This window comes from Passer domesticus, chromosome 32 (genome assembly GCF_036417665.1).
Source record: "Passer domesticus isolate bPasDom1 chromosome 32, bPasDom1.hap1, whole genome shotgun sequence".
NCBI lineage: Eukaryota > Metazoa > Chordata > Aves > Passeriformes > Passeridae > Passer > Passer domesticus.
In genome coordinates, this window is record NC_087505.1 from 1,469,875 (window position 1) to 1,534,579 (window position 64,705).

At 64.9% G+C, this 64,705-nt stretch overlaps 8 protein-coding genes and 1 long non-coding RNA gene across 12 annotated transcripts in view; 7 read left to right on the plus strand and 2 right to left on the minus strand.

The window, feature by feature from the left end:
• Nucleotides 1-7,016: 7,016 nt before the first annotated feature.
• On the plus strand, nt 7,017-16,375 carry VSIG8 (V-set and immunoglobulin domain containing 8). Its single transcript, XM_064401357.1, is given in 8 exon segments — nt 7,017-7,065; nt 8,631-8,893; nt 10,995-11,193; nt 13,173-13,337; nt 14,292-14,414; nt 14,985-15,120; nt 16,145-16,190; nt 16,192-16,375. Coding segments are annotated over 8 exon segments (1,107 nt in total). The 3' UTR covers nt 16,318-16,375.
• Nucleotides 16,376-18,236: 1,861 nt separating this feature from the next.
• On the plus strand, nt 18,237-21,332 carry CFAP126 (cilia and flagella associated protein 126). 2 transcript variants are annotated; one of them, XM_064401764.1, is made up of 5 exons: nt 18,239-18,706; nt 18,982-19,044; nt 19,786-19,863; nt 19,960-20,130; nt 21,061-21,332. In XM_064401764.1, exons 1-5 carry the CDS (start codon nt 18,695-18,697, stop codon nt 21,133-21,135), a joined length of 399 nt encoding a protein of 132 aa, XP_064257834.1. In that variant the 5' UTR covers nt 18,239-18,694; the 3' UTR covers nt 21,136-21,332. The 2 variants fall into 2 exon arrangements, with proteins under 2 accessions (XP_064257835.1, XP_064257834.1); XM_064401765.1 differs by lacking the exon at nt 19,786-19,863 and having other exon boundaries at nt 18,237-18,706.
• Nucleotides 21,333-21,959: 627 nt separating this feature from the next.
• SDHC (succinate dehydrogenase complex subunit C) lies at nt 21,960-30,550 on the minus strand. The gene is given in 7 exon segments (XM_064401763.1): nt 21,960-22,752; nt 22,754-22,780; nt 25,073-25,236; nt 26,595-26,656; nt 27,748-27,849; nt 30,144-30,200; nt 30,472-30,550. Coding segments are annotated over 7 exon segments (510 nt in total). The 5' UTR covers nt 30,492-30,550; the 3' UTR covers nt 21,960-22,674.
• Nucleotides 30,551-31,895: 1,345 nt separating this feature from the next.
• On the plus strand, nt 31,896-36,456 carry MPZ (myelin protein zero). Its single transcript, XM_064401358.1, has 6 exons — nt 31,896-32,136; nt 33,190-33,356; nt 34,036-34,249; nt 34,786-34,921; nt 35,375-35,435; nt 35,533-36,456. The coding sequence occupies exons 1-6, from the start codon at nt 31,896-31,898 to the stop codon at nt 35,611-35,613; spliced, it is 900 nt and encodes a 299-aa protein (XP_064257428.1). The 3' UTR covers nt 35,614-36,456.
• Nucleotides 36,457-38,901: 2,445 nt separating this feature from the next.
• NR1I3 (nuclear receptor subfamily 1 group I member 3) lies at nt 38,902-45,782 on the plus strand. Its single transcript, XM_064401359.1, has 10 exons — nt 38,902-38,949; nt 38,999-39,164; nt 39,841-40,981; nt 41,285-41,415; nt 41,762-41,961; nt 42,826-43,010; nt 43,102-43,247; nt 44,478-44,594; nt 44,674-44,779; nt 44,867-45,782. Exons 1-10 carry the CDS (start codon nt 38,902-38,904, stop codon nt 44,994-44,996), a joined length of 2,370 nt encoding a protein of 789 aa, XP_064257429.1. The 3' UTR covers nt 44,997-45,782.
• On the minus strand, nt 45,780-51,105 carry TOMM40L (translocase of outer mitochondrial membrane 40 like). Of its 2 annotated transcripts, XM_064401613.1 has the most exons (9): nt 50,889-51,105; nt 49,018-49,085; nt 48,857-48,946; nt 47,307-47,419; nt 47,133-47,239; nt 46,881-47,003; nt 46,329-46,405; nt 46,133-46,235; nt 45,780-46,054 (listed from the first exon to the last, which is right to left on the minus strand). In XM_064401613.1, the coding sequence occupies exons 1-9, from the start codon at nt 50,974-50,976 to the stop codon at nt 45,915-45,917; spliced, it is 909 nt and encodes a 302-aa protein (XP_064257683.1). In that variant the 5' UTR covers nt 50,977-51,105; the 3' UTR covers nt 45,780-45,914. The 2 variants fall into 2 exon arrangements, with proteins under 2 accessions (XP_064257683.1, XP_064257682.1); XM_064401612.1 differs by lacking the exons at nt 46,133-46,235; nt 48,857-48,946; nt 49,018-49,085; nt 50,889-51,105 and adding an exon at nt 47,519-48,420 and having other exon boundaries at nt 47,133-47,419.
• Nucleotides 51,106-51,549: 444 nt separating this feature from the next.
• On the plus strand, nt 51,550-54,238 carry LOC135288289 (uncharacterized). The gene is made up of 3 exons (XR_010351488.1): nt 51,550-51,979; nt 53,314-53,529; nt 54,099-54,238. It is a non-coding gene; the product is annotated as an uncharacterized LOC135288289 (long non-coding RNA).
• A 1,222-nt stretch (nt 54,239-55,460) lies between these two features.
• Nucleotides 55,461-60,321, plus strand: UFC1 (ubiquitin-fold modifier conjugating enzyme 1). 2 transcript variants are annotated; one of them, XM_064401652.1, is made up of 6 exons: nt 55,461-55,636; nt 56,183-56,250; nt 57,911-57,974; nt 58,082-58,152; nt 59,205-59,295; nt 60,093-60,321. In XM_064401652.1, exons 1-6 carry the CDS (start codon nt 55,514-55,516, stop codon nt 60,162-60,164), a joined length of 489 nt encoding a protein of 162 aa, XP_064257722.1. In that variant the 5' UTR covers nt 55,461-55,513; the 3' UTR covers nt 60,165-60,321. The 2 variants fall into 2 exon arrangements, with proteins under 2 accessions (XP_064257722.1, XP_064257721.1); XM_064401651.1 differs by having other exon boundaries at nt 55,468-55,636; nt 58,082-58,158.
• A 159-nt stretch (nt 60,322-60,480) lies between these two features.
• USP21 (ubiquitin specific peptidase 21) overlaps nt 60,481-64,705 on the plus strand; it is a 7,462-nt gene continuing 3,237 nt past the window's right edge. Inside the window, exons 1-4 of the mRNA XM_064401650.1 lie at nt 60,481-60,582; nt 62,232-62,287; nt 62,365-63,089; nt 64,489-64,548. Of these exons, the coding sequence (XP_064257720.1) occupies nt 62,373-63,089; nt 64,489-64,548 (777 nt within the window). The 5' untranslated portion in view covers nt 60,481-60,582; nt 62,232-62,287; nt 62,365-62,372. The remainder of the gene's footprint in view (nt 60,583-62,231; nt 62,288-62,364; nt 63,090-64,488; nt 64,549-64,705) is intronic.

The window sequence follows — 64,705 nt, forward strand, 5'->3', positions numbered from 1 at the left end:
CAGATTTTGGGGCTTGTTCCAATTTTGGGGCTGGTTTTCGAGGCTCATTTTTGGGGCTGGGTTTTGGGGCTCATTCAGGTTTTGGGGCTGATTCAGGTTTGGGGTTGATTCAGCTTTTTGGGGCTGGGTTTTGGGTTTTGTGGCTCATTCACGTTCTGGGGTTTGTTCCAATTTTGGGGCCTGTTCAGGTTTTTAGGATTGGTTCCATTTCTGGGACTGGCTCAGGTTGTTGAGGCTGGTTCAGGATTTTAGGCCGGGTTCAGTTTTTGTCACTGGTTCAGCTTTTAGGCCTGGTTCAGGTTTTTAGGGCTGGTTCAGGGTTTTAGGCCTAGGTCAGGTTTTAGGCCTCGGTCAGGTTTTTAGGCCTGGTTCAGCTTTTAGGGCTGGTTGAGGTTTTAGGAATGGTTCAGGGTTTTAGGCCTTGGTCAGGTTTTTAGGCCTGGTTCAGGTTTTTAGGCCTAGGTCAGGTTTTAGGGCTGGTTCAGCTTTTAGGGCTGGTTCAGGGTTTTAGGCCTTGGTCAGGTTTTTAGAGCTGGTTCAGCTTTTTGGGATTGGTTCAGTTTTGGGACTTGCTCCAGTTCCAGCACTTCTCCTTTTTTTGTGACCATTCCCTTTTCAGCACCATCTCCAACCCTCCCCCCTCCTGTTGTTTTCCTGTTTTTTTTTAAATTCAAATAAAATTCCCAATCGTCCTCCTCCTGGTTTTGTTTTGTTGTTTGGATTTTTAAAATTTAATTTAAATAAAATTCCCCCTCCTCCTGTTTTTATTTTTATTTTTATTTTTATTTTTATTTTTATTTTTATTTTTATTTTTATTTTTATTTTTATTTTTATTTTTATTTAATTTAAATAGAATTCCCTCCCTCTTCCTGTTTTGGGGGGTTTTTTGGGGGTTTTTTTGTGTGTTTTTTTAATTTAATTTAAATAAAATTCCCTCCCTCCTCCTGTTTTTTGTTTTTTGGTTTTTTTTTAATTTAATTTAAATAAAAATTTCCCCCTCCTCCTGTTTATTTTTTTTTAATTTAATTTAAATAAAATTCCCTCCCTCGTCCTGGTTTGTTTGTTTTGGGGTTTTTTTTTGGGTTTTTTGTCTTTGTTTTTTTGTTTGGTGTTTTTTTTTTCCTGTTTGTTTTTTTTTTTTTAATTTAATTTAAATAAAATTCCCTCCCTCGTCCTGGTTTGTTTGTTTTGGGGTTTTTTTTTTGGTTTTTTTGTCTTTGTTTTTTTGTTTGGTGGGTTTTTTTTCTGTTTGTTTTTTTAATTTAATTTAAATAAAATTCCCTCCCTCCTCCTATTTTTTTTGTTTAATTTAAATAAAATTCCCAACCTCCTCCTATTATTTTTTAATTTAACTTCCACAAAACTCCCTCTCTCCTCGTGCCGCCTCCCCACTCACCCTCTCCCTCCCCTCCCCTCCCCTCCGAGCCATCCTCCGCGCTCCGGAATTCCTGAAAATCCAGCGGCGTCCCGCCCGGGGCGGGAATTCCGCTCCCATTGCGCTGCCCTCCCGCAGCCCAGGGTGACACACGCGCCATCAAAGCGGCCGCTGCCACCCTGCCCGCGTCGCCGTGTGTCACCGCGGCCACCCCGGGGACAGGGGAGGGGGCAATGGGGGGGGGGTGCGGGGAGGAAGGGGTTAATGCCGAAATACGGGGGGGAAAGGGGATTTATACCCAAAAAACTGCAGGGAAATGGGATTTTTGTATTAAAATACAGGGGGGAAAGTGGATTTATACCCTAAAAACTGAAGGGAAAGGGGATTTTTGTATTAAAATACAGGGGGGAAAGTGAATTTGTACGCAAAAAACTGCAGGGAAATGGGATTTTTGTATTAAAATACAGGGGGAAAGTGAATTTATACCCAAAAAACTGAAGGGAAAGGGGATTTTTGTATTAAAATACAGGGGGAAAAGTGAATTTATACCCAAAAAACTGAAGGGAAAGGGGATTTTTGTATTAAAATACAGGGGGGAAAGTGAATTTATACCCAAAAAACTGAAGGGAAAGGGGATTTTTGTATTAAAATACAGGGGGGAAAGTTAATTTGTACGCAAAAAACTGAAGGGAAATGGGATTTTTGTATTAAAATACAGGGGGAAAAGTGAATTTATGCCCCAAAAAACTGCAGGAAAAGGGGTTTTTGTACCAAAATAGAGGGGGGGAAGTGGATTTATACCCAAAAAACTGCGGGGAAAAGGGGATTTTTGTATCAAAATACAGGGGGGAAAAGTGACTTTATGCCCCAAAAAACTGGAGGGAAAAGGGGTTTTAGTCCCAAAATACAGCAGGGAAAAGGGGATTTTGGTCCCAAAATACAGGGGAAAAGTGGATTTATACCCAAAAAACTGCAGGGAAAGGGGATTTAGTCACAAAAAACTGCAGGGAAAAGGGGATTTTAGTCACAAAATACAGCAGGAAAAGGGGATTTTTGTACCAAAATACAGGGGGGGAAGTGGATTTATACCTTAAAAACTGAAGGGAAAAGGGGATTTTTGTATCAAAATACAGGGGGGAAAAGTGACTTTATACCCTAAAAAACTGGAGGGAAAAGGGGTTTTAGTCCCAAAAATACAGGGGGAGAAAGGGGGTTTTAGTCACAAATTACAGGGGGGAAAGTGACTTCATACCCTAAAAAAACAGCAGAGAAAGGGGGTTTCAGTTATAAAATATGGCGAGGAAAAAGTGGGGTTTAGTCCCAAAATACAGGGGGGAAAGTGAATTTATACACCAAAAAACTGCAGGAAAAAGGGATTTTAGTCCCAAAATACAGGGGGGAAAAGGGGATCTTAGTCATAAAATACAGCGAGGAAAAAGTGGATTTTAGTTCCAAAATACAGTGGGGAAAGTGACTTTATGCTTCAAAACACAGCAGGAAAAGGGGATTTTTGTCCCAAAATACTCGGGGGAAAATGACTTTATGCCCCAAAAACCAGCAGGATAAAGGGGATTTTAGTCCTAAAATGCAGGGGGGAGGGAAAGTGGATTTCAGTCCCAAAATAGAGGGTGGAAAAGTGACTTTTTGCAGCCAAACACAGTGGGGGAAATGGAATTTTTGTCCCAAAATACAGGGCGGGGGGAAATGGATTTTAGTCCCAAAGTGCAGTGGGGGGAAAGGGGATTTTAGTCACAAAATACAGGGGGGAAAAGCAGATTTTTGTCTCAAAATACAGAGGTGGAAAGTGACTTTTTGTCCCAAAACACAGGCCAGGACACTCTGGTGACCCTGTGCCACCCTGGTGGCCCTGGGGACTCCAGTGCCAGCCCATCTTTTATCCATGTTTTTAACACCATTTTATCCACGTTTTTAACCCTTTATGCACATTTTAAACTCATTTTTATCCATGTTTTTAACCCTTCATCCATATTTTTAACTCATTTTAATCCATGGTTTTAACCCATTTTTATCCATTTTAACCTGTTTTTTATCCATTTTTAACCTGTTTTTTTTAATCCATCTTTTAAACTCATTTTTATCCATGTTTTAACCCATATTTTATCCACCCTATCCGTGTTTTCCACCCATTTTTAACCCATTTCTAACCACATTTTTAACCCATTTCTAATCCACCTTCGTAACCCATTTATTGTCCACCCTTTCAACCTGTTTTCAATTAAACCACGGCTCTAATTAAGCCGTGGTTTTAATTAAGCCGTGTTTTTCCAGCCCGTGCTGGTTTTCCGCCCTTCCCTCACCCCGGGGGCTGCCCGGGGGCTGCAGCAGCCCCGAGGCTCCTTTTGTCCCCTCGGTGCCACTCCGCCTTGTCCCCAGCGCCACCCGGCAGGGTCCCCGCGCCCCCAGCCCTGCCGGTGCCACTTTGTCACCGCGGTGCCACCTCGGGGGTGATGCGGAGGTGTCACCTGCGGGGGGATGGGGACGGCGGGAGCGGCTCTGATTAATGCCGGGAGCAGCTGGAAAACAACCGGGGCTGGGGAAGGCGAGGCCGGGCAGGGGACAGCGAGGGACAGCGCGGGGACACCACAGGGACACCCCGGGGACGCTGCCAGGAGCTGGCCCAGCCCGCGGCCTCTTTGTCCCTTGTGGTCCCTGTCCCGTGTGACACTGGGTGTCCTTCCTGGGGACAGATGTGTCACCTCAGCCCCGGCCCTGAGGAAGCCGCTGGGGTCACCGAGCTGTCGGGGACAGCCAGGCCACTGTCACCAGGGGCACCCCCTCGGTGGCTCTGTGCCAGCCCCAGGGTCCATCCCCAGTGTCACCTTCGGTGTCCATCCTTGTGTCCATCCCCAGTGTCACCTTCGGTGTCCATCCCCATTGTCCATCCTTGTGTCCATCCTTGTGTCCATCACCAGTGTCCATCACCAGTGTCCATCCCAAATTGTCACCTTCAGTGTCTGTCCCCATTGTCCATTGCCATTGTCCATCCCCAGTGTCCACTGTCAGTGTCCATCCCCATTTTCCATCCCTGTTTTCCATCTCCAGTCCCATCCCCAATGTCCATCCCCAATGTCCACTCTCAATGTCCATCCCTGGTGTCCATCCCCAGTGTCCATCCTGTGTCCATCCCCATTTTCCATCCCCATTTTCCACCTCCAGTCCCATCCCCATGTCCATCCCCAATGCCCACCCTTGTGTCCATCCAATGTCCACCCCCAATGTTCACCCCGATTTTCCACCCTCCTTGTCCATCCCCATTTTCCATCCCCACTGTCCACCCGTGTCCACTCCTCTGTCCATCCCTATTTTCCATCCTAGTGTCCACCCCTGATGTCCATCCCTATTTTCCACCCCCAGTGTCCATCCCCAATGTCCACTCTCAATGTCCACCCCTATTTTCCACTCTCATTGTCCACCCCTGTGTCCATCCCCATTGTTCACCCCCATTTTCCATCCCCACTGTCCACGTGTGTCCACTCCTCTGTCCATCCCTTGTGTCCACTCCATTGTCCACCCCCAATGTCCATTCTCAATGTCCACCCCATTGTCCACCCCTATTTTCCATCCCCACTGTCCACCCCAGTGTCCATCCCCAATGTCCACCTCTGTGTCCACCCCATTGTCCCCCCAGTGTCCCCACTCCGTGTCCCCGTGTCCCTCCCGCCCCGAGGTGCCGGCGCTGTCCCTGTCCCTGCCCCTGTCCCTGTCCCTGTCCCTGTCCCGGTCGCTGTCCCTGTCCCTGTCCCGGTGCCGGTACCGGTCCCGGGCCCCCAGTGACAGACGCGGCCCCGCACGTGGCCGGTTCCGGGCCGGGAGCGGCGCCGGGAACTGGAGCAGTTCGTGGCCCCGGGGCCGGGGTTTGGCCCCGCCGGGACAGCGGCAGAGCCGGCCCGGGCGGTCCCGGAGCGGCGGAAGGGCCGAGCGGGGCCGCGGGGCAGAGCCGGGCCGGGCACGGGGCCGGGCACGGATGGGACACGGCACCGGGGGGACAGGGGGGGACACGGCACTGGGGGGGACATGGCACTGAAAGGGACATGGCACTGACGGGGGACAGGGGACTGAGAGGGGACATGGCGTGGGGATGGGGTCACAGCGCCAAGAGGGGGTCACACACTGGGGGGGCATCACTGTCCTGTGTGGGGACACAGCTGGGGATGGGGTCACAGCCAGCCCAGGCCAGGGACAGGGACAGGGACATCCATCCCAGGTGGGCACTGGGACCCCAGAGGCATTTGGGGACTTGGCTGGGGGTGGGGACACACAGTGGTCCATGGGTGACAGTGTTTGGGTGTGCCTGTGTGCCCAAGTTCATGGTGTCCGTGTCCCTGTGTCCCTGAAGGGACATGGGCAGGGACAGCTCCGTGGCATCCTCAGGGCCTTCCCACAGGGCTGAGCCCCCCTGGTGTCACCCACTGCCATGTCCCTGTCCCCAAGGGTTCCACCCAGTGCCATGTGGCCCTGTCCCAGCTCCTCCATCCTTGCCATTGTCACTGTCCCCAAAGGTTCCATCCCTACCATGTGTCACTGTCCCAGCTCCTCCATCCATTCCTGTGTCCTTGTCCATCTCCTGCCCCTGTTGTCACCTGCCTGTCCCCAACACTTGGTCCACTGCTGTGGCCCTGTCCCAGCTCCTCCATCCCTGCCATTGTCCCTGTCCCCAAGGGTTCCATCCCCGCCATGTGTCACTGTCCCAGCTCCTCCATCCACCCTGTCCCATCTCCTCCATCCCTGCCATGTCCCTGTCCCCAAGGGTTCCACCCTGCCATGTCCCTGTCCCGCTGTCCCTGTCCCCCCACCATGTCCCCATCCATGTCCCCGCGGGCTCGGTGGGTGCCAGCTCCCCGGGTGCCACCGCTCCCTGTGCCCGCGGGCCGAGCTGCCACCTCAGCCACCGCCACCTCTGTCCCACTGTCCCCACTCAGCGCCCCGCTGTCCCTGCCCTGTCCCCCGCTGTCCCTGCCCTGTCCCCCGCTGTCCCTGCTGTGTCCCCCGCTGTCCCTGCCCCGTCCCCCGCTGTCCCTGCCCTGTCCCCCCGCTGTCCCTGCCCTGTCCCCTGCTGTCCCTGCTGTGTCCCCTGCTGTCCCTGCTGTGTCCCCCGCTGTCCCTGCCCCGTCCCCCGCTGTCCCTGCCCTGTCCCCGCCGTGTCCCCCGCTGTCCCTGCCCCGTCCCCCCGCTGTCCCTGCCGTGTCCCCCGCTGTCCCTGCCGTGTCCCCCGCTGTCCCTGCCCTGTCCCCCCGCTGTCCCTGCCCCGTCCCCCGCTGTCCCTGCCGTGTCCCCCGCTGTCCCTGCCCTGTCCCCCCGCTGTCCCTGCCCTGTCCCCCCGCTCTCCCTGCTGTGTCCCCCGCTGTCCCTGCCGTGTCCCCCGCTGTCCCCGCCGTGTCCCCCGTGTCCGGCCGGGGTCCGGCGGGCCGGGCGCTGCCTAATTAGGGGGTAGGAGCGGAGCAGGGCGGCAGCCACGCACAGCTCGGAGCCACTCACTCATCCCACAGGAATCCTCCCCACGGGGAGGAGCGGCCCCGGCCCAGCGCCTAAAAGGGCCCCGCACGGGCCGGCTGCCCTCGGAGCCTTCCTGCGCCTTCCTCCTCCTCCTCCTCCTCCTCCTCCTCCTCGCGGCCGCAGCGCCATGGCAGGGCACGGCGCCAGCCTGCTCCTGCTGCTCGGGATGCTGCCAGGTAGGACCGGCGCCGGGACACCGGGGATGCTCCGAGCACCGGGCGGAGCGCGGGACGCGGCCCTGGGCACACCTGGGCACTGGTGACACCTGGGCACTGGTGACACCTGCAGCCACCACCGGCGTCCTTGTCACACACCTGTGACACCTTGGTCACACCTGGGTCCTGTTCACACCTGGGCACTGGGCACACCTGCAGCTCCTGGTGACACCTGGGCACACCTGGGCACACGCCTGTGACATTGGTCACACCTGCGGCCACCACCGAGGTCCTGTGGACAGCGCAGGTGGCATCGAGCCCGGGGTGTCACCGGGGCTGCCAGGGGGTGACAGCACCGAGGGGACCGGGACCCACCCAGGACATCCCCACGGGCGCCCGGGGTGGGAGAGGAGAGCCAGGGGTGGGGGCTGCAGGTGGGCGTCAGGGGGCTGCAGGCGGGGGGGTTTTAGGGTTGCAGGTGTGGGGTGTTTGGGGCTGCCAGGTGTGGGGGTTTTGGGGGTTTCCAGGTGTCTCAGGGCACAGGTTTGGGGTGTGGTGGCTCCCCGTGCTGCAGCTGCGGGGTCAGGGGTCTGAGGGCACAGGTTTGGGGTGCCGTGGGTCCCTACCCTGTCCCTGCACCCCCGAGTTTGGGTTCTGCCAGCTGTGGGGTTCAAGGTGTGTCAGGGCACAGGTTTGGGGTCCCTGTGCCCCATCCCTGCTCCGCGCGGGGCAGGAGCTGCAGGTGTGGGGCTGTGGGGCGTTCTGGGTGCTGTTTTGGGGGTGTCACTGCCATTTTTGGTGTGACAGTGCCATTTTTGAGGGGTGTCACTACCGTTTCGGCGGGGTGACAGTGCCATTTTGAGGTGTGACAGTGCCATTTTCGGGGGTGTCAGTGCCCTTTCGGGGGTGACAGTGCCATTTCAGGGGGTATCACTGTCATTTTGGGGTGTGACAGTGCCTTTTCTGGATGTGCCACTGCCTTTTTGGGGGGTGCCAGCGCCATTTCGGGGTGTGACAGTGCCATTTCTGGGGGTGCCAGTGACATTTCGGGGGGGCCACTGCCGTTTCGGGGGTGCCACTGCGTTTCTGGTGTGACACTGCCATTTCTGGGGGTGTCACTGCCATTTCTGGGGGTGCCACTGCCGTTTTGAGGGTGCCAGCGCCGTTTCGGGGGTGACGGTGCCATGTTGGGGGTGGCAGCGCCGTTTCGGGGGTGACACTGGCATTTTCGGGGGTGACACTGCCATTTCTGGATGTGCCACTGCCGTTTCGGGGGGTGACAGTGCCATTTTGAGGTGTGACAGTGCCATTTCTGAGGGTGCCAGTGCCATTTCGGGGGTGTCACTGCCGTTTTGGGGGCTGACAGTGCCATTTTTGGGGGTGCCAGTGCCATTTTGAGGTGTGACAGTGCCATTTCTGAGGGTGCCAGTGCCATTTTGAGGTGTGACAGTGCCATTTCTGAGGGTGCCAGTGCCATTTCGGGGGTGACAGTGCCATTTCTGAGGGTGCCAGTGCCATTTCTGGGGGTGTCACTGCCGTTTTGGGGGTGCCAGTGCCATTTCGGGGGTGACAGTGCCATTTCTGAGGGTGCCAGTGCCATTTCGGGGGTGTCACTGCCGTTTTGGGGGCTGACAGTGCCATTTTCGGGGGTGACGGTGCCGCTGTGTCCCCAGCTCTCCTGGTGGCCGTCAGGATCAACGGCAAGGGCCGGGAGGTTCTGTACCTGGCCAAGGGCGACTCGGTCAAGCTGGGCTGTCCCTACGTGCTGGAGCCCGAGGACAACGGCCCCCAGGGCGTGGGGATCGAGTGGATCCAGATCAGCCCCGAGAGACCCAGCCCCGAGAACGTGGTGAGGGGCCCGGGGGGCACGGGGGGCACGGGGGGAGCTCGGCTGGGAGGGGAGGGACAGAGGGACAGAGGGGACAGAGAGGGACAGAGGGACAGAGACGAATGGAGAGGGACAGGGAGGGACAGAGGGGACAGGGTGGGATGGAGAGGGACAGGCAGGGATAGGCAGGGACAAGGAGGGACAGAGTGGGATAGAGGGGACAGAGAGGGACAGGAGGGACAGGCAGGATAGGTGGGACAGGCAGGACAGGGAAGGTCAGGAAAGGCACGGAAGGACCAGGCAGGGTCTGGAAGTGCTGGGCAGGACAGGGACAGACAGGGACAGGAAGGACAGGGAAGGCTGGGGAGGGCAGGGCAGGAGCAGGCAGGGTCTGGAAGTGCTGGGATGGGAGGATGAAGTGGGACAGGCAGGGACAGGCAGGGACAGGCAGGATTGGGCACGGCAGGGAAGGACAGGCAGGCTCTGGAAGGATGAGGCAGGACAGGCTGGGATGGAGCCCAGCTGAGCAGGATGGACAGGCTGGACTGGGACAGGCCAGAGGGACAGGCAGGGACAGGGACAGGCAGGGACAGGCAGGGCAGGGATAGGCAGGGACAGGCAGGGACAGGCAGGGCAGGGATAGGCAGGGACAGGCAGGGACAGGCAGGGACAGGCAGGGCAGGGCCAGAGGGACAGGCAGGGCAGGGAAGGTCTGGCAGCGTCTGGGTGTGCCAGTCTGGGAAGGACCAGACAGGGCTGGGCTGGGCTGGGCTGGAGGTCAGCCAGGGATGCAGGGACAGGGACAGGCAGGGACAGGCAGGGAAAACAGGACAAGCAGGGACAGGCAGCAAAAGGAAGGAGCAGGCAGGAACAGGCAGGCCCAGAGCTGAGCCTAACCCTAACCCAATCCCAACCCTAACCAAGTTTAACCCTAACCCTAAGCCAACCCAACCAACCTTAACTCAAACCCAATCTAAACCCAACCCAACTAACCTTAACCCAATCCAAACCCAACCCAACTCCTAATCCTAACCAACCCAAACCCAACCCAACACCAGCCCAAACCCAAACCCAAACCCAAACCCAAACCCAACCAACCTTAACCCTAATCTAAACCCAACCCAAACACTAATCCTAACCAACCTAAACCCAGTCCAACCCAAACCCAAACCAATCTTAACCCTAACCTAAACCCAACACAACCCAAACCCCAACCAACCTTAACCCTGAACTAAAGCCAACCCAAACACTAATCCTAACCCAACCTTAATCCTAACCAACTTAACCAAACCCAAACCCTTACCAACCTTAACCCTAACTTAAACTGAACCCAACCCCCAATCCTAACTAATCCAAACCCAAACCCAACCAACCCAAACCCAACCTATCTAACCAATCTTAACCCTAACCAATCTTACCCTAACCAATCTTAACCCTAACTTAAACCGAACCCAAACTCAACCCAAACACAACCCAAATCCTAACCAACCTTAATCCTAACCTAAACCCAACCCAAACACTAATCCTAACCCAACTCAAGCACTAACTCAAACCCTAACCAACCTTAGCCTGAACCCAACCAAAACCCGACCCAAACCCAAACCCGACCCAAACCCAAACCCTTATCCTAACCAATCTTAACCCAACCCAAACCCTGACCAACCCAAACCCAACCAACCCAAACCAAACCATTATCCTAACCAACCTTAACCCAACTCAACCCAACCCAAACCAAAACCAAACCCAACCAACCCAAACCCAACCCAACCCCAACCCAACTCAACTCAACCCCAAACCAAAACCAAATCCAAACCCAACCATTATCCTAACCAACCTTAACCCAACTCAACCCAACCCAACCCCAACCCAACCCTTATCCTAACCAACGTTAACCCAACCCAAACCCAACTAACACAAACCCAACCAACCCAAACCTAACCCAAATCCAACCCCAACCCAAACCCAACTCAACCCAACCCAAACCCAACCCAACCCAAACCCAACCCCAACCAATCCAATCCCAACCATTATCCTAACCAACCCAACCCAAACCCAACCCACCCCCAAGCCCCGCCGCACCCCCGAGGTGGCGCTGACTGTCCCCGTGTCCCCGTGTCCCCAGTTCCTGTCCTACCAGGACCACCACGTGAACTACGGCAGCTCGGGGCTGCAGGACCGCGTGGCCTTCGTGCAGACGGACCCGGGCCAGCGCGACGCCTCCATCCGCGTGGCCGACCTGCAGGAGAGCGACACCGGCACCTACCAGTGCCGCGTCAAGAAGAACACGGTGGCCGTGCACGAGGTCATTGTCACCGTGCAAGGTGAGGGCGCGCCCGCCGTGCCGCCGCTGTCACCTGTCCCCTCCCCGAGGTGGCATCGGTTCCCTGTGGTGACGCTGGTGGTGTCACCTGTGCCCTTCTCGTGTGGCACTGGTGGCACTGACAGTGTCCCTGTCCCACTCCCAAGTCGCCTTCCTGGGTGGCACCTGGTGGTGTCACCTGTGTCCCTCTCGTGTGGCACTGATGGTGTCACCTCTCCCCTTCTCATGTGGCCTCAGTGGCCCTGGCAGTATCCTCTGTCCCACTCCCAAGTCCCCTTCCTGAGTGGCCCCTGGTGGCACTGGTGGTGTCACCTGTGTCCCTCTCATGTGGCCCTTGGTGGCCCTGACAATGTCCCCTGTCCCCCATCCAGGTGGCCCTGACAGTGTCCCGTGTCCCCCCGCCCCAGGTGACTCCTGCCCCCCCGCACTCCCAGGTGTCCCCTCTCCTGGGTGGCCCCGGTGACCCCGATGGTGTCCCCCTGAGTGGCCCTGACAGTGTCCCCTGTCCCCCTCCTGGCTGTCCTCGGTCCCTGTCCCCTCCCCGGTGGCTCTGACACTGTCCCTGTCCCCCCTTCTCCTCTCCTGGCTGTCCCTGCTGGTGTCCCTGTCCCTCCCTGTCCCCTTCCCGGTGTCCCTGTCCCTTGTCCCTGCTCCCCGGGCTGTCACTGTCGCTGTCCCCGTCCCTGTCCCTGCTGTTCCCTGTCCCCTGTTGCGCTGTCCCTGTCCCCATCCCTGTGTCCCCTCTCCCCATCCCTGTCGCTGTCCCTGTGTCCCCGTCCCTGTCTCCTGTCCCTGTCCCCATCCCTGTCCCTGTCGCTGTCCCCATCCCTCTCCCCTGTCCCTGTGTCCCCTGTCCCTGTCCCGACGCTGTCCCCATCCCTGTCACTGTTCCCTGTCACTGTGTCCCCTGTCCCCTGTCCCTGTTGCACTGTCCCTGTCGCTGTCCCCTGTCCCTGTCCCCATCCCTGTCCCCTGTCGCTGTCCCCTGTCCCCTGTCCCTGTCCCTATCCCTGTCCCTGTCCCCATTCCTGTCCCTGTCCCTGTCCCCTGTCGCTGTCCCCTGTCGCTGTCCCCTGTCGCTGTCCCCGTCCCTGTGTCCCCTGTCGCTGTCCCTGTCCCCATTCCTGTCCCCTGTCCCTGTCCCATTCCTGTCCCTGTCCCCTGTTCCTGTCCCCATCCCTGTTGCGCTGTCCCCTGTCCCTGTGTCCCCTGTCCTTGTCCCTGTCTCCCTGTCCCCATCCCTCTCGCGCCGTCCCCTGTCCTTGTCCCATCCCTGTCGCTGTCCCCTGTCCCCTCTCCCCTGTGGCTGTCGCTGTCCCGACGCTGTCCCTGTTCCTGTCCCCTGTCCCTGTGTCCCCATCCCTGTCCCTGTGTCCCCATCCCTGTCCCTGCCGCTGTCCCCTGTCCCTGTCCCTGTCGCTGTCCCCTGTCCCTGTCCCCATCCCTGTCCCTGTCGCTGTCCCTGTCGCTGTCCCCTCTCCCCTGTCCCTGTCCCCATCCCTGTCCCCTGTCCCTGTCCCATCCCTGTCCCTGTCCCCATCCCTGTCCCCTGTCCCTGTCCCTGTCCCCTGTCCCGACGCTGTCCCCTGTCCCTGTGTCCCCTGTCCCTGTCCCTGTGTCCCCTGTCCCTGACGCTGTCCCCTGTCCCTGTGTCCCCTGTCCCCGTCCCCTGTCCCTGTCCCCTGTCCCTGTCCCTCTCCCTGTCCCCTGTCCCCTGTCCTTGTCCCTGTCCCTGACGCTGTCACCCTGGTCCCTGTGTCCCCTGTCCCTGTCCCTGTCCCCATCCCTGTCCCTGTCCCCTGTCCCTGTCCCCTGTCCCTGTCCTGTCCCTGACGCTGTCCCCTGTCCCTGTGTCCCCTGTCCCTGTCCCCATCCCTGTCCCTGTCCCCTGTCCCTGTCCCTGTCCCTGACGCTGTCCCCTGTCCCTGTGTCCCCTGTCCCTGTCCCTGTCCCCTGTCCCGACGCTGTCCCCTCCAGCAGAGAAGCCGGCGGCCCCGCAGTGCTGGAGCGAGGGCGATGTGGCCGAGGGGGGCTCGGTGCTGCTGCGCTGCTTCAGCCGGGGGGGCACCGCGCCCCTCAGCTACCAGTGGGCAAAGCTGGCCGAGGGCTACGGGGGGGGGCGCCTGCCCGCGGGCACCCTGCAAGGTGGGTCTGGGGGCACAGAGGGCATTTGGGGGGCTCCGGGGGGGTTTGGGGCTGTCCCTGCCCGCGGGCACCCTGCAAGGTGGGTCTGGGGGCTCCGGGGGGTTTGGGGGGCTCCAGGGGGGGTTTAGAGGGTCCCTGACCTTGGGCCACCCTGCAAGGTGGGTCTGGGGGCTCAGGGGGGCTTTAGAGGGGTTCAGGGGGGTTTGGGGGGGGATTTGGGGAGCTCAGGGGGGTTAAGGGGGTTCAGGGGTGTCTCTGCCCTCTTGCACACTGCATGGTGGGTCTGGGGGCACAGGGGGGCTCAGGGGGGAGGTTGGGGATGTCTCTGCCCTCGGGCACCGTGCCAGGTGAGTCGGGGGCACAAAGGGCATTTGGGGGGTTCAGTTTAGGGGGGTTTTAGGGGGTCTCTGCACTCAGGGGTTACCCCCAAGGTGGGTCAGGGGGCACAAAGGGCATTTGGGGGGGTTCAGGGGGGATTTTGGGGGCTCAGGGGGGGTTTAAGGGGTCTCTGAGCTCGGGGACCCCCCAGGGTGGGTCAGAGACCCCCCGGGGGCTTGGGGGGGATTTGGGGACATCGGCCAAGGGGGGGTGAGGCCATGGGGGGCTCTGGGTGGGGGGTGCAGGGAGGGGGTCGGGGGTCGGTGTGTGCATGTCTGTGCGTCTGTCCATGTCCGTGTGTCCCTGTGTCCGTGTGTCCCTGTGTCCGTGTGTCCCTGTGTCCCTCTGTCTGTCCATGTCCTGCGTCCATGTCCCTGTGTGTCCATGTCTGTGTGTCTGTCCCTGTCCATGTGTCCCTCTGTGTCCCTGTGCCTGTCCATGTCCCCATGTCCCTGTGTCTGTCTGTGTCCCCATGTCCATGTGCCTCTGTCCCCGTGTCCGTCTGTCCCTCTGTGTCCCCCTGTCCCGTGTCCCCCTGCCCTCACCGAGGTGACAGTGCCACCCGTGCTGTGCCAGGCCGTGCCCCCGGTGACCTCCTGATCCGCAGCCTGACGGGCGCCCACGCTGGCACCTACCAGTGCCGCGTCACCAACCGCGTGGGCTACTCGGTGTGCCAGCTGACCCTGAGCCCGGGGCCGCGTGAGTGACACCGGGGACACGGGGGACACTGGGGACACCGGGGACATTGGGGGCACTGGGGACATTGGGGTGTGCCAGCTGACCCTGAGCCCGGGCCGCGTGAGTGACCCTGGGGGTGACACAGGGTGGCACCAGGATGTCTCAGCTCCCAAGGGTGGCTCTGGGGTGGCACCAGGGGTGGCTCTGGGTGGCATCAAGGTGTCCCTGAGTTCCAGGCTGGCACCAGGGTGGCTCTGGATGGCATCTGGGTGTCACTGGGTGGCCCCGCGTGGCACTGGGTGGCTCTGGGTGCCACTGGGGTGGCTCTGGGTGGCACTAGAGTGGCACTGAGTGGCATCACGGTGGCCCTGGGTGGCACTGAGTGGCACTGGGTGTCACTGGGATGGCCCTGGGTGCCCACTGGGTGGCACTGAGGTGGCTCTGGGTGGCACTGCGTGTCACTGGGGTGGCCCTGGGTGGCACCGTGGTGGCCCTGGGTGGCCCTGAGTGGCACCGTGGTGGCCCTGGGTGCCACCGCGTGCCCGGGCAGCCGGCGGAGGCCGGCGGTGACAGGCCGTGTCCCCGGCGCAGGCGGGCGCCAGGCTGGCATCATCGTGGGCTCCATCCTGGGCTCCCTGCTGCTGCTCAGCCTCCTGGGGCTGCTCATCTGGGCACTGATCGCCCGCTACCAGCGCAAGGAGTGCCAGCGCGCCTGCAGCGACTGCCGGTGCGTGCCGGGGCGTGCCAGGGGGTGGCACGGGGTGGCACTGGGCTGTACTGGGCTGTGCTGGGCACCAGAGACTGGCACTGGGCACTGATCACCCCCTACCAGTGCCAGGAGTGCCAGCGGGGCTGCAGCGACTGCCGGTGGGTGGCACTGGGTGGCACTGGTCTGTACTGGGCTGTGCTGGGCTGTACTGGGCATCAGTGACTGGCACTGGGCACAACTGGGCACAGCTGGGGACAAACAGGCACCACTGGGTGGCACTGGGCACCCTTGGGCACTGCCAGATGCCACCGGGCACCGATGGCCACTGCAGGCCAGCTCTGGGTGCCACCAGGCACAGCTGGGGACAAATGGGACACACTGGGTGGCACTGGGTGGGTGGCACCAACTACAGGGGGACACCAAGGGGTTCTGATGGGTGCCACCGGGCACCGGAGGGTGGCACAGGGCACTGAGGGACACCCAGGAGTGTCACCAAGCAGGGGTGGGTGGCACAGGGCGCTGATTGTCACCAAGGGGTGCCAGTGGGTGCCATCAAGCACAGAGGGTGGCACAGGGCACTGATGGTCACCAATGGGTGCCACCAGACACAGGAGGGTGGCACAGGGCACTGACGGTCCCCAAGGGATGTCACCAGGTTCAGGGGGTGGCACAGAGCACTCAGGGGCACCCAGGGGTGCCAGTGGGTGTCACCAAGCAGGGGTGGATGGCACAGGGCACTGACGGTCCCCAAGGGGTGTCACCAGGCTCAGGGGGTGGCACAGGGCACTGAGGGACACCCAGGGGTGTCACCAAGCAGGGGAGGGTGGCACAAGGCACTGAATTGTCACCAAGGGGTGCCAATGGGTGTCACCAAGCAGGGGAGGGTGGCACAGGGCACTGAGGGACACCAAGGGATACCAATGGATGTCACCGGGCACAGGGGGTGGCACAGGGCGCTGACGGTCCCCAAGGGGTGCCAGTGAGCGCCACGAGGCGGTGCCACCCCCCGCGGTGGCACCTGACGCGCTGTCCCCCGACGCAGGAGCAGCACGGGTGGCACCATGCCCCGGCCCTGCGCCGCCTGTGCCCCACCACTCGTACTCGCCGCATGGCATCAGCTACATGCAGTGCCAGCACGGCGACAGCGACGAGCGCGCGGCCGCGCTGCTCTGCAACGACGGCATGCGACACCAGGTGACCTGCCCCGCGCTGTGACACCGCGCGCAGCGACAGAACGACAGACAGCGACAGAACGACAGACAGCGACACACAGCGAGAGACAGCGACACAACGACAGACAGCGAGAGACAGTGACAGCGACAGAGAGAGCCGGCCCGCAGAAGTGACGGCAGGAGCGGCTCCGGAAGCCCAAAAAACTCAAAAAAGCTACAAAATCCCAAAAAATCAAACAGAATTCCTCCCAAAATTCCATAAAAATTGTTCAAAATCCCCCGAAATTCCTGTCCTGGAGCTCCCTCGCGGGGACACCGCGGGGATGGGGACAGGGACAGCGACAGTGACAGAGCGAGCCGGCCCGCAGAAGTGACGGCAGGAGCGGCCTCCGGAAGCCAAAAAGAGTTTCAAAATTCTACAAAATCACACAGAATTCCCCCCCAAAATTCCATAAAAATTTTCAAAATCCCCAAAAATTCCTGTCCTGGAGCTCCCTCGCGGGGCCACCACGGGGATGGGGACAGGGACAGCGACAGTGACAGAGAGAGCCGGCGCCACAAAGTGACGGCAGGAGCGGCTCCGGAAGCCAAAAAAACTCAAAAAAGCTACAAAATCTTAGAGAATCCCATAAAATTTCTCCCAAAATTCCATAAAATAGTTCAAAATCCCCAAAAATTCCTGTCCTGGAGCTCCCTCGCGGGGACAGGGACAGCGACAGCGACACTGACAGTGACAGAAAGAGCCGGCCCGCAGAAGTGACGGCAGGAGCGGTTCCAGAAGCCCAAAAAAAAGCAAAAACTTCAAAATCAAACAGAATTTCCCCCCAAAATTCCATAAAAATTTTCAAAAGCCCCAAAAATTCCTGTCCTGGAGCTGCCTCGCGGGGACAGGGACAGCGACAGGGACAGCGACAAAGAGCCCGCACAAAGTGACGGCAGGAGCGGCTCCAGAAGCCCAAAAAAGTTTCAAAATCTTAAAAATCCTACAGAATTCCCCCCCCAAAATTCCATAAAAATTTTCAAAATCCCCAAAAATTCCTGTCCTGGAGCTCCCTCGCGGGGCCACCGCGGGGATGGGGACAGGGACAGTGACAGAGAGAGCCGGTCTGACAGAGAGAAGTGACGGCAGGAGCGGCTCCAGAAGCCAAAAAAACAAAAAAGCTACAAAATCTTAGAGAATCCCATAAAATTTCTCCCAAAATTCCATAAAATAGTTCAAAATCCCCAAAAATTCCTGTCCTGGAGCTCCTCGCGGGGACACCACGGGGACAGCGACAATGACAATGAGAGCCGGCGCCACAAAGTGACGGCAGGAGCGGCTCCAGAAGCCAAAAAAAAACCCCAAAAAGTTTCAAAATCTTAAAAATCCTACACAATTTCCCCCCAAAATTCCATAAAATAGTTCAAAATCCCCCAAAATTCCTGTCCTGGAGCTCCCTCGCGGGGACACCGCGGGGACAGGGACAGGGGACAGAAAGAGCCGACCCACAAAGCGACGGCAGGAAGTGACTCAAGCCAAGCCCAAAAATCCCTAAAACCGTTCAAAATCCTACAAAATCCTACAGAATTCCCCTAAAATCCCATAAAATCCTTGAAATTCCCCAAAATTTCCCTTCCCGGAGCTCCCTCACGGGGCCACCGCGGTGACAGTGACAATGACAGTGACAATGACAATGAGGGCAGGAGCGGCTCCCACCGCCCCCCAAAAAACCCCAAAAACCCGAAAACGCCCCAAAATCCCCGCCCCGCTCCGCTCTCCCCTGGTTTTGTTGCTTTATTTGGGGTTTGGCCCCTTTTTTTACGCTTCCCCCCCAAAAAAAAAGTCCCAGTTCCCATCCCCCATTCCCAGTTCAATCCCAGTTCAATCCCAGTTCAATCCCAGTTCCCATCCCCCATTCCCAGTTCATTCCCAGCTCCCCCAGTGCCCCCTCGCAGCCCCCCCGCGGTGTCATTGTCACCTCTGTCACCCAAAAGCTCCGCCCCCACCTTTGGGGTTTTTTTTGGGGTTTTTTTTGGGGTTTGAGGAAAAACGAACCCAAAACCAGGGGAAAAAAAAAAAAAAAAAGTGGAAAAAAGGAAAAAAATGAAAAAGGAAACGGAATAAAATTGAGAGAATTGAGATGGGAGTGGCGTGACAGGGGACAGAGGGTCAGAGGGACAGGGAGGGGACAGAGGGGACAGAAATGGCGAAAGGGATGGGGACAACAATGGGGACAGACCCCTCCTGTCCCTGTCCCTTTGTGTCCCCTCTTGTCCCCGTCCCTGTCGCGACACTGAGACCCGCCGGGGGGCGGAGCCAGCAGGGGTGTGGTCATGAAGGGGGGCGTGGTTAATGTTAATGACGTAGTTGGCTCCGCCCCCGTGGAGAGCCCGTAACGGCCGCCAGGGGGCGCTCGCGGCGGTTGCCGGGCAACGCAAACATGGCGGGGCAGGTGGGGGAGGGGAGGGGGAAAATGGGGGAAAAAAGGGGAAAAAGGGGAGAAAAGGGGGGAAAAGGGGGGAAAATGAGGGAAAAGGGGGGAAAATGGGGGGAAAAGGGGGGGAAACGGAGCGGGGAAAAGGGGGAGGAAAGCGGGGATAGGTGGGAGGGAAGAGGGGGTGAAACGGGGGGGAGAAAAGGGGGGACAGCAGGCCCGGGGTCGCGGGGGAGGGGCCCGGGGGGGGGTCCCGGCTCTCAGCGGCCCCCCCCGCCCCTCCCCCTCCCCAGTACGAGGACGCCTTCAGCCCCCCCCGCCTGCAGTGCTGGACCGTGCCCCGCCCCCCCCCGAAGGTACCCCCGAGCTCGGCCTTGACCCCAAAACCCCCGGCCCGCAGGGGGGGCCCTGACCCCCCCCCCAACCCTGACCGGGACCCCCAAGGGTGGCCTGGACCCCTCCTCAACCCCAGCCCTCTGAGACCCCCCAGCCCCAGCCTGGACCCCCAAAACCCCTTTCCAGGACCCCCAAACCTCATCCCAGGACCCCCAAATCCCTCCCGGGCACCAGGACCCCCAAACCCCATCCCAGGACCCCCCAAATCCCACCCCACGACTTTCAAACCCCCTCCCGGAGCCACCAGGACTCCCCAGCGCAGTTCTGGTCTCCCCAAACCCCATCCCCGGGACCCCCAAACCCCTCCCTGATGATACAGGAACCCCCTAAACCCCACTCCAGGACCCCCAAAGTCCCCCAAATCCCCCCCCCCGGGGTCACCAGCCCCCCAGCCCAGTTCTGTCCCCTCCAGGACCCCCCAAACCCCACCCCAGGACCCCCAAACCCCTTCCCAAGTCCCCCAAACCCCCTCCCGGGGCCAGCAGCCCCCCCCCAGTCCAGTTCTGACCCCCCCCAAACCCCCACTCCAGGACCCCTAAACCCCCCTCCCGGGGTCACCAGTCCCCCATAGCCCAGTCCTGACCCCCCGGGACCCCCCAAACCCCCACCCCAAGTCCCCCAAACCCCTTCCCAGGACCCCCAAACCCCCTCCCGGGGGTCACCAGCCCCCCCCCCGGCCGGTGCTGACCCCCGCCCCCCAGCTGCCCGCCCCCCGCCCCCCCACGCCGTTCATCGCCGATGACCGCGGGCACCTCCTGCCGCACGCGCGGCGCTCCCAGGTGAGCCCCGGGCACCGCGGGGACCCCCGGGCCCCTCGGGGACCCCCCCGGGCACCTCGGGGACCCCCGGGCCACCCCCGCGCTCTGCCCGCCCAGGGGTCGCCCTGGGGGACGTTCCTGGGGACGTGGGACATGCCAGCCCGGGTGCCCCCCGCCCGCCTGGACCTGAGCGCCCGGGAGCCCCGCGCCGCCGAGAGCCTGCGGAGGGGCCAGCCCCGGGAGCTGCGGAGAGCCTGCAACGGCCTCCGGACACGTGTCACCGGCAAGGTGACACCCTGGGGACACAGCTGGGGACATGGGGACACACAGGGATACACGGGGACACAGCTGGGGCCAGCCCCGGGAGCTGCGGAGAGCCTGCAACGGGCCTCCGGACACGCGTCACCGGCAAGGTGACGCCCTGGGGACATGGGGACACACATGGGGACATGGGGACACACCTGGGGACACAGCTGGGGATACAGCTGGGGACATGGGGACACACCTGGAGACACACAGGGACACAGCTGGGGCCAGCCCCGGGAGCTGCGGAGAGCCTGCAACGGCGTCCGGACACGGGTCACCAGCAAGGTGACACCCTGGGGACACAGCTGGGGACACACAGGGACACAGCTGGGACATGGAAACACACCTGGGGACATGGGGACACAGCTGGGGACACACAGGGACACAGCTGGGGCCAGCCCCGGGAGCTGCGGAGAGCCTGCAACGGCGTCCGGACACGCGTCACCGGCAAGGTGACACCCTGGGGACACACCTGGGGACATGGGGACACAGCTGGGGACACACCTGGGGACACAGCTGGGGACATGGGGACACAGCTGGGGACAGCTGAGACACACCTGGGTACACCGGGGACACCCCCAGGGCTCAGGGAGGGGCGGGGCAGGGGTGGCACAGAACAGACGGGAGAGGGGACAGGGACAGGAATGGGGGACACAGGGGCACGGGGGTGTGGGGATAAAGGGGACACAGATATGGGGGACATGGAGATGAAGGGGGGACCCAGATACGGGGGCTGTGGGGACAAAGGGACATGGGGATGGGGGCAGGGGGATGTGGGGACAAAGGGACAGTTTTGGGGGACACAGTTTTGGGGGCGTTCCCACCAGGAGAGCTCCCAGGCCCTTTTGGGGGTCCCCAGCCCATGTCCCCTCCCTGGGGACCCCCCCTGACCCCCCTCCCTCCATCCCACAGCTGCAGAAACCCTGGGACACGGAACCTTCTGGAAAGGACCAGGGGGGTCCCAGCGGGGGGCTCCCCCCACCCTGAGACCCCAAAACCTGGGGACAACCCTGAGGAGGGACCCTGTCCCCAAAATGCCCCCGGGGAGGAACCCTGTCCCCTAAGTCCCTACGGCTGGGGACCCTGTCCCCAAAATCCCCCCGGCTCCTGAGCCCCTGCAGGTGGCTCTGCTGTCACTGTCCCCTCCCCTGGGGACAATCCCCCCCCAATCCCACACTTCCCCCCCTCAGGGGGGCACAGGAGGGTCTGGGCCCCCCAAAAAGGGGAAATAAAGGCTGGGAAATGCAGGAAATCCTTGGAATGAGCCCAAATCCATTCGGGGTTCAGGGTTTGGTTCCCTCCTCTTCCTCCTCCCCGATCCCAGGGGAGGATTCTTAATTAGGAAATTAATTGGGATGGGATTGGGATGGGATCAAACCCCCCACATCCCTCCTGCCACCCCAAAATCCCAACCTGGAGAGGATTTTCCCCCAAAAATCCCGGATTTTCCCAGCATATCCCTCCCCACATGGAGCTGGGACAGAAACTCGGGGTGGCAAAGGCTCCAAAATCCCAAATTCCACCCCAAATCCCCCAGTCTCGTCCCTGCTCCTCCAGGAACTGCAGATTTTGGGGTTTTTTTCCACACTGGGCTCCGGTGGGGAGCAGCAATTCCCCAAATCCCAGAGGAGAATCCCAGGGGTGAGGGACAGGGAGGGGACACGGGGCTGGAGGGTCAGAGCTGCTTTATTGCCCAGGGGACAGGTGACAACGCCTGCGGTGACAAACCCCTCCCCACCAGGGAACCTGCAGGGAGGCTCCAAAATCGGGATTTTCCCCCCAAAATGGGCTCAATCATGGAATTCCCTGGAATTCCCACGGGGCCGAGCACCCCAGGGGTGGCAGCGGGGTGGCAGCAGGGTGGCAGCGGGGCGGCAGTGAGATGTCACCTGTCACCCACCCCTGTGGGGCGCTGCCTCCCCACTGGCAAAGGGAGGCTCCAAAACTGGGATTTTCCCCCCAAAATGTGCTGAATAATGGAATTCCCACCGGGTTGAGGGCCCCAGGGGTGGCAGTGGGGTGGCAGCAGGGTGGCAGTGGGGTGGCAGCGAGATGTCACCTGTCACTCACCCCTGTGGGGCACTGCCTCCCCACTGGAAGGAGGCTCCAAAACTGGGATTTTCCCCCCAAAATGGGCTGAATCATGGAATTCCCACGGGGCCCAGCACCCCAGGGGTGGCAGCGGGGTGGCAGCGCGGTGTCACCTGTCACCCACGCCCCTGGGGCGCTGCCTCAATGGAGCTCCTTGTCCCGCTGTGATCCCACCCCATTCCCGGCCCCATTGCCAAGCCCACTCGTGGGGACACAGATCCCGCATTGTCCCGGCCTCGGGGACACGTGGGGACACGTGGGGACACCGCGGGGGACACCGCGGGGGACACGCAGCGCTGCTGGCAGGGAGCAGGGGCAGCTCTGCTCATCCCGGGATTTTGGGGAGGGGGAGGCAGTGTCACCTTCCCGGGGCGGGGAGGAATTCCGGGAATGCCGGGAATGGCGGGGCTGTCGCTGTCGCTGTCGCTGTCGCTGTCACAGCGCGGCCAGGCCGGCCGAGGACAGCAGGGTCAGGGCCAGCACCAGCAGCCCCGACTGCGTCACCTGCGGCAGCCCTCAGCCCCTTGCCCAGGTCCCAGGCCTGCGGAGACAGCGGGGGACAGCGCTGTCACTGTCCCCCAGCCCTGCTGGGGGTCCCTGCCGGGGGGACACGAGCCCACAACCGGGGGGATCTTCCCGCAGTGTCCCCTGATCCCACTGCCCGCCTGCTCCCTGGTCCCACACCCCTTCCCATCCCCTCTCCCCCTTTTCCCATCCCCTCTCCCCTTCCCCATCCCTTCTCCCCCTTCCCTGTCCCTTCTCCTTTCCCATCCCCTTTTTCCCACTTCCTCTCCCCCTTTTCCCCATCCCCTCTCCCCCTTTTTCCCCATTTCCTCTCCCCCTTTTTCCCATCCCCTCTCCCCATTTTTCCCATTTCCCCTCCCCCTTTTTCCCATCCCTTCTCCCCCTTCCCTGTCCCCTTTCTCCTTTTCCATCCCCTTTTTCCCCTTTTCTCTCCCCCTTTTCCCCATCCCCTCTCCCCCTTTTTCCCATTTTCTCTCCCCCTTTCCATCCCCTTTTTCCTGTCCTTTTTCCCATTTCCTCTCCCCCTTTTTTCCCATCCCCTCTCCCCCTTTTTCCCATTTTCTCTCCCCCTTTCCATCCCCTTTTTCCTGTCCTTTTTCCCATTTCCTCTCCCCCTTTTTTCCCATCCCCTCTCCCCCTTTTTCCCATTTTCTCTCCCCCTTTCCATCCCCTTTTTCCTGTCCTTTTTCCCATTTCCTCTCCCCCTTTTTTCCCATCCCCTCTCCCCCTTTTTCCCCATTTCCTCTCCCCCTTTTTCCATTTCCCTCCCCCTCCTTTTACCCCTTTCCCCTCTCCCCTTTTCCCCTTTCCTCTCCCCCTTTTTCCCATCCCCTTTTTCCCATTTTCTCTCCCCCCTTTTTCCCATTTCCTCTCCCCCTTTCCATCCCCTTTTTCCTGTCCTTTTTCCCACCCCCTCTCCCCTCTTTCCCACTTTTATCCCAGGTATCCCACTCCCTTTTATCCCAGTTCCCACTCCCTTCCCACTCCCCACTTCCAGCCCTTCTCCCCTCATTCCATCCCCTCTCCCCATTCCCATTCCCACTTTTCCCATTCCCATTATTCCCACCCTCCCCATTCCCATTATCCCCATTTTTCCCATTATCCCCATAATGTGGAAAACCCTGAGCCCCCAAACCCCAGGGGCTGGTCTGGGGTCACACCTGGGAATTCCACGGATCCAGAATTCCCAAAATCCCACCCAGCCCTGGAGCACCCCCAGGGCCACCCCAGTGCCCCAGTCCCAGTTCCACACTGGGAGCACTGGGATGCTCTGGAATGGGCTCCCAAAAACCCACCCCCAACCTTTTGTGCCATTCCCAAAATTCCTCCTCGATCCCAAGGACCCAGGCAGGAGGGACGCCCCAGTGCCACCCCCACTGTCACCTGCTGTCCCCAAAAAGGCTCCTGGGGACATTCCAGGTGCACAATTCCCAGTTCCACACTGGGATGCTCTGCCACGGGCTCCCAAAAACCCCTCCCAACCTTTTGTGCCGATCCCTAAAACCCCCTCAATCCCAGTGACCCGGGCAGAGGGAACACCCCGGTGCCACCCTGGTGCCACCCCCAGTGTCACCTGCTGTCCCCACAGGGACATTCCAGTGCACAATTCCCAGTTCCACACTGGAGTGCTCCCATAAAACCTCTCCAGCCATTCCCAACCTTTTGTGCCGTTCCCAAAAAAAATCCCTCAATCCCAGTGACCCGGGCAGGGGGAACACCCCGGTGCCACCCCCAGTGTCACCCACTGTCCCCACAGGGACATTCCAGTGCACAATTCCCAGTTCAACACTGGAGTGCTCCCATAAAACCCCTCCAGCCATTCCCAACCTTTTGTGCCATTCCCAGAATTCCCCCCCAATCCCAGGAAGCCGGGCAGAGGGAACACCCCAGTGCCACCCCAGTGTCACCTGCTGTCCCCAAAAAGGCTCCTGGGGACATTCCAGGTGCACAATTCCCAGTTCCACACTGGAGTGCTCCCATAAAACCTCTCCAGCCATTCCCAACCTTTTGTGCCGTTCCCAAAAAAAATCCCTCAATCCCAGTGACCCGGGCAGGGGGAACACCCCGGTGCCACCCCCCAGTGTCACCTGCTGTCCCCACAGGGACATTCCAGGTGCAGAACTCCCAGTTCCAAACTGGGATGCCCCTCCAGCCATTCCCAACCTTTTGTGCCATCCCCAGAATTCGCCCCCAATCCCAGTGACGCGGGCAGGGGGAACGCCCCAGTGCCACCCCCAGTGCCACCCCCGGTGCCACCCCGGTGCCACCCCGGTGTCCCCGCTGTCCCCGCTGTCCCCGGTGGCCTCACCAGGTGGCGCACGCCGTTCCAGGTGTGGTAGCACAAGGGCAGGGCCAGCAGGAACTTGGCCGAGCAGACGAGGGCGGGGCCCAGGCTCAGCGCCCGCACCTGCGCCAGGTAATGGGGGAAGGACTCGGGCAGCAGCAGGGCGGCCAGAGAGAACACCGACACACCTGGGGACACAGGGATACACCTGGGACAGGGACAGGGACACACCTGGGGACAGGGACACACCTGGGGACACAGGGATACACCTGGGACAGGGACACACCTGGGGACACAGGGATACACCTGGGACAGGGACAGGGACACACCTGGGGACACACAGGGATACACCTGGGGACAGGGATACACGTGGGGACACAGGGATACACGTGGAATAGGGACAGGGACACACCTGGGGACACCCGTCAGGGACACACCTGGGACAGGGACACACCTGGGGACACACAGGGATACACCTGGAATAGGGACAGGGACACACCTGGGGACAGGGACACACCTGGGACAGGGACAGGGACACACCTGGGGACACAGGGATACACCTGGGACAGGGCCAGGGACACACCTGGGGACAGGGACACACCTGGGACACACAGGGACACACCTGGGGACACAGGGATACACCTGGGACAGGGCCAGGGACACACCTGGGGGACAGGGACACACCTGGGACACACAGGGATACACCTGGAATAGGGACAGGGACACACCTGGGACACAGGGGGACACCTGTCAGGGACACACCTGGGACAGGGACACACCTGGGGACACACAGGGATACACCTGGGGACAGGGACACACCTGGGGACAGGGACACACCTGGGGACACACAAGGATACACCTGGAATAGGGACAGGGACACACCTGGGGACACACGGGGGGACACCTGGAATAGGGACAGGGATACACCTGGAATGGGAACAGGGATACACCTGGAGAACAACAGGGATACACCTGGAATGGGCATGGAACACAGCAGAGAGAACAGGGAAACACCTGGAAAAGGAATCTTGGGAAAACAGGGATACACCTGGGAAATGGATACACCTGGAATGGGGACGGGGAAAACAGGGATACACCTGGAATGGGAACAGGGACACACCTGGACAACAAACAGGGATACACCTGGGATGGAGATGGAACCCACCAGGGAAAACAGGGGAAGAGCTCAAGGATGGAGAAAATCTCATGGGGGGAAAAATCTGAATGGAAAAAACTCTGGGAAACGGGGATGGGGAAAACCAGGGATGGGGAAAACCAGGGATGGGGGGATTTTGGGGTGGATTGGGGGGATTTTGGGAGGGATTTTGGGGGGATTTTAAGGTATTTTGTGGGTTTGGGGGGCGGATTTTGAGGGATTTTGTGGGTTTGGGGGGAATTTTAAGGGATTTTTTGAGGGGCTGGAGAAGGCAGAGTAGAGGATTCCCAGCAAACCCCCGGCTGGGAATGGGGGAACCTCTGGCTGTGGGAACCCAGGGGTGTCCCCAGTGTCCCCAGGGGTGTCCCCAGGGTCCCCAGTGCCACCCACCGAGGCTGAGGGCGACGCCGGTGCCGCGGTGGGTGATGGACATGGCCATGGGCAGAGACCACCTGCAAGAGAAACGGGGCTGGGGTCACCCCAAAACCCGGCACTGGGGGGGACTGGGGGAATTTGGGGGATTTAGGGGGGTCCTGGCATGAATTTGGGGGAATTTGGAGTGGCCTGGGGTGAACCTGGGGAATTTTGGAGGGGATTTGAGGGATTTTGGGGTGGCCTGGGGTGACTTTGGGGGGATCTTGGGGTGGCCTGGAGTGAATTCGGGGCTCCCACGGGTGATTTTTGGGGTGATTTTGGGGTGCCCAGGTTAATTTGGGGTGGATTTGGGGTTCCTGGGCTGGGTTTGGGGAGTTTCTAGGGGGATTTTGGGGCTCCCTGGCTCTTTTCAGGGTGGTTTGGGCAGTTTTTGGGGTACTTTTGGGGTGGTTTGGGCAGTTTTTTGGGGTGATTTGGGATAGTTTTGGGGCTGTTTGAGCTGGTTTTGGGGTGGTTTGGGGGTGACTTTGGGATTCTCTGGCTGTTTTTGGGGTGATTTGGGGCAGTTTTGGAGTGGTTTTGGGGTGGTTTTGGGGTGATTTGGGGGTTCCCTGTCTGGTTTTAGGGCAGTTTTGAGGTGATTTTGGGGTTCCCAATCTGTTCTGGGGTGATTTTGGGGTTCCCTGTCTGGTTTTAGGGTGGTATTTGGGCAGTTTCAAGGTTCCCTGTTTGGTTTTGGGGTGCTTTGGGGCTGTTTTGGGGTTCCCAGCCTGTTCTGGGGCTGTTTTGGGGTTCCCAGCCTGTTCCAGGGCAGTTTTGGGGGTTCCCTGGCTGGTTTTGGGGCAGTTTTGGGGTGTTTTTGGGCAGTTTCAAGGTTCCCTGTCTGTTTTTGGGGTGTTTTGGGGTGTTTTGAGGCTGTTTTGGGGTTCCCAGGCTGTTCTGGGGTGTTTTTGTGGTTCCCAGGCTGTTCCAGGGCAGTTTTGGGGTTCCCAGGCTGTTCTGGGGCTGTTTTGGGGTTCCCAGGCTGTTCTGGGGCTGTTTTGGGGTTCCCAGGCTGTTCTAGGGTGATTTTGGGGCTGTTTTGGGGTTCCCAGTCTGTTCTGGGGTGTTTTTGTGGTTCCCAGGCTGTTCCAGGGCAGTTCTGGGGTGTTTTTGGGGTGTCCCTCACTTGTAGATGCTGACGTGGGGGGACAGGGGCCGCCCCGAGCGCTCGTTCCTCTCCCAGAACCTCCTCATCTCCTCGCGCGCCGTCGAGGCCATCGGCACCGCGCTGGGGGAACGGGGTGAGCCCAAAACCCACCCTGAACCCGCCCAAAAACACTCTAACCCCAAAACACCAGCCTGAACCCGCCCCAAGAACACCCTAAACCCCAAAAATCCACCCTGAACCTGCCCTAAAAACACCCTAAACCCCAAAACACCACCCTGAACCCGCCCAAAAACACCCTAAACCCCAAAAATCCACCCTGAACCTGCCCTAAAAACACCCTAAACCCCACAAAACCACCCTGAACCTGCCCAAAAACACCCTAACCCCAAAACACCACCCTGAACCCGCCCAAAAACACCCTAAACCCCAAAACACCACCCTGAACCTGCCCAAAAACACCCTAAACCCCAAAACACCAGCCTGAACCCGCCCAAAAACACCCTAAACCCCAAAAATCCACCCTGAACCCGCCCAAAAACACCCTAAACCCCAAAAATCCACCCTGAACCTGCCCCAAAAACACCCTAAACCCCAAAAATCCACCCTGAACCTGCCCTAAAAACACCCTAACCCCAAAACACCACCCTGAACCCCAAAACACCACTCAAAACCTGCCCTAAAAACACCCTAAACCCCAAAACACCACCCTGAACCTGCCCTAAAAACACCCTAACCCCAAAAATCCACCCTGAACCTGCCCCAAAAACACCCTAACCCCAAAACACCAGCCTGAACCTGCCCTAAAAACACCCTAACCCCAAAAATCCACCCTGAACCCGCCCTAAAAACACCCTAAACCCCAAAACACCACCCTGAACCCGCCCCAAAAACACCCTAACCCCAAAAATCCACCCTGAACCCGCCCTAAAAACACCCTAAACCCCAAAAACCCACCCTGAACCTGCCCCAAAAACACCCTAAACCCCACAAAACCACCCTGAACCTGCCCTAAAACCACCCTAAACCCAAAACACCACCCTGAACCCGCCCCAAAAACACCCTAAACCCCAAAAAACACCCTAAACCCCAAAAAACACCCTAAACCCGCCCCAAAAACACCCTAAACCCCACAAAACCACCCTGAACCCGCCCCAAAAACACCCTAACCCCAAAACACCACCCTGAACCTGCCCTAAAAACACCCTAAACCCCACAAAACACCCTGAACCTGCCCCAAAAACACCCTAACCCCAAAACACCACCCTAAAAACCCTGAACCCACCCTAAACCCGCCCCAAAACCACCCTAAACCCCAAAAATCCACCCTGAACCTGCCCTAAAAACACCCTAAACCCCAAAAACCCACCCTGAACCTGCCCCAAAAACACCCTAAACCCCAAAAACCCACCCTGAACCTGCCCCAAAAACACCCTAAACCCCAAAACACCACCCTGAACCCACCCCAAGAACACCCTAAACCCCAAAAATCCACCCTGAACCCGCCCAAAAACACCCTAAACCCCACAAAACCACCCTAAACCCGCCCTAAAAACACCCTAAACCCCCAAAAACCACCCCGAACCCGCCCTAAAACCCAAACCCACCCCAAAAACCCTAAACCCAGAAAAAAACAACCCTAAACCCCAAACCCACCCTGAACCCACCCTAAAAACACCCCAGAAACCCCAAACCCACCCTAAAAACCCTGAATCCACCCCAAAAACCCTGAACCCGCCCTAAAAACATCCTAAACTCACCCCAACAACCCTGAACTCCAAAAAACCACCCTGAACCCGCCCTAAGCCCCCCCCCAAAACAACCCTAAACGCAGAAAAAAAACCCTAAATCCACCCCAAAACCCCGAAATCCCTTCCCAGTCCCATCCCAGTCCATCCAGTCCCTCCAGTCCCATCCCAGTCCATCCCAGTCCCTCCCAGTCCCTCCCAGTCCCATCCCAGTCCCTCCAGTCCCATCCCAGTCCATCCCAGTCCCTCCCAGTCCCTCCCAGTCCCATCCCAGTCCATCCCAGTCCCTCCCAGTCCCTCCCAGTCCCATCCCAGTCCATCCCAGTCCCATCCCAGTCCATCCCAGTCCCTCCCAGTCCCATCCCAGTCCCTCCCAGTCCCATCCCAGTCCATCCCAGTCCCATCCCAGTCCATCCCAATCCCATCCCAGTCCCATCCCAGTCCATCCCAGTCCCATCCCAGTCCATCCCAGTCCCTCCCAGTCCCATCCCAGTCCATCCCAATCCCATCCCAGTCCCATCCCAGTCCATCCCAGTCCCATCCCAGTCCATCCCAGTCCCTCCCAGTCCCATCCCAGTCCATCCCAGTCCCATCCCAGTCCATCCCAGTCCCTCCCAGTCCCATCCCAGTCCCATCCCAGTCCCATCCCAGTCCCTCCCAGTCTCTCACTGGTGCAGGGCGGGGCCGGGCCCCAGCCGGGCCAGGAGGCAGCGCCGCCCCAAACCCCTGGGAAAGAGAGAGAAAATGGGGAAAAGTGAGAAAAAATGGGGGGAAAGTGAGAAAAAATGGGGAAAATGATAAACATTGGGACACAGAGGGTGACACCGAGGTGACACCGAGGGCACACGGGGCTGGCCCGGCCCCGCGGGCCCCGCGCCGGAACCGAGAAATCGCCTCAGGCCGGGCCCGGCCCCGCCCCCGGTGTGTCCCCGGTGTCCCCTCAGTGTCCCCTCAGTGTCCCCGGTGTCCCGGGCCTGTCCCGGGCCCGCGGAGTCACCTCAGAGCCAGCGCCGCCATCTTGGAGCCGCCGCGCCGGAAGTGGCCGTGACGCACTTCCGGTGCCGGGCGGGATCGATAACCGGGGATCGATAACTGATATCGGTACTGATATCGGTACTGGGATCGATAACCGGGGATCAATAACTGATATCGGTGTTGATATCGGTACTGGGATCGATAACCGGGGATCGATAACTGATATCGGTACTGATATCGGTATTGATATCGGTATTGATATCGATAACCGGGGATCGATAACTGATATCGGTATTGATATGGATAACCGGGAATAGATACCTGATATCGGTACTGATACCGGTACTGATATCGGTAACCGGCAATAGATACCTGATATCGGTACTGATATCGGTACTGGGATCGATAACTGATATCGGTACTGGGATCGGTACTGGGATCCATAACTGATATCGGTACTGATATTGGTCCCCGTTATCGATCCCGTTATCGATCCCGTTATTGATCCCGTTACTCATCCCCGTTATTGATCCCGTTATCAATTCCCATTACGGATCCCGTTATCGATCCCGTTATCCCCCCCGATCAATCCTCTCTGTGCAGTTTTTCCCCCAAATCCCCCCAAAGTCCCCAAACCCCCCCGCGCTGCCGCAGCTCCGAGCACCGCGTGCCCCAGTGTCCCCCCATGTCCCCTCGAAGTCCCCCCTATTGTCCCCCATGTCCCCTCCCGTCCCCCCATGTCCCTTCGATGTCCCCCGCTGTCCCCTCTATGTCCCCCCACGTCCCCCCCCCGTGTCCCCCCCCGTGTCCCCTCATGTCCCACCCCATGTCCCCCCCGTCCCCACTGTTCCCCCCATGTCCCTTCGATGTCCCCCGTGTCTCCCCGTGTCCCCCCCGCTGTCCCCGCTGCCCCCCCATGTCCCCCCGTGTCCCCACCACTGTCCCAGCTGTCCCCTCCCTGTCCCCCCATGTCCCTTCGATGTCCCCCCGCTGTCCCCTCTGTCCCCCCACTTTCCCCAACCGTGTCCTCCCCATGTCCCCTCGATGTCCCTTCGATGTCCCCCGTGTCCCCTTCATGTCCCCCCGTGTCCCCCCAATGTCCCCACCATGTCCCCCGTGTCCCACCCATGTCCCCTTCATGTCCCCCCATGTCCCCCCCGTGCCCCCGTGTCCCCACCACCGTCCCCACTGTCCCCTCCCTGTCCCCCCCGTGTCCCCTCCATATTCCCCCCACGTCCCCCCATGTCCCTCCACGTCCCTTCGATGTCCCCCATGTCCCCCTGCTGTCCCCGCTGTACCCTCAATGTCCCCTCCACGTCCCCCCATGTCCCTTTGATGTCCCCCCATGTCCCCCCATGTCCCCCCGTGTCCCACCCCATGTCCCCCCATGTCCCCCCGCTGTCCCCTGGGGCCACATTCCTGCTCCCCCGCCCCCGGGGCGCGGGAATGCGGCCGGACAAAGGCCACCAGTGTGGCCGCGCCCCCCGCCACCCTCGGTGTCGCTCGGTGTCCCTCAATGTCGCCTTTGAGGGGCCCCGCGGCGCGGCCCCCCCGCGGCGCTGCCCGCGCCACCCTAAAACCGCGGCCCCGCCGCTGTCCCCGCGTGTCGCCGCCAGCATGTGTCCCCAGCTGTCCCCGAGGGCCACCCGCCGCCTCCTCCTCGCGGCCGCGCTCCTGGCGGCGCTCGGTGAGCTTGGGGACAAGGGACTGTCCCCGGCAAGGGGGGACAGGAGCGGCTTGGGGGTGGCCGTGGGGGTGGCGGTGCCACGCGCGGCTTGGGGACTGTCACCGCAGCTTGGGGACTGTCACCATGGCTTGGGGAGTGTCACCATGGCTTGGGGACTGTCACCATGGCTTGGGGAGTGTCACTGCGGCTTGGGGAGTGTCACTGCGGCTTGGGGAGTGTCACCGCGGCTTGGGGACTGTCACCATGGCTTGGGGAGTGTCACTGCAGCCTGGGGACTGTCACCATAGCCCGGGGACTGTCACCATGGCTTGGGGAGTGTCACCATGGCTTGGGGACTGTCACCATGGCTTGGGGAGTGTCACTGCAGCCTGGGGACTGTCACCATGGCTTGGGGAGTGTCACCATGGCTTGGGGACTGTCACTGCAGCCTGGGGACTGTCACCATGGCTTGGGGACTGTCACCATGGCTTGGGGAGTGTCACCATGGCTTGGGGACTGTCACCGCGGCTGGCAGGGGACAGCGGAGCTGTCACCAACCTGGGGACAGGGTCGGTTGGCGCCAGGAGGGTCCCGGTCGTTGTCACCTCCCTGGGGACAGATGGGGAGGGGGGGAGTGCCACACCCAGCGCTGATGGTGGCACCGAGCTGTGGCACTTGTCACCTCCCTGGGGACAGGGGCGGGTGGCGGCCAGGACAATCCCAGAGCTGTCACCAACCTGGGGACAAGTGGAGGTGGCTGCAAGGACAATCCCGGTCGTGTCACCTCCCTGGGGACAGCTGGGGGTGGCGGCCAGGAGGGTCCCAGAGCTGTCCCCTCCCTGGGGACAAGCGCGGGGGTGCCACACCCAGCCCTGCTGGTGTCACCGGCGCGCACAGTGTCCCATTGTCACCTCCCCCCGCGCGCGGGGTGCCAGCCCCGCCCGTGCCACCGGGCACCGGGACACCATCCCCTCCGTGCCCCCCCTGGCGACAGCAGCGCCACCGCTGTCCCCTCGCCCTTGGTGGCAGCTCGGGGACAGCGCGGGGGCGGCGCTGACGGCTCTGTGTCGCCAGCAGTGTCGCCGGTGTCCCCAATCCACGTGTACACGCCGCGCGAGCTCTATGGCACCGTGGGCTCGCGCGTCACCCTGTCCTGCAGCTTCTGGTCCAGCGAGTGGATCTCGGAGGACATTTCCATCACCTGGCACTTCCAGGCCGACGGCTCCCGCGACAGCATCTCCGTCAGTGTCCCCATTGTCCCCGCCGTGTCCCCAAGCCGTCCCCAGTGTCCCCACCCCGTCCCCGCCGCGCCCCCAGCCCCGCTGTCGCCTCGTGCCAGCGGCAGCGCGACAGAGCCTGCCCTGAGGGTGACACGGTGGTGGCACTGGGGTGTCCCCGTGGTGTCCCCGGGGTGTCCCCAGGGCGTCCCCGTGGTGTCCCCAATGCCCACCAGGTCCAGCCCCAGCGGTGTCCCCTCGCCCTGTGGCGGCACTGGGATGTCCCCAAGGTGTCCCCAGCCCTGTCGCCCCTTGGGTTCCAGTCCCAGCGATGTCCTCTTGCTCTTTGGTGGCACTGGGATGTCCCCAAGGTGTCCCCAGCCCTGTCGCCCCTTGGGTTCCAGTCCCAGCGATGTCCTCTTGCTCTTTGGTGGCACTGAGGTGTCCCCAAGGTGTCCCCAGTGCCCGCTGGGTCTCAGCACCACCCCCACCGGACAGAGCTTCCCTTGAGGTGACACCGTGTCCCCTCCCACCGTGATGGTGTCCCCGCAGTGTCCCCGTGTCCCAGTGCCCTCCAGCCCCGTCCCTGCCGGTGTCACCCTCACCCTCAGCGGCACCTTGGGGACACCACAAGCATAATCCCCACCGCTGTCCCCTCCGTCACCGCGCACCCGTGACCGCGGTGTCGCTGTCGCCGCCGCAGATCTTCCACTACGCCAAGGGCCAGCCCTACATCGACGACGTGGGGACATTCAAGGAGCGCATGGAGTGGGCGGGGAACCCGCGGCGCCGCGACGGCTCCATCGTCATCCACAGCCTGGAGCCCAGCGACAACGGCACCTTCACGTGCGACGTCAAGAACCCGCCCGACATCGTGGGCAAGTCCTCGCAGGTCACGCTCTACGTGCTGGAGAAAGGTGCGCGACACGGCTGGCACCTCCCGGGGCCGCTGGTGGCACGGACACCGGGCTGGTGTCACCTCCCTGATCCCTGCTGCTGGCGGTGACACCGGGCTGCTGTCACCTCCCGACCCTGCTGGTGGCAGGGCGGGGACATCGGGCTGGTGGAATCGCCCGGAGGCTGCTGGTGGCAGGGACACCGGGCTGGTGTCACCTCCGCGATCCCCCCTGATGGGGATGACACGGGGCTGGTGTCACATCCCGGACTCTGCTGTCACCTCCCTGATCCCTGCTGGTGGCGGGGCCACGGCGCTGGTGGCACTTGCACTGCTGGAGGTGACACTGGCCTGGAGTCACCTCCCTGACCCTCACTGGTGGTGGGTGGCACCAGGCTGGTGTCACCTCCCTGATCCTCTGCTGGTGGGGGGTGACACTGTGCCACTGTCCCCTCCCTGCAGCCGGAGGGTGACACGGTGCCGCTGTCCCTGCAGTGCCACTGTCCCCGCAGTGCCACCCGCTGCCGGGGGGGTGACACGGTGCCGCTGTCCCCGCAGTGCCACCCCGCTACGGTGTCGTGCTGGGCTCTGTCATCGGCGGGGCGCTGCTCCTGGTGGCCGTGCTGGTGGCCCTGGCCTACGGCACGCGCTACTGCTGGCGGCGGCGCCAGGCGGCTCTGCAGCGGCGGCTGAGGTGAGCGGGACCCCTCCCCAAATCGGGACCCCCTCCCCAAATCGGGAACCCCTCCCCAAACAGGTACTGTCCCCAAATCGGGACTGTGCCCAAACCGCGACCCCCCCCAAACCGGGACCCCCTCCCCAACCGGGACCCCCTCCCCAAACCGGGACCCCCTCCACAAACCGGGACTCCCACCCAAATCGGGACCCTCCCCAAATCGAGACCACCAGGGGCTGCAATTTCCGCGACCCCTCCCCAAATGGGAACCACCAGGAGCACCCATTCCGCTTCCCGAGCCGCGACCCCTCCCCAAACCGGGCTGCACCGGGGCTACCGGGGGCTGCAAATTCCACGACCCCTCCCCACACCTGGGGTCCCGCGGGTGCAGTCCCACCATCCCCAGCCCCCCTTTTCCCCACACCGGGGGTCCCGGGGGTCCCGTCCCGAGCCCCCTCTCCCGTTCCCCAGCGCCATGGAGAAGGGCAAGCTGCAGCGCTCGGGCAAGGACGGCTCCAAGCGCAGCCGGCAGGTGAGCGCCGAGCGGGGCGGGGGGGCTCGGCGGGCTGTCCCCCCGCTCCCCAGCCCCCCCGGGGGCGGCGGGTGAAGCCCCCCTGTCCCCCCCGCAGGCCCCCGTGCTCTACGCCATGCTGGACCACGGCCGCGGCGCCAAGAAAGCCAAGGGCGACTCGCGCAAGGATAGGAAATAGCGGTTAGCGGGCAGGGAGGGACCCCCGGGGGCGGCCGGGGCCGAGGGGGACCCCCGGCCCCCCAAAGTCATCATGACCATCGAGATGGAGCTGCGGGGGGAGCCCCAGGCCGCGGCCCCGCCCGCCGCCCGCTCCCCGAGCCGGGGCAGCCTCAAGAGCGCCCTGCTGAGCATCATCAAACCCAACTCGGGGGGCTCCTGACGGCCCCCCCGGCCCCGGCCGCGGCCCCTGCGGGCTCGGGACCCGGCGAGGAGCGGGGTGTGGTCCTCGCCTCGGGTCCCTCGGCCTCGGGGACAGCGCTGGGGACAACCGCGGGTCCCCCCCGGCCCCCCCTCGGTCGCTCCCTGCCCAGCCCCGGGTGGAATTTCCCCTTCGGAACGCGAAATCCCGGCGGATTTGGGGCCGGCTCCCCCTCCCCGGGGACCTGCGGGGTCCCCGCGGGGCCGTGCTCCCGCCGCGTGTCCCCCCCCCCCGAACTCGGGGGGGGTTCTGTGCCCCCAATTTCGCTCCTTTTCTGGCCGTTTTCTCGTCTCTCCCCGCGACCGACCCCAAATGACGTCGCAGGGTGGCCCCCGCCCCTTTGTCCCCTCCTGTCCCCCCATTAACCCCCGCGCCCCGTAACCCCCGGGACCCCCCCCCAAACCGGCCGGAGCCCCGCGGAGGGGGCGAGGCTGCGGCCGGGCTGGGGGGGCCGCCCGTGCCCCCGGACGCGTTTTGTACCCCCTGTCCCCTCCCTGTCCCCGTGGTGCCATTAATAAAACTGACTTCTCCGGGAGCCCCGTGTCCCCTCCCGCCTGGCACTGCCACTGTCACTGTCCCCGTCCCCGTCCCTGTCCCCCTGCGGGGCTGGCGGGGTCTGAGCTCATCCTCCGCGGGGAGGTGACACTTGCACGGTGACCTGGTGGCCCTCTCAACCAGGGGGGGCTGTCCCCGATGCCACCAGCACAGTGCCACCTCCCCGCCGCCCGCCGTTAATTAAAGCTCGCTGTAATTAACGCAGAGGCCGAGGCTCAGGGGTCCCCTCGTGGCCATTGTCCCCCCAGGGGTGGGCGCGGCTGGGAGTGGGGGGGGGACAGACCCCGGCCCCGGGCCTGGGGGGGCACTTGGGGCACGGAGCAGGGCGGGAGCCGGGGCGGAGCCCCCCGGAGCCCCCCGAGCCCCCCCGGTGCCGTTGTCCTTTCCCTAATAAGTCTGCGCAGCGCGACCCCGCCGCGTCCCCTGGGCCCTGCCCCGCGGCCGCCGCCGCTGTTTTTCTTTCCAAGGAGCTATTTCTGCCCCGGACCGCGGCACTCCCGGGCCCTGCGAACCCCCCGAGCCCCCCAAAACCCGGCTGCGAACCCCCCAAAACCCGCCTGAAAACCCCCCCTAAATCCGCCTGAAAACCGGGCTGGGAACACCAAAACCCGGCTGCGAACTCCCCCAAAATCCGGCTGTGGACCCCCCAAAATCCTGCTGCAAACCCCCCCGAAAACCGAAATTCGACTGCGACCCTCCCAAAATTAGGCTGAGAAGCCCCCAGACCGAGCTGTGGGTCCCCCCAAAACCCGGCTGCGAACCCCCCCTAAATCCGCCTGCAAACTCCCCCAAAATTAGGCTGTGAATCCCCCAAAACCCGGCTGTGGACCCCCCAAAACCCTGCTGCGAACCCCCCCAAATCAGGCTGCGAATGCCCCCAAAATTCGGCGGCGAATCCCCCCGAAATCCTTCTGTCAACCCCTTCAAATCCGGCTGCGAACCCCCCAAAACCCTGCTGCCAATCCCCCCAAAATCCGGCCGTGAAGCCCCCCGAAATCCTCCTGTGAACTCCCCCAAAATTCGGCTGCCAACCTCCCCCCCCAAACCCCCCTGCGGACCCCCCAAATCTCCCTGATTTTACCCCCCCAAACCCTTTCGGGGCCGCAGCGGGTGAGAAAATCCCGGGAATTTCTCCAAATCCCAGAGGGGAGACCCCCCCCCACCCTTGGGGTCACCCCTGTCCCCCCCAGGAATCAGCCCCGGGACCCCCCGCTGATTTAAGGGTCCCACCAAAGACGGGGGACCCCTCCCGGTGGGGACCCCTCCCCAAATTCCCGCGAAGCCGCAGCGCAGCCTCCTCTTCCTCACGGTTTATTCTTTGCACGGGGCAAAAACCCCTCGGGGTGGGGGGGGGACGGGGACGGTGGCAGTGACAGGAGGGTGGGGAGGGGGCGGTGGCAGTGACAGGAGGGTGGGGAGGGGGCGGTGGCAGTGACAGGAGGGTGGGGAACCCCGATTTCCTGGGCTGGGGGCTGCAGCGGGAACCGTCCCCCCCCCGCGTGTCCCCAACGCCACCACAGGACAGGGAAATGGGGGAAATCTCATGGAAAACGGGGGGATTCTTATGGACAACGGGGGTTCCCATGGAAAATGGGGGGGTCCTATGGAAAATTGGGGGTCCCAGGAAAACGGGGGGGTCCCCGCCGCCCCCTCTCCCGAGGGGACACCCCCCTGTGTCCCCCCCAGTGTCACTCGCGGCCCCGGCTCGGGGCAGGGAAGGGCCGAGCCCCCCCCCGGAGCTGCCCGCGGGGGTCCCCACGGGGGTCCCCGCGGGGTGGGGGTCCCCTCAGGGCCGCGGGGGCTCCTTGCGCTGCCGGGAGCGGCGGAAGCGGCCCTGGATGGCCAGAGCCGCGCGCTCCGTCTCGGGCGCGCTCAGGTCGATGTCGATCTCCTCCTCCTCCTCCTCTTCCTCCTTCTTGGGGTCAGCCTTGGCTGCCGGGGGGGGGGGGACACGGCACGGGGACACGCTTGGGGACAGCCGGATTCATCGCGGGGACACCCAGGGGGACACCCAGGGGGACACCCTGCCACCCCCGGGGACAAGGGACAGGCTGGCACCCCTGGATTGATCATGGGGACACTCAGGGGGACACCCTGCCACCCCCTTGGGGACAAGGGACAGCCCGGCACCCCCGGGGGACACGGGACACCACGACCCCTCCCAGGGGGACACCGCGACACCTCCGAGGTGACAGGGGAAGGACGGAGCAGGTCCCCAAACGCACCCAGGTGCCACCCCCGGCAAGGACGGGGACAATGGGGGGACCCTGGGGACAGCGGGGGTCCTCACCTTGCTGCTGCCCACCGGGGGCCTCCGCCGCGGAGGGGGGGGCACGGGGGCTGCGCTGCGGAGAGAGGGGACCCGGGGGGTGACACAGGGGCTCCGCTGTCCCCAGGGCCCCCCCCATTGTCCCCAAGGCCCCCCCACTGCCCCCGGGCCCCCCCCCCCACTGTCCCCGGGGGTCCCCACAACCTCCAGCCAGCGTGGGGCTCATGGGGGCTGCGCTGAGAAGAGAGGAGAGCCCGGAGGGGACAGGGGAGGTGACACCGGTGGTCCGCTGTCCCCAAACTGTCCCCGCGGTCCCTGCAGCCCCCCCGCCCCTCCCCGGTGCTGAAAGCCACGGGACAAGGGGCAGACCCCGCTTCCCGGTGTGTTCCGGTGCCCCCGCGCCCCGCGGTGTCCCGGGTGTCCCCGCTGTCCCCGCTGTCCCCGCTGTCCCCACCTCGCTCATCCCGCCCGCTGTCGCCGCTGCCGAGTGCGGGACCGGCGCTGCCGCCGCTTTTATAGGGGCGGGGTTTGAGTGACAGCAGCGAGCAGCCAATGGGAAGCGGGGGCGTGTCCGGCGAGGGACATGCCCACAAGCGTGGCTTCAACCTCCCCCCCCACCCCAGCTCCGGGAGCGACGAACACTGGGGGACATTGGGGACATTGGGGACACTGGGGACACTGGGGGACATTGGGGACAATGGGGGACACTGGGGACACTGGGGACACTGGGGACATTGGGGACATTGGGGACACTGGGGACATTGGGGACAATGGGGGACACTGGGGACACTGGGGACACTGGGGACACTGGGGACATTGGGGACATTGGGGACACTGGGGACATTGGGGACACTGGGGGACATTGGGGACATTGGGGACACTGGGGACATTGGGGACATTGGGGACATTGGGGACAATGGGGGACACTGGGGACACTGGGGACATTGGGGACATTGGGGACACTGGGGAAGACACGGGGGGACATTGGGGGCACTGGGGACACGGGGATATGGGGGACTTTAGGGACACGGGGAGACACTGGGGACATGGGGGGACATTGGGGACTTTGGGGACCGGGGAGACATTGGGGACATTTGGGGGTATTGGGGACTTTGGGGACATGGGGGACACTGGGGACATTGGATACATTGGGGACATGTAAGACACGGGAGGACAGGGGACAAGGGGGACACGAGGGACACGGGGGAGTGTGGGGGCACCGGGGAGTGACCGTGACCCCCCCGAGTGCCACCCTCCTGGTGGCGGTGACCCCTGGGGACAGGGCACAGGCGCTGCGCGGGGGTCCCGGGATGGCGACAGGGACCTTCCCGTGGGGACAGCGGTGGCAGGACGGCCACCACCGTGTCCCCTCTGGGCTCTGCTGCTGGCAGCGTGTGACACGCGGTGCCACCCTCAGCCCGCGGCTGTGACACCCCGGCTGTCCCCTCTGTCCCCGTGTCCCTCTGTGGCCGCACCTGTGCTCCGCTGTCCCCGCCCCAGGTGCCACCCCAGGTGCCACCCGTCCCCTGTGTCCCCTCCGCCCCGCGCTCTGTCGCAGCCCCAAGTTCAAGGTTCAAACTCCACGCGGCCGCTCCTGGGAGCGCCGGCGACACGCGGGGACACGGGCAGGGGACACGCGGGGAATGGAGGGGACACACGGAGACCGCCGGCGACACGCGGGGACCGCCGGGGACACGCGGGGACCCGAGGTCCCCTCGCTGCGTGGGGACAGTTCTCTGTCACCGGCGGCACCGGGGGACACCGGCTCAGGTACGGCAGCCGCGGGGACCCGCGGGGACCGCAGGGGACAGGAGGGGACAGGAGGGGACACACGGGGACACTCGGGGACACTCGGGAACACTCAGGGACAGGAGGGGACACACGGGGATCGGAGGGGACACTCAGGGACAGGAGGGGAACATTCGGGGGCTGGCGGGACACGCGGGGAGCAGCGGGGACATTCCGGGACCAGCGGGGTCACTTTGTCCCCGTCGGGGACACGCGGGGACAGGAGGGGACCGACAGGGACTGGCGGGGACACGCGGGTGGTGGCACCACGGGACAGGGTGGCACCGCGGCCTCGAGGGGACGGCAGCGGTGGCGCTGGCGGCTGTGTGTCACCCCCGCTGTCGCCGTGTCCCCAGGCGTGTCCCTGCCGAGCCCCCCGGGCACGGAGCGCGGCCCCCGGGACCCCCCTGGGGACACGGAGCCCGACGGGGACAAAGTGTGCGCCGTGTGCGGGGACAGGGCCAACGGGTACCACTTCCACGTCATGAGCTGCGAGGGCTGCAAGGGCTTCTTCAGGTGGGGACAGCGCGGGGACAGCGCGGGGACAGCTGAGGACAAGGCGGGATGGCATAGGACAAGGGGACAGGGCAAGGGGACAAGATGGCATGCGGGGACAGGATGGGACAGGAGGGACTGGGGTGCGAGGGGAGGGGGTGACGCAGGACGGGGACAGCGTGCGACAAGACGGGACAGCCGCTGGCACCAACATGGGACACGCGGTGGCAGTGGCAGTATCCGTGTCCCCAGCCCGCGGTGGCAGTGCCAGTGCCCCTGTCCCCAGCCCGCGGTGGCACTGCCCCTGTCCCCGTGTCCCCGCAGGCGCTCCATCATCAAAGGTGTCCGCTTCACGTGTCCCCTGGCGCGGCGCTGCCCTGTCACCAAGGCCAAGCGGCGACAGTGCCAGGCGTGTCGCCTCCAGAAGTGCCTCGACGTGGGCATGAGGAGGGACAGTGAGTGACACGGGGGACACGGGGGGACACGGGGCACAGCAGAGGGGGAGGACCCGCAGGGGACACGGGGGACGTGGCTGGGAGGGCACGGGGGACACAGGGGACATGGCACGGGGACAGCGGGGACAGGGGACACGGGGGAGCTGGGCGGGGTGAAGGGGACACGCAGGGGACACGGGACAGGGAGAAGCGGCCTGGGCGGGATGGCAGGGGAGGGGACACAGGTGGCAGCAGGGAGTGTGGCACAGAGGGGACAGCGGGGACCCGCTGCGGTGTCCCCGATCGCTGTCCCCGCTGTGCCCGGTGGCGGCGGTGGCAGCGGTGACACGGGGACTCGGGGTGGCAGTGATCATGTCGGAGGAGGCGCTGCGGCGGCGGCGGGAGCTGCGGGGACAGCGGGGCCAGCCCGGGGGACAGCGGGGCCAGCCCGGGGGACAGCGGGGACACGAGGGGCTGACGGCCGAGCAGCAGGAGCTGATCGCGCTCCTCATCGGCGCCCACCAGCGCACCTTCGACTCCAGCTTCTCGCAGTTCATGCGCTGCTGGGTGAGCTGGGGACACGCCTGTCCCCGACGGCGACACCCCTGTCCCCAACGGGGTCACCCCTGTCCCCAGCGGGGTCACCCCTGTCCCTGCGGCTGCCCCCGCTGTCCCCACGGGTGACCCACTGTCCCCACGGGGGTCCCAGCCGTGCCCATGGGCGCCCTGGGCACCCCGGGGGTGTCCTGGCTGTCCCCACAGATGGCCTGGCTGTCCCCACAGATGGCCTGGCTGTCCCCAAAGGTGACCCAGCCAACCTCCCTGGTGTCCTGAGTGTCCCCACGAGTGACCCGGATGGCCCCATGGGTGGCCTGAGTGTCCCCAGGGGTGCCTCGGTTGTCCCCTTGAGTGACCCAGCCCGTCCCCCCGGGGACACGATTGATCCTATGGGTGCCCCAGCTGTCCCCAAAGATGTCCTGACTGTCCCCACGTGTTCCCAGACTGTCCCCAAAGATGTCCTGACTGTCCTCAAAGATGTCCTGGCTATCCCACAATGCCCCAACTGTCCCCAAAGATGCCCTGGCTGTCCCCAAAGATATCTAGACTGTCCCCAAAATTGTCCTGACTGTCCCCACGCGTTCCCAGACTGTCCCCAAAGATGTCCAGACTGTCCCCAGAGATGTCCAGACTGTCCCCAAAGATGCCCTGGCTGTCCCTACGATGCCCCAACTGTCCCCAAAAATGTTTCGACTGTCCCCAAAGATATCCTGGCTGTCCCCGCGTGTACCCAGACTGTCCCCAAAGATGTCCAGACTGTCCCCCAGACTGTCCCTTGCTGTCCCCACGTGTCCCCAGTCCGTCCCCACGATCCCCCGCCCGCCCCCAGAGCCACCCCGCGTGTCCCCAGCCGTGTCCCCTCGCTGTCCCCAGCCCGCCGTGCGCCTGCTGGTGCCCAGCCCGCCTGGCGCGGGTGTCGCCGCGGGGGTGTCGCTGTCGCTGTCGCCGTGCGAGGAGGCGCTGCCGGACGTGCTGACGCTGCTGCCGCAGTTCGCGGACCTGAGCACGTTCATGATCCAGCAGGTGATCAAATTCGCCAAGGAGATCCCGGTGTTCAGGTGCGCGGGGCGGGGACGCGGCGGGGCGGCCTCGGTGCCACCCCCCTGACGTGTCGCCGTGTCGCCGTGTCGCCGTGTCCCCTCCCGGCAGGAGCTTGCCGCTGGAGGCGCAGATCTCGCTGCTGAAAGGAGCCACGCTGGGCATCTGCGAGATCCGCTACAACACCGTCTTCAACCCCGCCACCAAGGCCTGGGAGTGCGGCCAGCGCTGCTACACCATCCACGACGGGGCCCTGGGTACCGCGGGGACACTGGGGGGACACCGGGGACACGTGCCGAGGGGGCTGGGCAGGCGGGATCCGGGGACAGCAGGGGGACAGGGTGAAGGGCGGGGCTCGGTGGTGTCACAGCGACCCCCGGGGTGGGGACATTGGCTGGGCACGGAGGGACCTGGGGGACAGCAGCTGGACGTGTCCCCAGGTGTGACCCAGGTGTCCCCAGGTGTCCCCAGGTGTGACCCAGATGTGCCCAGGCGCACCCCAGGTGTGCCCAGGTGTGACTCAGGTGTGCCCCAGGTGTCCCCAGGTGTGACCCAGATGTGCCCAGGTGCACCCCAGATGTGCCCAGGTGCACCCCAGATGTGCCCAGGTGTCCCCAGATGTGCCCAGGTGTGACTCAGGTGTCCCCAGGTGTGTCCAGGTGTCCCCAGGTGTGACTCAGGTGTCCCCAGGTGTCCCTGGGTCAGGGCCAGCGTGGCAGGCAGGGATTGTCACCTCGAGCCTGTGTCCAGCTGTGGTCACTCGGGTTAGGACGGACCTTGAGGGGCTGGGGAAGGGTCTGGAAAGTCCTGAGGGGGCTGGGGGGGCTCAGCCTGGAGGAAAAGGGGATCCAGGGGGATTTGGGATCTGCCAGGGGGATTTGGGATCTGACCCCAGGGAATGGGGCAGGACAAGGGGACAGAGCCTCGAGCTGTGCCAGGGAGGCTCAGGGTGGGAAATTTGGGGAAATTCCTCTTGGAAAAGAGGAAAGATCTTGGCAGGGCTGCCCAGGGAGGTTGGGAGTGAGTCAGGGGAGACTCAGGGTGGGAAATTTGGGGAAATTCTTTCCAGAAAAGGGAAAAGATCTTGGAAGGGGCTGCCCAGGGAGGCTCAGGGTGAAAATTTGGGGAAATTCTTTCCAGAAAATGGAAAAGATCTTGGAAAGGGCTGCCCCAGGACGCTCAGGGCGGAAATTTGGGGAAATTCCTCCTGGAAAAGGGAGAAGGCCCTGGAAGGGCTGCCCAGGGCAGAAATTTGGGGAAATCCCTCCTGGAAAAGGGAGAAAGCCCTGGAAGCGCTGCTTGGGGAGGCTCAGGGCGGAAATTTGGGGAAATTCCTCCTGAAAAAGGGAGAACGCCCTGGAAGCGCTGCCCGGGGAGGCTCGGAGCTGCCACCCCGGAGCTGTCCGAGCTGGTGGCACTTGGTGACACAGCAGGGACCGACCCAAAGGTGCTTCTCCCCCCCTGACCCGGGTTTTGGGGTCCCCCAGCGGGATTCCAGCAGGTGTACCTGGAGCCTCTGCTCAAGTTCCACGAGAGCCTGCGGCGCCTGCGGCTGCACGAGGCCGAGTACGCCCTGCTGCAGGCCATGCTGCTCTTCTCGCCAGGTGAGCCGCCCCGGGGGGGGGACACGGGGACACGCCGCCGTCCCCGGGGCCCCGCTGAGGTCACCCCACGCCCCCCCAGACCACGCCGGCATCGCCCAGCGCGACGTCATCGACCAGTTCCAGGAGCAGGTGGCGCTGACCCTGCAGAGCTACATCGAGCACCAGCACCCCCCCCCCGAGGGCAGGTGAGCGCCAGCACGGGGTGCCAGCGTCCCCGGAGGGACAGGGACGGCCACCACGGCCGGCTGGATGTCCCCCCGTGTGTCCCCGAGGTTCCTGTACGCCAAGCTGCTGCTGCTGCTGACGGAGCTGCAGACGCTGATGGTGGAGAACATGCGGCAGATCCTGCACATCCAGGACCTGTCGGCCATGACGCCGCTGCTCTCCGAGATCATCAGCTGAGCGCGGCCCCCCGTGCCACCCCCCGGTCCCCAAGTGTCACCCCCGGCCGCCACCGGGCACAGAGTAAAGCTCCTTTATTTATCCGGGCTCCCGGGTGTGTCACCGCAGGGAAACTGAGGCACGGCCGCCGCGGCGCTGGGGACAACGGGGACCCCCAGTGGCAGCGGCCACCCCCAGGAGGTGGCACTGGGCACAACGGGGACCCCCGTCCCCCCCGTGGCGGTGTCACTCGCTGTCCCCAGCCCGCCGTGTCCCCGCGGGTCCCTGTGGCACCTGCATGGCCCGGCCTGGCGGCTCCCTGAGCAGGACGGTGCCACTCGCCCGCTGTCCCTGCTGTCCTGTCCCTGCTGGCACATCCCCTCTGTCCTGTCTCCGCTGTCCCTTCTCTCCTGTCCCTGCTGTCCTGTCCCCTCTGTCCTGTCCCCGCTGTCCTGTCCCTGCTGTCCCGTCCTGTCCCTGCTGTCCTGTCCCTGCTGTCCTCTGTCCTGTCCTGTCCCTGCTGTCCCCTGTCCTGTCCCTGTTGTCCTGTCCCTGCTGTCCTCTGTCCTGTCCTGTCCCTGCTGTCCCGTCCTGTCCCCTGTCCTGTCCTTGCTGTCCTGTTCCCTCTCTCCTGTCCCCTGTCCTGTCCCTGCTGTCCCCTGTCCTGTCCCTGCTGTCCTGTCCCTGCTGTCCTGTCCCCTGTCCTGTCCCCTCTGTCCTGTCCCTGCTGTCCCCTGTCCTGTCCTGTCTCTGCTGTCCTGTTCCCTCTCTCCTGTCCCCTGTCCTGTCCCCTGTCCTGTCCCCACTGTCCAGTCTCCCCTGTGCTGTCCCCTCTGTCCTGTCCCTGCTGTCCCCTGTGCTGTCCTGTCCCTGCTGTCCTGTTCCCTCTCTCCTGTCCCCTGTCCTGTCCCCTGTCCTGTCCCTGCTGTCCCCCGTCCCTCAGCCCACGGTGACGCTGAAGCCGCAGTGGAAGCGGCTCCTCCAGTGGTTCAGGAAGGCGCCCAGCGCCAGCGTCACGGGCAGGGGCGGCAGCTTCTTCTCCAAGACGCCCCCCACGCTCCAATTGCTGTCCAGGAGCCCTGCGGGGGGACAGCGGCGACAGCTGAGCGCCACCCGCAGGCGACAGCGGCGGCGGCAGCCGCGGGAGCCGCGCCCACCTCGGAAGACCACGTTGGCCCGCGGCAGGCTCAGCTGGTAGCCGAAGGCGAAGCTGCTCTCCTGCAGCCGCGTGTTGGCCTCCAGCTCCACCCCCACCTGCACCTGGGGGTGACAGAGCGGTCACGGCTCTGGGGACACCGCGGGGACACCCTGGGGACACCCTGGGGACACCCTGGGGACGGGGGGGACACGCACCTGCTCGTTGGCCCGGTGGTAGTAGCTGGCGTGGGCGCCGCCGTAGCCCACGTTGAGCGTCGTCACCCAGTGCGGGGCTGCAACAGAGACTGCGTCCCCAGGTGTCCCCAGGTGTCCCCAGGTGTCCCCAAGGCATCCCCCAGGTGTTCCCCAGGTGTTCCCAAGGCCTCCCCAGCTGTCCCTGAAATGTTCTCAAAGCATCTCCAGGTGTCCTCAGGTGTACCCCAGGTGTCTCTGAGATGTCCCTCAAGTGTCCCCAGGTGTCCCTGAGGTGTCCCTCAAGGCATTCTCAGGTGCCCCACAAGCATCCCCAGCTGTCCCCAGGCATCCCAAGCTGTCCCCAGGCATCTCCACGTGTCCCCCAGGTGTCCCCAAGACATTCCTGAGGCATCCCCCGGTGTCCCCAGGCATCCCCAGCTGTCCCTGGTGTCCCCAACTATCCCCAGCTGTTCCCAGCTGTCCCCGGTGTCCCCAGCTGTCCCCGGCATCCCCAGCTATCCCCAGCTGTCCCCCGCTGTCCCCGCTGTCCCCGGTGTCCCCGGGGTGCCGTACCCGAGTACTTCCCGGCCAGGGTGAGGATGGCTCCCTCCTCGCCGGGCCGCCGGTGGTACACCAGCTCCCCGCCCAGCACCAGGCGGGCGGTGACGCTCTGCAGGAAGTGTGCCACCACGATCACTGCGGGGACAGCGACAGCGCGGCCTCAGCGGCGGCGCCGGGCACAGCGGGGCCACCTCGGGGCCACCTCGGGCACAGCGGGGCCACCTCGGGGCCACCTCGGGCACAGCGGGGCCACCTCGGGCTCACCGGAGCCGCCCAGCAGGTCGGGGTTGCCCAGCGTGAGCGTGGCCGTGCAGTCCTCGCCGCGGTACTCGCCGTCGAACTGCCACGTCACGAACTTGGCCTGGTGGCGTCTGGGGACGGGGACAGCGGCGCTGGCAGCGGGGACACGCGGGGACAGGGCCGGCGTGGGGGTGGCACCCCCGGCTCACCTGGAACACGGCCTTGGCGCGCAGGCGCTCGCCCAGCAGCTGCACGGCCTGGGCGTTGAGGCTGCCACAGCTGTCCATGTCCCCGAGCAGCGTGGGGAACACCTGGGGACAGCACGTGTGGGACGGGGACAGGGACATGGGGACAACCTGGGGACAGCACGTGTGGGACGGGGACAGGGACACGGGGACACCTGGGGACACCTGGGGACAGCAGCGTGAGGGACGGGGACAGCTGGGGACACCTGGGGACACCTGGGGACAGGGGAACACCTGGGGACAGCAGCGTGAGGGATGGGGACACCTGGGGACAGGGGGAACACCTGGGGACAGCTGGGGACAGCACGTGTGGGACGGGGACACGGGGACACCTGGGGACACCTGGGGACACCTGGGGACAGCAGCGTGAGGGACGGGGACACCTGGGGACAGGGGGACATCTGGGGACACCTGGGGACAGGGGGAACACCTGGGGACAGCAGTGTGAGGGACGGGGACAGGGACAAGGGAACACCTGGGGACAGCGCACAGTGGGGACAGGGACAGCTGGGGATACTTGGGGACACCTGGGGACAGGGGAACACCTGGGGACAGCGTGGCATGGGACAGGGACATGGGGACACCTGGGGACAAGGGAACACCTGCCAACAGCAGGGACATGGGGACACCTGGGGACAGTGCAGAGTGGGGACAGGGACACCTGGGGACACCTGGGACAGCAGGGGGAGGGAGAGGGCGAGGGGAACTTGGGGAACACCTGGGGACAGTGCAGCATGAGGACAGGGACACAGAGACAGGGGGACACGGGGACAGGGGGACACGGGGACAGCCACAGGGCCACCACCGCGTGTCCCCAGCTCCGGCCTGGGGCTGATGGCACGTGCCAGCACCAGCGGGCAGTGGCACCGTGGCCATGGTGAGGCCACCAAGGAGCCCAGGGCCAGCCGGGCCCACCCAGGGCCACCTGTGACCCCTGGGCCACTGACCACCCTGGGGCCACCAATGGCCCTGGGGCCACCTGGGACCACCCAGGGCCACCAATGACCCCGAGGCCACCAATGACCTGAGGCCACTGACCACCCTGAGGCCACCTGTGACCCCAAGGCCACTGACCACCCAGGGCCACCAGTGACCCCAAGGCCACCAATGACCCCAAGGCCACTGACCACCCAGGGCCACCAGAGACCCCAGGGCCACCAACGACCTAAGGCCACCAGCCACCCTGGGGCCACCCACCACCCCAAGGCCACCAGTCACCCCAAAGCCACCAGTGACCCCAAAGCCACCAGTGACCCCAAGGCCACCAGTGACCCCTGGGGTCACCCACCACCCCGAGGCCACCAACGACCCCAAGGCCACCAGCCACCCTGAGGCCACCTGTGACCCCAAGGCCACCAAAGGCCACCAATGACCCTGACCACCCCGAGGCCCCCCTCGTGTCCCAGACGGCCACCAGGCCCCGCTGGTGGCCTCGGGGTGACCACAGGCTGCAGAAGGGGTGCCAGGGGTGCCAGGGGCAGTGCCACCCGCCCGCGCGGTCACCTCGGCGCCCAGCTGGCGGTCCCCCAGGAAGGTGGCGTTGAAGCGGTAGCCGGAGGGGCCCAGCGTGCTCATGTGCACTGTGTGTGTCACCTGCGGGGACAGCGCCGTCACGGGACGGGGCACGGCCGCCCCCCGGGGCCCCCCCGGGCCCCCTGCCCGACCTGGAAGTGGCTGCTCAGGGTCTTGGTGACGATCAGCTTCACGCCCTCCATCTGCGGCGGGAACACCTCTGCGGGGACACGGCTGTGACACCCTGGGGACACGGCTGTGACACCCTGGGGACATGGCTGTGACACCCTGGGGACACGGCTGTGACACCCTGGGACATGGCTGTGACACCCTGGGACACGGCTGTGACACCCTGGGACACGGCTGTCACCCTGGGGACACGGCTGTGACACCCTGGGACACGGCTGTGACACCCTGGGGACACGGCTGTCACCCTGGGGACATGGCTGTGACACCCTGGGACACGGCTGTGACACCCTGGGACACGGCTGTGACACCCTGGGGACACGGCTGTCACCCTGGGGACACGGCTGTGACACCCTGGGACACGGCTGTGACACCCTGGGACACGGCTGGGACACCCTGGGACATGGCTGTGACACCCTGGGACACGGCTGTGACACCCTGGGGACACGGCTGTGACACCCTGGGACACGGCTGTCACCCTGGGGACACGGCTGTGACACCCTGGGACACGGCTGTGACACCCTGGGGACATGGCTGTGACACCCAGGCACACGGCTGTGACACCCTGGGGACATGGCTGTGACACCCTGGGACATGGCTGGCACCCTGGGGACACGGCTGTGACACCCTGGGACATGGCTGTGACACCCTGGGGCACGGCTGTGACACCCTGGGACACGGCTGTGACACCCTGGGACATGGCTGTGACACCCTGGGACACGGCTGGGACACCCTGGGGACATGGCTGTGACACCCTGGGACATGGCTGTGACACCCTGGGACACGGCTGTGACACCCTGGGACATGGCTGGCACCCTGGGACACGGCTGTGACACCCTGGGACACGGCTGTGACACCCTGGGACATGGCTGTGACACTCTGGGGACACGGCTGGCACCCTGGGACATGGCTGTGACACTCTGGGGCATGGCTGTGACACCCTGGGACACGGCTGTGACACCCTGGGACATGGCTGTGACACCCTGGGGCATGGCTGTGACACTCTGGGGCATGGCTGTGACACCCTGGGACATGGCTGGGACACCCTGGGACACGGCTGTGACACCCTGGGACATGGCTGTGACACCCTGGGGACATGGCTGTGACACCCTGGGACATGGCTGGCACCCTGGGACACGGCTGTGACACCCTGGGGACACGGCTGTGACACCCTGGGACACGGCTGTGACACCCTGGGACACGGCTGGCACCCCGGGGACACGGCTGTGACACCCTGGGGACACGGCTGTGACACCCTGGGGACACGGCTGGGACACCCTGGGGACACGGCTGTCACCCTGGGGACATGGCTGTGACACCCTGGGGACACGGCTGGCACCCTGGGGACACGGCTGGGACACCCTGGGACATGGCTGTGACACCCTGGGGACACGGCTGTGACACCCTGGGGACACGGCTGGCACCCCGGGGACACGGCTGTGACACCCTGGGGACACGGCTGGCACCCTGGGGACACGGCTGGGACACCCTGGGACATGGCTGTGACACCCTGGGGACACGGCTGTCACCCCAGGAATGGCTGTCACCCCCTAGGAACACGGCTGTCACCCCCAGACACGGCTGTCACCCCAGGAATGGCTGTCACCCCCAGGGACACGGCTGTCGCCCCCCCAGGTGACCCCCACAGCCCCGTTTGGGGACAGCACTGACACCCCCGGGCCAGCCCCCCAGGGGACACACCTGCCACCCGCGCTGTCCCCTCGTCACCGCTGTCCCCTGACCCCGGGGCTCCCGGTGACCCCTCAGGGTCCCTGTGTCCCCTCACAGCCCGCTGTCCCCCGCGCTCTCCCGCCGCCCCCGTTCCCCGCGGGCGCACCTTTGCAGAGCCGGTGCAGCTCATCGAAGCTGCCGGGGTTGCCGCGGGGCTCGGCCCGGCGCGGGGCCCGGCCCTCGGCGTTGCCCATGGCCCCTACGGGCCGCCGCCGGCCGCCGCCATCGCGGGCGGCGCCGCCCGGAGCGCCTTCACGGGGGGCGCCGCCGCCATCTTGGCCGCGGGCAACGCGCGCCGCCCATTGGCTGAGCGGGGAGGGCGGGGCCGCGCCGGAATGCGACCCCTCCGGACCCCCGGACCCGAGCGGAGGCGTTCCGCGGCGGACGCGTTCCGCGCCACCCTCCTGTCCCCAAAGCCCCGCGTGTCCCCAAGCCCCCGCTGTCCCCAAGCCCCCGCGTGTCCCCAAACCCCCGCGTGTCCCCAAACCCCCGCGTGTCCCCAAGCCCCCGCTGTCCCCAAACCCCCGCGTGTCCCCCTCGCGTCCTGTGACCTCCATGTCCCCCCGCGTGCCCTCCCCGCATCCCTGGGCTCCCCCCACCCCACACTCCCTCCTGTGCCCCCTCGCCGTGTCCCCTGTTGTCACCCCGCGTGTCCCCTGTTGTCACCCCGCGTGTCCCCTGTTGTCACCCCGCGTGTCCCCTGTCGTGTCCCGCCCCCCTCCCCATGGCTGCCCGTGTCCCAACGCCCCCTTGGTGTCCCCTCCCCGCACCTCTGGACCCCCCATGTCCCCTGCCCCCATCGCTGTCCCCGCCCCGTGTCCCCATCCCCCTCAGCCCACTGTCCCCTCCCCGCGCCACCTCTGCCGCCACCCCCTGCGCGTCCCCCGGACTGTCCCCACTGTCCCCACGGTGACCGGGGGGACTCTGACCTCTCGCGGCCAGCGCCACCGCCGCCCTTTGCCCGGGCTGTCCGCGCTGTCCCCCCGGGGCCGAGGGTCGGTGACACCGCGGGTGACACCGCGGGGCCCGGGCTGGGGACAGCGAGGGGACAGCGAGGGGACAGCGAGGGGACAGCGAGGGGACAGGGCCCCCCCGCGCTGCCCCTCGGCCCCGCCGTGTTTGCCCGGGGGGGGCGGGGCTGGGATAAAAACGGGGCCGGGGGAGGGGGGACCCCAAAACTGCGGCGGCACCCGGCAGGTGAGGGGACACGGGGACAGGGATGGGGACAGGGAGAAGGACAGGGATTGGGATTTGGGGACAGGGGACAGGGATGGGGAGAGGGACAGGGACGGGGGCAGGGATTGAGATTTGGGGACAGGGATTGAGATTTGGGGACAGGAACAGGGGACTAGGATTGGGATTGGGGACAGGGATTGGGGACATGGACACAGGATGGGGAAAGGGACAGGGGATGGAGATTGGGATTGGGGACAGGGGACAGGGGACAAGGATTGGGATTGAGGACAGGGATTGGAGCGTGGGGCAGAGATTGGGATTGGGGACAGGGATTGGGATTTGAGGACAGGGGACGGGGACAGGGGAAAAGGATTGGGATTGGGGACAGGGATTGGGATTTGAGGACAGGGGACGGGGACAGGGGAAAAGGATTGGGATTGGGGACAGGGATTTGGGTGTGGGGACGGGGGACAGGGATTGGGGACAGGGACGGGGATTGGGATTTGGGGACAGAGGATGGGGACAGGGGACAGGGACTGGGACTGGGGACAGGGATTGGGGTGTGGGGCAGGGATCGGGATTTGGGGCTGGGGGCGGTTTTGGGGTGGAATAAGGCGGGGGGGCAGAGCGTGGGGCTGGGGGGGGAACGGGGTTGGAAATTTCTGTGGGGCAGGAATGGGGTGGGATCCATGGGATGGGGCTGGAAGTCTCTGTGGGGTGGAAATCTTCATAGGACTGGAAGTTTTTATGGGGCTGGAAATCTTTGCGGGGCGGGAGTGGGATGGGATTGCTGGGATGGGATGGGATTGCTGGAAATTTCCATAGGGTTGGAAGTTTTTATGGGGCTGGAAGTTTCTGTGGGCCAGGAATGGGATGGGGCTGGAAGTTTCTACGGGGTTGGAAGTTTCCGTGGGGCTGGAAGTCTTTGTGGGGTTGGAATGGGGTGGGATGGGATGGGATCCATGGGATGGGATCCATGGGATGGGATGGGGCTGACAATTTCCACAGGGTTGGAAGTTTTTATGGGGCTGGAAGTTTCTGTGGGGCAAGAATGGGATGGGATGGGATGGGATGGGATGGGACGGGATGGGATGGGATGGGATCCATGGGGTGGGATGGGGCTGGAAGTTTCTGTGGGGCAGGAATAGGATGGGATCCATGGGATTGATGGGATCCATGGGATTGATGGGATGGGATTGCAGCAATCCATGGGATGGGATCCAACGGATGGGATCCATGGGATGGAATGGGATTGATGGGATGGGATGGGATCCATGGGGTGGGATCCATGGGGTGGGCTGGGCTGGGAGCCCCTGCGGGGACAGTGCCACCGTCCCCAGCCCGGTGTCCCGCAGCCATGAGGCTCCCGCTGGCCGCGCTGCTGCTCCTGCTCGCCGCCGGCCGCCTCGGGGCCGCGCTGCAGCGCGGGAGGCGGCGGAGGGCACGGAGGGCACGGGGGGCACGGGGGGCGCGGAGGATTTCCTGAGCCGGCAGCTGCAGAGCCTGAGCCGGCTGCTGAGCAGCGAGCTGCCCCCGCAGCTGCGGCCCGAGGAGCTGCGCGGCCAGGCCGAGTACGGGACCCCTGCCCACCCGGGACCCTTCCCCTCCCCTCCCTTCCCTCCCTCCTCGGGACCCCTCCCCACTCGTGACCCCTCCCCTCCTTTCCCGTGACCCCTCCCCTCCCCCGACCCCTCCCGACTCCTCCCCCCCTGGAACACCACCCGGGACCCCTCCCCTCCCCTCCCTCCCTTCTTGGGACCCCCCCCGGAACCCTCCCTTCCCTTCCCGAGACCCCTCCCCACTCGGGACCGCTCCCCTCTCTTCCTTAGACCCCTCCTCGGAACCCTCTCGGGACCCCTCCTCTCCTCGGGACCCCTCCCCGGGACCCCTCCCCGTGACCCCTCTCCTCTCCAGGACTCCTCCCGGGGACCCCTCCCCTACCCAAGACCCCTCCTCTCCCCGGGACCCTCCCAGACCCCCACCCCGGGCCCCCCTCCCCTCCCTAGACCCCTCCCCTCGACCCTCCCCAGGAGCTTTCCCCTCCTCGGGACCTCTCCCGGGACCCTCCCCAGCCCCGGTGCCCCCTCCCCAGCCCCCTCGGGAGCCCCCCCGAGCCCCCCGTGCCCCGTGTGCCCCGCAGGCTGTACCTGGAGCGGGCCAACAAGCAGCTGCAGCCGCTGGCCCGGGAGCTGCAGAGCAACGTGCTGGGGCTGTTCTCATCGCTGCTGCGGCTGGGCCGGGCCGAGGGCCAGGGGGAGACCCCCGACACCCCCTGAGACCCCCGCGGGCAGCCCTGAGAGCCCCGGGACCCCCCGAGAGCCCCACATGGACCTGGACTGAGCCCTGAGACCCCCAGGATGGGCCCGGACGCAGCCCCGAGACCCCCCACACCGACCCCAAAACAGCCCCGAGACCCCCACACCGACCCCAAAACAGCCCCGAGACCCCCACACCGACCCCAAAACAGCCCTGAGACCCCCTCAGACCCCCACATGGACCCAAAATACAGCCCTGAGACCCCCACACCGACCCCAAAACAGCCCCGAGACCCCCCCATGGACCCCAAAACAGCCCTGAGACCCCCTCAGACCCCCACATGGACCCAAAATACAGCCCTGAGACCCCCCACACCGACCCCAAAACAGCCCTGAGACCCCCACGTGAACACAAATACAGCCCCAAGACCCCCTGAGACCCCCACACAGACCCAGATAGAGCCCCTGAGATCCCCAGGATGGGCCCGAACATGGCCCTGAGACCCCCACCCCAGACCCCAGCCCAGCCCTGAGCCCATCCTGGTACCCTGAGGCCCCCACCGAGTCTCCCCCACCCATCACAGCCCTGAGACCCCTTCCCAGTCCAGCCCAGAGCCCCCCAGCAGAGCCCTGAGCCCACCCCAGAACCCCAAAATAAAGCCCTGACCGCCCGCACTGTGTCCTTGGAATTGGGGCTGGGGGGTCCCTGGGGCTGTTGGGGGGGTCCGTGTGGGGGGGTGGTCCCTGGGGTTTTGAGGGGGGTGTCCCTGATGCTAAGGCCTGGGCCTGTGGGGGGGTTCCCTAGGCCTGTTGGGGGGGGTTCTCAGGGGTTTCGAGAGGGGTCCCTGGGCCTGTCGGAGGGTCTCTGTCACTGTGGGGGGGGTCCCTAGGGTGGGGGGGGGGTCCCTGTCGCTGTTTTGGGGGGTCCCTGAGGAGGGGGCGGTCCCTGGGCTGTGAGGGGGTCATTAGGCTTGTCGAGGGTCCCCGTTGCTGTTTGGGGGGGGTCCCTAGGGTGAGGAGGGGGGTCCCTGTCGCTGTTTTGGGGGGGTCCCTGAGGAGGGGGCGGTCCCCGAGCTGTGGGTGCCGCCCCCTCAGCCCAGCCCCGCCCCACCTCCCCTCACCGCCGCCAGCACTAAAGATGGCGGCCACACCGCGGCCTCACGCGCCGGGCGTGCCCTCACCCAAGATGGCTGCCGCACTGACGTCACCGCCCCCGCCGCTCCCGTAGAGAAGATGGCGGCGCGGCGGGCGGCGGCGGAGCCACGTCACTTCCGGCGGGGCGGCATGGCGGGGCCCGGCCATGGCGGACGCGGCGGCGCGGCGGGCGGTGGCGGAGCTGCCGCTGCTGCGGGCACCCGCGGGGCCGCGGGACCGCGAGGGCTGGGCCGAGCGGCTGCGAGAGGAGTACCGGGCGCTCATCCAGGTGCGGCCGTGGCGCCTCTCGGTGTTCCCCCCCCTCCCCTTCCGTTCGTCCCCGGTGTCTCAATTCCCTCCCGGTTTCCCCACGCGGTGTCGCTCCGGTGTCCCCCCGCTGCTGCTGTCCCCCTCCCAGACCACCCCTGTGTCCCTCCCGGTGTCCCCCGGTACCGGTACCGGTGACCCCCCCCGGTACCGGTGATCCCCCGATGTCCCCCGCCGGTGAGTCCCTTCGGTACCCCGGTGTCCCTCGATCCGTGTCCGGTGTCCCCCTTGACACTCCCGGTGTCCCCCCGGTACCGGTACTGCCCCCCCGGTGTCTCCCGTTCCCGGTACCGGTGACCCCCCCCCACCTCCCGGTACCGGTGAGCCCCCCGGTGTCCCCCCCCGGTGATTCCCCTCGGTACCCCGGTGTCCCTCGATTCACCCCCGGTGTCCCCCGGTGTCCCCTTGACACTCCCGGTGTCCCCCGGTACCGGTGACCCCCCCCGGTACCGGTGACCCCCCCCCCGGTACCGGTGCCCCCCCGGTGACCCCCCCGGTGTCCCGGCAGTACGTGGAGAACAACAAACGCGCCGACACCGACTGGTTCCGCCTGGAGTCCAACCCCGAGGGCACCCGGTAAGGGGGGGGGAGGGGGCTCCGGGACCCCCCCCGGTCACACCGGGACCCCCCCCGGGACTGTCGCGACACCCCCGAGGCCGCTCCGGTGACCGGGAGGGGGGGGGTCCCCCGGTTGTGGACATTGGGAGGGGTTTTGGGGAGGGGGTCCCGGGGGTTCTCCCACACTGAGGGGGTCCTGAGGGGCTTTGGGGGGTCCTGGGGGGTTTTGGGGGGGTCCCAAGGGGGTTTTGGGGGGGTCCCGAGGGGCTTTGGGGGGTCACTGACAGGTATTGGGGGGGTCTTGGGGGGTTTTGGGGGGTCCTGAGGGGCTTTAGGGGGGTCCTAAGGGGTATTGGGGGGGTCACTGACAGGTATTGGGGGGGTCCCGGGGGTTTGGGGGGTCACTGAGGGATTTTGGGGGGCTCTTGAGTGGTTTTGGGGGATCCCAAGGGGTTTTGGGGGGTCCCAAGGCGGTTTTGGGGGTCACTGAGGGATTTTGGGGGGGTCCCGAGGGGCTTTGGGGGGTCCCGGGGGGTTTCGGGGGGGTCCCCAAGGGGGTTTTGGGGGGGGGTTTGAGTGGTTTTGGGGGATCCCAAGGGGCTTTGGGGGGTCCCGGGAGGTTTTGGGGGGGGTCCCAAGGGGGTTTTGGGGGAGTCCCGAGGGGCTTTGGGGGGTCACTGACAGGTATTGGGGGGGTCCCGGGGGGTCCCAAGGGGGTTTTGAGGGGGTCTGAGTGGTTTGGGGGGGGTCACTGAGGGATTTGGGGGGGGGGCAGGGGTTTTGGGGGGTCCCCCGGGGTGTTTTGGGGGTCACTGAGTGGTTTTGATGAAGTCCCAGGGGGGTTTTGGGGGGGTCCCAGGGGTTTTGGGGGGTCTCGGGCTAGGGTCAGAGGGGTTTTGGGGGGGGTCCCGGGGGGTTTTGGGGGTCACTGAGGGGTTTTGGGGGGTCCCGGGGGGGTCCCAGGGTCACTGAGGGGTTTTGATGGGGTCCCAGGGGGGTTTTGGGGGGTCCCGGGGGGTTTTGGGAGGGGGTTTTGGGGGGTCCTGGGGGGTTTTCGGGGTCACTGAGCGTCCCCACTGTCCCTGGGGGGTTTTGGGGGGTCCCGGGGGGTTTTTGGGGGTCGCTGAGGGTCCCGCTGTCCCCAGGGGTGGGTTTTGGGGGGTCGCTGAGGGGTTTTGGGGGGTTTTTTGGGGGTCACTGAGGGTCCCCGCTGCCCCTGGGGGGTTTTGGGGTGTCCAGGGGTTTTGGGGGGGTCCCGTGTGGGTTTGGGGGGGTCACTGAGGGTCCCTGCTGCCCCGGGGGGGGTTTTGGGGCGTCCTGGGGATTTTTGGGGGTCGCTGAGGGTCCCGCTGTGCCCGGGGTGGTTTTGGGGGGTTGCTGAGGGGTTTTGGGGGGTTTTGGGGGGTCTCGGGGGGTTTTTGGGGGGGGTTTTGGGGTCGCTGAGGGTCCCGCTGTCCCTGGGGGGGTTTTGGGGGGTCCCGGGGTTTTGGGGGGTCCCGGGGGGTTTTGGGGGGTTTTGGGGGGTTGCTGAGGGTCCCGCTGTCCCCGGGGTGGTTTTGGGGGGTCCCGGGGGTTTTTGGGGGTCGCTGAGGGTCCCGCTGTCCCCAGGGCGGTTTTGGGGGGTCGCTGAGGGGTTTTGGGGGGTTTTGGGGGTCGCTGAGGGTCCCGCTGTCCCCAGCTGGTCGGGCAGGTGCTGGTACATCCATGAGCTGCTCAGGTACGAGTTCAGCATCGAGTTCGAGGTGAGCAGGGGGCTCCGGGGGGGGGGGGCTCTCGTTGAATCTTTGGGGGTCTCAGAGGGTTTTGGGGGGGGTCTCAGGGGGTTGCTGACCCCCCCCGGCCCCCCCAGATCCCGGTGACGTACCCGGGCACCGCCCCCGAAATCGCCATCCCCGAGCTGGACGGGAAAACCGCCAAGATGTACCGGTGGGGCTGGGGGCTCGGGGGTCCTGGGGGGCTTGGGGGGGTCCTGGGGGGCTTGGGGGGGGTCCTGGGGGGGCTTGGGGGGTCCTGGGGGGGCTTAGAGGGTTTGGGAGGGGTCCTGGCCTTGGTTAATGGGGTCCTGGGGGTGTCAGGGGGGTCTGGGAGGGGTCTTGGAAGGGTTGGGGGGGGTCTGGGAGGGGTCTTGGGGAGGGTTTTGGGGGGAGCTTGGGGGGTCTGGGGGGGTTTGGGGGGTCTGGGGGGGCTTAGAGGATCTGGGAGGGGTCCTGGGCTTGGTTAGGGGGGGTCCTGGGGGGGCTTCGGGGGTCCTGGGGGGGGTCCTGGGGGGAGTCTGGGAGGGGTCCTGGGCTTGGTTAGGGGGGTCCTGGGGGGGCTTGGGGGGTTCAGGGGGGCCTGGGGGAGTTTGGAGGGCCTGGGAGGGGGCTTTGGGGGGGTCTGGGAGGGGTCCTGGGCTTGGTTAGGGGGGTCCTGGGGGGGCTTGGGGGGTTCAGGCGCGTCTGGGAGGGGTCCTGGGGGGGTTGGGAGGGGTCCTGGGGAGGGTTTTGGAGGCTTGGGGGGGGGTTTGGGGGTCCTGCAGGAGCTTGAGGAAGGGTCCTGGGCCTTGGGAGGGTCTTGTAGGGGTCCTGGGGGGGGGTTTGGGGGTCCTGGGGGGGTTTAGAGGGTCTGGGAGGGGTCCTGGGCTTGCTTAGGGGGGTCCTGGGGGGGCTTGGGGGGTTCAGGGGGGTCTGGGAGGGATCCTGGGGGGCTTTGGGGGGGGAGGTCTTGGGGCTCAGAGGGGTCTGGGAGGGGTCTTGGGGCTTGGGGGGGGGGGAGGTTTGGGGGGTCCTGGGGGAACTTGTGGGGGGTCCTGAGGCAGTTCTGGAGCTTGGGGGGGGGGTCCAGGGGGGATTTGGGGGGATCCCGGGGGGGTTTTGGGGTTCCTGGGGGGGGGTTTTGGGGGTCCCCGGGGGGGATGGTCTGACGGGTCACAGGGGGGGCTGGGGGGGGTTTGGGGGTCCCGGGGGGGCTCTGACGGGCCGCTGCCCCCCCAGGGGGGGTAAGATCTGCCTCAGTGACCACTTCAAGCCCCTGTGGGCCAGGAACGTGCCCAAGTTCGGGCTGGCACACCTGATGGCACTGGGGGTGAGCGGGGGGACACTGGGGGGGGGGAGGTGACATTGGGGGGGGTGACACTGATGGGGGGTGACACTGAGGGGGTCTGTCACTTTTTGGGGGGTGTGACACAGGGGGTGTGGCACCCACTGAGAGTGTGACATGGGGGGTTTGTCACTCTTTTGGGGGGGGTGTGACACTGAGAGGGTGACACATTCAGGGGCTGTGGCACTGAGGGGGGGCTGTCACTTTTGGGGGGTGTGACACAGTGGGGGTGACACTGTGGGGGGGATTGTCACCCTTTTGGGGGGTGTGACACTGAGAGGGTGACACCCATATGCGGGGTGTGACACTGAGGGGGGGCTGTCACCTCTCCGGGGGGGTGGTGACACTGAGGGGGGCTGTCACATTTTGGGGGGGCTGTCACCTCTCCGGGGGGGTGGTGACACTGATTGGGGCTGTCACTTTTGGGGGGCTGTCACCTCTCCGGGGGGGTGGTGACACTGAGGGGGGCTGTCACTTTTGGGGGGGCTGTCACCTCTCCGGGGGGGTGGTGACACGCCCCAGGGCTGTCACTTTTGGGGGGGCTGTCACCTCTCCGGGGGGGTGGTGACACTGAGGGGGGCTGTCACATTTTGGGGGGGCTGTCACCTCTCCGGGGGGGTGGTGACACTGATTGGGGCTGTCACTTTTGGGGGGCTGTCACCTCTCCGGGGGGGTGGTGACACTGAGGGGGGCTGTCACTTTTGGGGGGGGCTGTCACCTCTCCGGGGGGGTGGTGACACGCCCCAGGGCTGTCCCCACAGCCGTGCCCCCTGTCCCCACAGCTCGGGCCCTGGCTGGCCGTGGAGATCCCGGACCTGATCTCCAAAGGCCTCATCCAGCACAAGGACAAGTGACCAACGGGGGGGACATTGGGGGTCCCCCACCCCCCTCGGGGGTCCCCCACCCCCCTCGGGGGTCCCACCCCCCCTCGGGGGTCCCTCGTTCCCCTCCCAGCTGCTGCCGCCCCTCCCCACCGCTTCGCTGCTGCTCCCCAATAAACACTGAACCCCGGTTGAGTGGCGCTTTGTTATTTTGGGGGTGGCACGGGGGGGATTTGTCCCCAACACCCCCCGGTGTGTCCCCCCCACCAACCCGCGCGGGTCGCGGCCCCTTTAAGACGCCGCGCGGTTTCCACGGCGACGCGGGGCGTGGCCGGCAGTGCGGCGCACGCGCAGAGGCGGCGGCGATGCCGCCGGGGGCGGGGCCGGCTGAGGGAGGCACAAAGATGGCGGCGGGTGCGGCGGGAGTTGTTGCCATGGCGGCCCGCGGGAGGTGCGGGGGGACCCTGCCGGGGGGCCAGGGGGGCCACACTTGGGGCTGGGGGTGCTCCGGGACAGCGGACACCCCCCGCGGGGGCGCCGCGGGGCCGGGCGGGGGGTGCGGGACAGGGCCCCGGGGGGCGGGGGGGTACCGGGATGATGGGGGGGGGCAGCGGGAGCCCCTCAGGGGGGGAACCGGGGGGGGGCTGCGGGGAGGGGGGGCAGGGGGCACCCCCGGTGAGGGACCCCGGGCCGGGAGAGGGGGGCGGGGCCCCGAGGGCGGGGGGCCCGGGGTGATGGGGGCACCGGGAGGGAGTGGGGGGCTGAGCCCGGGGGGTGCGGGACCCCTTGGGGGGGACCCGGGATTGAGGGGCGTGTGCGGGATCCGCTTTTGGGGGACCCCGGGACTGCGGGGGGTGCTGCAGGCCCGGGGGGTTCGGGATCCCCTTCTCGGGTACCCCGGGATTGAGGGGGGGCTGCAGGCCCGGGGGGTTCGGGATCCCCTGCTCGGGTACCCCGGGATTGTGGGAGGGCTGAGCCCGGGGGTCGCGGGCTGGGTGGGCCGGGGGCTCTTCCAGCGGCTCTTCCCGCTGCGACCCCCGCCCCAAGCCTCGGCGGCCAGCGGGGGTTGGTGCTCCGCTCCTCCGGGACCACCCATGGCCTGCCGGGGCACCGGCAGCTCTGCCCGGGGAGCAGCACCCGGCCTGGGCGGGGGACGGGCACGCTCCCGGTGCTCACCTGGAGCTGGGGGTCCCCGAGCCTTTGCGGCCCCCCGAGGCTTTGAGGTCCCCCCGAGCCTTTGGGGCCTCCCAAGCCTTTGGGGTCCCCGAGTCTTTGGGGTCCCCCCGGGGATTTGGGGTCCCCGAGTCTTTGGGGGCCCCCCGAGCCTTTGGGGCCCCCCAGGGCTGTGGGGTCTCCTGAACCTTTGGGGTCCCCCCGAGCCTTTGAGGCCCCCCGAGGCTTTGGGGCCCCGCGGGGCTCTGGGGATCCCTGAGCCTTTGGGGTTCTCCTGAGGCTTTGGGGCCCCCTGAGCCTTTGGGTTCCCTCCAAGCCTTTAGGGTCCCCCGGGGCTCTGGGGTCCCCCAAACCTTTGGGGTCCCCGAGCCTTTGGTGTCCCCCGGGGCTCTGGGGTCCCCCAAACCTTTGGGGTCCCCCCAGCCTTTGGGGTCCCGGAGCCTTTGGGATCCCCCAAGCCTTTGGGGTCCCCGAGCCCTTGGGGTCCCCGAGCCTTTGGGTTCCATCTGAGCCTTTGGGGTCCCCCCGAGGCTTTGGGGTCCCCGAGCCTTTGGTTTCCATCTGAGCCTTTGGGGTCCCCTGAGCCTTTGGGGCTCCCCCGAGGCTTTGGGGTCCCCTGAGCCTTTGGGGTCCCCGAGCCCTTGGGGTCCCCCGAGCCTTTGGGATCCCCGAGCCTTTGGGTTCCATCTGAGCCTTTGGGCTCCCCGAGCCCTTGGGGTGCCCCCAAGCCTTTGGGATCCGCCGAGCCTTTGGGGTCCCCGAGCCTTTGGGATCCCCCGAGCCTTTGGGGTCCCCCGAGCCTTTGGGTTCCCCCCGAGCCTTTGGGGTCCCCCCGAGCTTTTGGGGTCCCCGAGCCCTTGGGGTGCCCCCGAGCCCTTGGGTTCCCCCCGAGCCTCGGGGGTCCCCGCTGACGCCGTGTCCCCGCAGGGCCCCCGCCGACGGGACGCTGTGTCGGGCCGCCGGGCGCAGGGGGCTGTGAGCAGGTGGGTGCCGCTCCCCGTGCCCCTCTGCCCCCCGCGCTGGCGCTGCCCCCCGTCACGGCGCTGTCGCTGTCCCGCAGGCCCCGCCATGCCCCAGGCCTCGGAGCACCGCCTGGGCCGCGCCAGGGACCCCGGCGCCGTGGTGACCGCGCAGCCCCGCGCGGGCTCCCGCCTGCCCAGCGGGCACCGGGCGCTGAGCCAGGAGCGCCATGCGGCCCCCAACGGGCTGTCCCCGGCCCCCAAACTGCGCCTGCTGCCCCCCCGGCCCCCGCCGCCCCCCGACGACCCCCGCCCCAAGAAGCTGGAGCTGGAGCGGGGCCGGGCGGCCAAACGGGGGGACGCCGCTCCCCGCGGGCCGGGCGGGCGCCGGGGGCCGCTCAAGGCCGATCACGGCGTGAGGGTGCCCGGGGGAGCCCCGCAGGTGCCCGGCAGCGCCTCCTTCTCGCTGCCCAGCGCGGCCGAGCGCCGCCGGAGCAACCTGGCCCGCTCCAAATCCATCAGCATCGGCGACCTGAGCCAGGGAGGCGGCGGCGGTGTCGCCGGTGTGCCCAGCCGCGCCGAGGACGTGGCGGTGGCGCTGAGCCGGCTGGTGCTCAGGGACTGCGGGCACCCGCTGGGCGCGGGCGCGCTGGCGCTGCGGAGGAGCTCGTCGCTGCGCAGGGTCGCCGTGGCCGCCGGGCCCGACGGCAAGGGCACGCCGCCGCTGCTGTCCGTGCGCCCCGAGGGCGGCCCCCGCGCCCGCTCCGACCCCCCCTTCGGCCCCGGCAGCCCCGCGCCTGGCCGGACCGAGGACAAGGCGGCTGCCGTAAGAGCCCGGGAGGGCGGGAGGGAGGGAGGGGCTGTGTCGTGTGTCCCCAGCCTTGGGGACACTTTAAGACCCCCCCCGGTGTCCCCAGCCTCAGGGACATTATGAGACCCCTGCATTTTCCCCAGCCTCGGGGACATTTTGAGAATCCCATGCTGTCCCCAGCCTTGGGGATACTTTGAGCCCCCCACACTGTCTGCAGCTTTGGGGACACTTTGAGACTCCCTCAGTGTCCCCAAGCCATGGGGACACTTTGAGACCCCCACACTGTCCCTATCCTCAGGGACATTTTGCAGTCCTCACAGTGTCCCCAGCCTTGGGGATGCTTTGAGACCCCCACAGTGTCCCCAGTTTTGGGGACATTTTGAGAATCCCTCAGTGTCCCCAGTTTTGGGGGCACTTTGAGACCCCCACTCTGTCCCCATCCTCAGGGACATTTTGCAGCCCCCAGGGTGTCCCCAGCATTAGGGACACTTTGAGACCCCCTGTGTCCCCAGCTCTGGGGACACTTTGAGCCCCCCGCGGTGTCCCCGCTCTCAGGCTCGGTGACATCGCCAGGGTGGGACAGTGGTGGCAGCCTCACCTGTCCCCGCTCCAGTCCTGTTTTGGGGACCCCCACATCTCGGGGGGCTGCGGGTGGCCGGTGCCATCCTTGTGCCTCTGGGTTCTGTCCCCACGGCTCCAGGGTGGCACCCTGGTGGCACTGGGCTGGCCGGGGCTGGCCGCTGCCCCCTCCCCGTTTCCGCATCCGGCCCCCCGCCCCATCCCTCACCTGCCCGGCCACGTGTGGGGGGATCGTAATCCCCTCAGTGCCCCCGGGGCGCGGCCACCCCGCCCTGTCCCCCCTCGGGGTGTCCCCAGCGCTGCCTGGGGGGGTCCCGCAGCCCCTCGGGACCCCCGGAACCCCTCGGTGGAAAGCGGGCAGGGATTTTTGGGGGGTGTTTACCTCGGCACCCCTGCGGGCTCTCGCTGTCCCCAGGGGCAGCTCCGGCTAATTAATCCCCCGGGATGAGCCTCGCGCGGCCCAGAATAGCCGGGGGAATCGGATCAGCTAATGAGCTGAGGGGGAGGGGACGCTCCGGTGGCCGGCAGCGGTGCCACCGGTGCCGCGGGGGCCACCGAGCCGGTGCCACCGCGGCGGTGCCACCGCGGCGGTGCCAGCATGCCGGGGCTGCAGGGAGCCACGCTGGTGGAGCTGCCGCGGAAGCTGCAGCGCTCGCTGGTGACCCGGCGGGAGCTGCAGGGCCGGGCCACCGACATCTCCGAGTCCGTGGTGCACACGGCGGTCATGGGGCTGCTGCTGGTCAGCGGCGAGGTGAAGCCAGCGCCGCCGGGGGACGCCCGGGGGGACGGCGCGGCCGGGGCGCGGCTCACCGCGTGCCCCCCGCTGTCCCCCCAGACCCACCACGCGCTGCTGCTGGGCTCGGGCCACGTCGGCCTCAGGAATCTGGGCAACACGGTAAGCGGCTCCCCGCGGGCACCCCGCCCCTCCCGGGGAGCTGTCCTGGGGTGCGGGAGGGATTTGGGGTCACCTCGGGGTCCCCGACCCTCCTGTCCCTCTGTCCTGGGTTGCAGGGGGGATTTGGGGTCCCCTTAGGGTCACTCTTGGTCCTGTC

Excerpts from the sequence above, each read along its gene's own strand:
- MPZ (XM_064401358.1), top strand. The coding sequence starts at position 31,896 with ATGCGGCCGGACAAAGGCCACCAGTGTGGCCGCGCCCCCCGCCACCCT. Across the intron at positions 34,250-34,785 it reads GCTCTACGTGCTGGAGAAAG|TGCCACCCCGCTACGGTGTC; the intron begins GTGCGCGACACG and ends CTGTCCCCGCAG. Across the intron at positions 34,922-35,374 it reads GCTCTGCAGCGGCGGCTGAG|CGCCATGGAGAAGGGCAAGC; the intron begins GTGAGCGGGACC and ends CCCGTTCCCCAG.
- CFAP126 (XM_064401764.1), top strand. Across the intron at positions 19,864-19,959 it reads CGCACGCGCGGCGCTCCCAG|GGGTCGCCCTGGGGGACGTT; the intron begins GTGAGCCCCGGG and ends CTGCCCGCCCAG. Across the intron at positions 20,131-21,060 it reads GGACACGTGTCACCGGCAAG|CTGCAGAAACCCTGGGACAC; the intron begins GTGACACCCTGG and ends TCCATCCCACAG.
- NR1I3 (XM_064401359.1), top strand. The coding sequence starts at position 38,902 with ATGGGGGCTGCGCTGAGAAGAGAGGAGAGCCCGGAGGGGACAGGGGAG. Across the intron at positions 39,165-39,840 it reads CCCGCTGTCGCCGCTGCCGA|ACACGGGAGGACAGGGGACA; the intron begins GTGCGGGACCGG and ends GGGACATGTAAG. Across the intron at positions 41,416-41,761 it reads CGTGGGCATGAGGAGGGACA|TGATCATGTCGGAGGAGGCG; the intron begins GTGAGTGACACG and ends TCGGGGTGGCAG.
- UFC1 (XM_064401651.1), top strand. The coding sequence starts at position 55,514 with ATGGCGGACGCGGCGGCGCGGCGGGCGGTGGCGGAGCTGCCGCTGCTG. Across the intron at positions 57,975-58,081 it reads AGTTCAGCATCGAGTTCGAG|ATCCCGGTGACGTACCCGGG; the intron begins GTGAGCAGGGGG and ends CGGCCCCCCCAG. Across the intron at positions 59,296-60,092 it reads CACACCTGATGGCACTGGGG|CTCGGGCCCTGGCTGGCCGT; the intron begins GTGAGCGGGGGG and ends CTGTCCCCACAG.
- TOMM40L (XM_064401612.1), bottom strand. The coding sequence starts at position 48,229 with ATGGCCACGGTGCCACTGCCCGCTGGTGCTGGCACGTGCCATCAGCCC. Across the intron at positions 47,420-47,518 it reads CCTCACGCTGCTGTCCCCAG|GTGTTCCCCACGCTGCTCGG; the intron begins GTGTCCCCAGGT and ends TGCTGTCCCCAG. Across the intron at positions 46,406-46,880 it reads CCTGGCCGGGAAGTACTCGG|CCCCGCACTGGGTGACGACG; the intron begins GTACGGCACCCC and ends TCTCTGTTGCAG.